The 63,958-nt window shown below is 50.4% G+C and overlaps 4 protein-coding genes across 5 annotated transcripts; 3 read left to right on the forward strand and 1 right to left on the reverse strand.

Annotated features, from left to right (window-relative positions):
- Positions 1-3,485: 3,485 nt before the first annotated feature.
- MYO1A (myosin IA) lies at positions 3,486-27,086 on the forward strand (the record flags this gene model as incomplete). Of its 2 annotated transcripts, XM_079937844.1 has the most annotated exons (27): positions 3,486-3,599; positions 3,706-3,821; positions 4,085-4,179; positions 4,373-4,477; positions 4,671-4,717; positions 4,855-4,918; positions 5,121-5,219; positions 7,237-7,340; positions 7,456-7,603; positions 8,079-8,197; positions 8,278-8,364; positions 9,715-9,780; positions 9,924-10,028; positions 12,034-12,096; positions 12,303-12,503; positions 12,677-12,903; positions 13,268-13,468; positions 13,732-13,825; positions 14,281-14,430; positions 14,540-14,608; positions 15,051-15,125; positions 19,396-19,530; positions 20,139-20,245; positions 20,634-20,766; positions 20,881-21,033; positions 21,212-21,339; positions 21,615-22,180. In XM_079937844.1, 27 exons carry the CDS (start codon positions 3,486-3,488, stop codon positions 21,739-21,741), a joined length of 3,132 nt encoding a protein of 1,043 aa, XP_079793970.1. In that variant the 3' UTR covers positions 21,742-22,180. The 2 variants fall into 2 exon arrangements, 1 of the variants encoding a protein (XP_079793970.1); XR_013830591.1 differs by lacking the exons at positions 3,486-3,599; positions 3,706-3,821; positions 4,085-4,179; ... (2 more) ...; positions 4,855-4,918; positions 5,121-5,219 and adding an exon at positions 27,047-27,086 and having other exon boundaries at positions 5,762-7,340; positions 21,615-21,839.
- Positions 27,087-27,706: 620 nt separating this feature from the next.
- TAC3 (tachykinin precursor 3) lies at positions 27,707-33,922 on the forward strand (the record flags this gene model as incomplete). The annotated part of the gene is made up of 6 exons (XM_079937848.1): positions 27,707-27,820; positions 30,222-30,327; positions 30,520-30,549; positions 31,043-31,096; positions 31,499-31,573; positions 33,661-33,922. The coding sequence occupies 5 exons, from the start codon at positions 27,707-27,709 to the stop codon at positions 31,570-31,572; spliced, it is 378 nt and encodes a 125-aa protein (XP_079793974.1). The 3' UTR covers position 31,573; positions 33,661-33,922.
- A 7,916-nt stretch (positions 33,923-41,838) lies between these two features.
- ZBTB39 (zinc finger and BTB domain containing 39) lies at positions 41,839-49,538 on the forward strand. The gene is made up of 2 exons (XM_079938081.1): positions 41,839-41,948; positions 43,476-49,538. The coding sequence occupies exon 2, from the start codon at positions 43,520-43,522 to the stop codon at positions 45,653-45,655; it is 2,136 nt and encodes a 711-aa protein (XP_079794207.1). The 5' UTR covers positions 41,839-41,948; positions 43,476-43,519; the 3' UTR covers positions 45,656-49,538.
- A 2,448-nt stretch (positions 49,539-51,986) lies between these two features.
- Positions 51,987-53,189, reverse strand: ACKR5 (atypical chemokine receptor 5; the record flags this gene model as incomplete). Its single annotated transcript, XM_079938225.1, has 1 exon — positions 51,987-53,189. The coding sequence occupies one exon, from the start codon at positions 53,187-53,189 to the stop codon at positions 52,014-52,016; it is 1,176 nt and encodes a 391-aa protein (XP_079794351.1). The 3' UTR covers positions 51,987-52,013.
- Between the last annotated feature and the right edge of the window lie 10,769 nt (positions 53,190-63,958).

The raw sequence follows: 63,958 nt of genomic DNA on the forward strand, positions 1-63,958 counted from the left end.
CCTGTGCCTCCTCTCCACCCCAAGAGTGCTTTGACAGATCTTCAAATCCCAGCTGAGTTGGATGTGTATTTTGTACCTTGTTAATTTAGAATGACCCACTCATCCCCGTTTGCCCAGAACTTTACTGGTTTTAGCACTCAAATACCCATGTCCAGAAAACTCATCTCAGGTCCCAGACAAACCATTGATGGTTGGTCACCCTAGCTGTGATGTTCATGCCATTGTTTCTAAGCCTGAGGTTGCCATCTCATTTTAGAGTCACTTCTCTCATGTGAGCACATAGTAGGCACTTGGTAAATGAGTCTGTGGATGGACACAAATGAACCTCAGTTGTAGGCAGCTGCAGATTCCTGGCCTGGAGAACAGGAGACCTGTGTTCTGGTCCTGGCGCTGCCAGGTTTGCAGCGGTGTGATCCTAGGAAAGTGGTTTCTCACTCTAGGTATGTTTCCTCCACTGCAAAATAGGGGAACTTTAGTCATTTCTGCCTCTGCTGTGATACTGCTCTCCCTGTACATGGGATTATGTTCTGATGTCACTTCCACTCAGCTTTCTCTCTCTCTCTCTCTTGCCTCTTGCTTTTTACCCCCTTCAAATATATATATATTTAGTAGATCAATAATTTATGTAAGGGCAGGTTGGTAATGGAATTGCTGATGGGCCAGGTTTATGCAGAGTGCTTCTGTGAGAGCAATAGAGTTTGGACCTTGAACCAAGCAGCTGTGGCTGGGAGTTGGAGCATCAAGTCTCTGTCTTCAGCTAAGTGTGTGTAATGACCTAATTTGCTCTTTGTGCGTGCCTGGGAGGGAGGGGGGTGGGCATAGGGAGCCTGCTGTTTAGGAATTTTCCTGGGTGGATGAGGGGGTACCCTGGGAAATAGGATTTTAAAGCTTCTTGTCCACTGGAGGGAGTTATTTCCAGCTGAGATAGTGCCCAGGAAAGAGCATCCCAGGGTCTTATTCGGTATTCTAGCACAGAAGAAGGAATAAAATGAGAAATACCAGGACTTGGGCTGGAACCTGTGGCCAACTTAGGGTCAGGAAGCTGCATTTTTCTGTTCCTGGTTCTGCCACGTGCCGTCTGTGGAACTAGGGGCACATTGTGTAACCTCTCTGAGCCTCGGTGTTTGTCTCTAATTTTCCTTTTTAATGGAGTGAGTCTGCACTGCCTACCTCACAGGGTGGTGTGATTCAATGAGGTGACATAGGTGGGAGTTCACTGAATGAATGAAATGTCAGTTGTTACCACTAACTTTAATCTTTGGACCTGTATGATGGGGTCTGATTCATGGGGGGAGGGAAGTGGAGAGAAATTTGGGGATTTTGTCTGCTTAGTTCTTCCAATAATGTCATCAGTACCCCCTGGCTCTGAACAAGATAGGAAGGGTAGGTTTGAGGGAGGTACTACTTCTTTGGTTAGAAGACACCCCAGCCTAACTTCCTCTTTGACAATATTCCTGACTTTTGGAAAAAGCTTTTCCTTGGCTATAAAGTCTGCTCCTTCTGCCCTCATTTCCAAATTTTGGGGGCAATGGAGCAAGAACTCTGCTTGAACCCCTCAGCTAAGGCCAGCCAGATACCCCTTCCTACCTAGAGGGGGCTTTCTCATGCGACTGAGTGTCTCCCTCTGGGGCTGCAGGCCTGTGAAGGGTTAAGCGAGCCACACCCTCAGCAGGAACAGCCTCGGACTTTGTGCTGAGCAGCCATCTCAGGGCTCGCCTGGCCTGACTGGCACAGGGAGCCCTGGCTGGAGGAGGCTGCACAGAGGAAGGTCAGCATCGTGGACGCTGGGAAGAAGAGGGTCGAATATCTCCTGTCTTCCTTGACACCATGGACAGCTCCCATTAACGAGGGCACCTCTCCAGCCTTGGGGCCTGGGACTCCTATGCCCCCTTCCTGTCGAATTGGGATTCCATCCACCAGTCTCCAAGAGACACTGAAGTTACACCCTAGTTCCAGTATTGGGTGAGTCCTTCCGTAACCTGCCTGTACTTCTCTTTTCACATCTTTGGGTGCCCCATGTGGGGGCTGCTTCCCCCACCTCCAACCAATCTTATTCCCATTTCTTTCAAATCTAAATCCAAAGAAGATGCCTTCTCCCAGCTCTGCTTCTGCTTCTCTCCCTTCCCTGCCAAGTTATTTAAAATCTTAACTTTTTTTGTTTAATCTAGAAAATGTGGGATGATAATAGTATCTACTTCATGGGGATATTGTAAGCATCAAGTGAATTAGTGTATGTAAAGTGTTTAGAGCCTGCCTAGCCCGTAGTACATACTACCTGATTGCTAAAGGTTGCGATAGTCATTATTATTGCTCCCTCCGTTGTGACTTTACAGGAAGTGACAGGTGCTCCCTTTTCCCGAAGCTTGGGGAAGGCAGAGTGAAGGGAGAAGGCAGCCCGTGCCCCCTTCTTGCCCCACCTTCCCTTCCTGCTTCCCTCCCTTCCCCCAGTCGGTTTCAGCAATGCAGCACAGGAGGATGTGGCTCTTTTATTCCTGTTAGGGAGTGGCGTTGACCATTGTAATAGTCCCGTCCTGCACAGGTCGCCCTGCCTACTCAGTCCCCCAGGAAAGACTGAGGAGGGCTGGGCTTCCACTCTAGGGAGCACCTGCCATATGCCTACTGCGTGGAGGCCGAGCCGCACGGTGTCCCCTGCCCCTCTGACTCTGCCCATTCCCACCAGCTACTAAAAAGCTAGGTGTGTCCCTCTGGGGCAAAGTCCATGCCAGAAGCTTATGGTCATGGGTGTAAAATCTGGACATGGAAATATAGGGACAGACGTGTAGGCACATCCAGAGGTCCTGACAGCTACTTGCTTTTGGGGAAACAAACCTCATTTTCATTTTCTTTGGGGTATTCCAGCCTTTTACGGAGGAACTTCCATCTCTGTCCTTGAGCTCATCACCTCTTCCAGTCCCCATTTAAAAAATGAATCTCACTGTAGCAGAGAGATGGGAGGAAAGACACTGGCACAATTTTTCAAAGGGGTATGGGGTGTGCTGGGTGACTGAAACGGGGGCTGTGAGAGGCGGGGAGTTGAGAAGGAGAATGGGGGACAAAGAGTCAGGGAGTCTGGACCCTGGCCTCAGCCTCCGTGCAGGAGGGAGGGAGCTTTTGGTGCCTGGCTGTGGCATGAAGTTTGCTTACCCTTTCCTCCCCAGCCCTCTCCCCTGCAAGCACAAGGATGCTCCCCCAGCTGCTGCCTACTGGGTGCCTTCTTTACCCTGGTGGTCCTGTCCCACCCCCACCAACCCTAATTCAGGGAGCAGAGCATTCCCTCGCCTCCCACCAGGAGTTTCTGCAGCCTCCACTGTTAGCTTGGGCTGGCCCAGAGGCCTTTCCCAGGTTGGGGGCTCTCTCTAGGGCCAGAACTGGGGGAGGGGAAAGCTCTCTTGGTCCTTCTGCCTTCCTCCCCTCAAACAGCTACTGGCCTCTAAAGCTGAGCAGACATCAACAAACTGATCCCAGGATCAGCTGCTCCTCTGGACATGACTCTCCTGGAAGGGTCCATTGGGGTGGAGGACCTTGTGCTCCTGGAACCCCTGGAGCAGGAGTCTCTGATCAAGAACCTCCAGCTGCGCTATGAGAACGGGGAGATTTATGTGAGTGCTTACGGGTGCCCCTGCCTGTGGCCGTGTGGCCAGAGAGTTCATGTGCCTCCCCCTAACCCCCACCCTCGCTCATTCCCTTCATCTTCCCTGGCTCCAGACCTACATTGGGAACGTGTTGGTCTCAGTGAATCCCTACCAACAGCTGCCCATCTATGGCCCAGAGTTCATTGCCAGATACAGGGACTATACCTTCTACGAGCTGAAGCCCCATGTGTGAGTAGAGGGACCGAGGAAAGGTGACAGGGCCCCAGCTCGCTATGATGACACATCCTAATTTCCTCTTTCCTTCCTCCTGAAGGAGGTTCTCCAGCTGCCCCTTCCTCCCTTGGCCCTCTGGAGGCCCCTTCCTGGGCCTGTCACTTGCCTTGGTCTGGTCCAAGTGGGGAGGGCGAATGAGTCTGGGGGTTGGGGGTCGAGTGAAAGGTGTTGTCCTGGACTGGTCCCACACTAGTCACCACCCACTTCCTCCCCACAAGCTATGCACTGGCAAATGAGGCATACCAGTCACTGAGGGACCAGGACCAAGACCAGTGTATCCTCATCACGGGCGAGAGTGGAGCTGGCAAGACAGGTGAGGCGCCCGGCGGGGAAGCCATGGAGTCACTGCTGGAACTACCCCCTTGTCTCTTTCCAAGCCAGGCCCAGTTCTGCCCCCACCCCCTGAAATTCCTCCCTGGCTTTTTCTGACTCTGAGTGGTGTGAGGTGCTGGGATGAGGGAGGTTAAGGGCATTGGTGGGGATTCACGCGAGGGTTTCTCTTGCAGAGGCTAGTAAGCTAGTGATGACTTACGTGGCGGCTGTCTGTGGGGAAGGGGAACGGGTGAACTCTGTGAAGGAACAACTGCTTCAGTCAAATCCAGTGCTGGAGGGTGAGAAGTCCAGTCTCTGCCCGATCCACCCCCACCCCACCCTACCGTCCCCAGTGTTCCCCACATCGCTGTTCTTGCTCAGCCTGAGAAACCTGAGATCGACCTCATGGCTGGAGGGCCTTCCCCCTTCCCCTGCTCTGGAGTCCCTCTTCTCGCCTCAGCCATCGTATTCCCCCTCCCCTCATCTCCGCAGCTTTTGGCAATGCCAAGACCATTCGCAACAACAACTCCTCTCGATTTGTGAGTGAACATCTCCCCGGACTGGGACAAGAGGGTGTGGGGCCTTGAGGGGGAGGAACAAGGCGCAGATCCCTCCTGGACAGGGTGGCGAGAAGAGGAGGAAGCCAAGTCTCTCTCTCTCTCTCTGGTCTCTGAAGGGAAAATACATGGATGTTGAGTTTGACTTCAAGGGATCCCCCCTTGGTGGCATCATCACAAACTGTACGTGTCTCCCCATCCCGCTTACCACCTGTCCCACCTGCCCCCACGGTGTTCCTTTTGGCTAATCTGCTGCTGTAGGAAGGAGGAATGTTAGACTACCAGGCTTCCCAACCACTAGGAACGCTAGGGATGAGGGCAGAATTAGAGGGAAGCTGCAGTACCTCCCAGGTCCTCAGAACGTGATTTTCAAATTCTCTGCCAGATCTGCTTGAGAAATCCCGCGTGGTGAAGCACCTTGAAGGAGAAAGGAACTTCCACATCTTCTATCAGCTACTGGCTGGAGCAGATCCAGAGCTGCTGAGTATGTGCCTGCCCCCGACACATGGCAGAACATCCCTAGCCTCCATTCAATGCCCAGAACCCCTGGACCTCTCTGGATCCCTGTAGCCCTCTTCCCTTGAATCTCAGGGCAGTCCCTACCCTGAATCTCATCCACCCATTGCTGGGAACAAATCCCTTGACCTCTGTGTTCTCTTCCATTTCTGGGGTTTTATTGCTAGGAATAAGCCTTCTTACCTCTTCCCTGCTCTTATTTCTCTGTCTTGTCTGGATTCCTCTTTGCCCAAGCTGGCTTCAAAAATGGAACACTTATTTCCATCTACCATCTCTCCTATCTTCAATTTAAGGGACTTTGTCCGTAGCTCAGCAGGAAAGCAGGCAGGAGGTTACAAGTGTTCAAGAACTTTCAATGAGCTCTAGCTGAAGTTGTCCTGGGTGTACATCTGCCTCGCCCAGGACCTTGTCCTTGATTTTCTCTTCTTAGATAGTTCTGTGGAGGTTCCATTCAATCATTCATCAAACATCTCTTGAACACCTACTGTGCTAGCTTCTAGGGATACAGAGGTGAGTAAGAGACCTTGTCCTCGAAGAACTTAGAGTCTTCTAGGGATGGCAGATGCATGAACAGCTACATCACAATACAGTGTGATCAGTGCCAATAGGCTCTGCAGCTAGCTAGAGGGGCAGAAGGCATGGAGCACCTTACGTTGTCTTGGGGAAGAGACCATCTCAGCCTGGATGCTGGATGGGCCTGAGGTGGCTCAGGATGGGCATTACTGCAGGGTCTGATGGGACTTAAAGCCCTGCCAGAGTTTCCCCTCTCAATCCCCCCTCTAACTGTGGGCACTGTGGGTGTCTTGGCCTCCAAGAACCTGTCCCTTTGGTTTCTGGTTATTCTATGCTGGACTTGTGCCTGTCTCCTTTCCCCCTCCTGGAGATCTCTATGGTTCAAGAGCCCCCACAGGTCTCATCCTCCCTCCTGGCTTAATTGTCTTGACTGTATTCTGTTTTTCTGAATCATAGGTACTAGAGTTGTGCTCTGGCTGATTCTCACTCACTGATTTAAGTTGAGTCTGGGTGGGGCCTCCCTCCCTGGTGTCATCATCCCAGGGCCTTTCTGACTCATTCTCCTTCCAGACACCCCTCTTTAGCAGGCTCTTATTTCAAAATTTGTGTCTCAGGGGAAACTGCCATTAAACTCTAGTTTGAGGGTCACTCCCTGATTCTCAGATCATTTGAATAACAGATAACTGATACCCTTCAAGCTCCATGATTAACCCATTCCTTCCCATCTCAGGTGAACGGCTTTGACCATTCCCTTGATTCATTTATTAAAAAGAAAAAAGTTCCTGCATGCCAGCCAGGCACACAGAATATGAAGATGAAAAACACAGTCCCAACACGCAAGTTGTTCATTTGTAGGAGGGACAGAAAAAACCCCAAAGCCCAGCCCATGTGATGTGGTCTGGGGTAGAGATGCACAATGGGGGAACCCAAGAGGGCCACTTGGCTCAGCTATGCACAGAGAAAACCTTCCCGAAGGGAGTCAGGGTTGGGGAACATAGTATCTGTCACTTGGTTGGTGCTTTGTGAACAAATAATGGGTGCGCCAACATGGGCCTAGGGTGAGGCCTCGAGGCTGGGGGTGGGTGGCAGATGTGTGCTCCCCCTTCTTTCCTCGCCTTCATCCTCCGAGAACCATTGAGAACTGAGCAGGACAGAGAGGTGTCTTGTTTGTTTTTATTGTTTGGAACCCTGATGGTGGGGAAAAGAGTAGAATGAGGCTTTTCTTTCATAAAAGTTGGGGAAAACCTCAACAATTATGAACACCCAAACCCTAAATACCACTTGAAAATGTAGTCGATCATCACAGGAATTAGTGATCCCAAAACAAAAGAGGCAGGGAAAGAACCTAAAACAAAAACGGCTCCTCTGAATAAATGAATGAACCAACCTAGGACAAGGACCGTGAGGGTCAAGGCTGGAGGACTCCAGAAAGCATGTGTACTGACCCTCTTCCCTCATGCTGGCCCTCCCAGAGGCCCTGAAGCTTGAGCGGGACACAAATGGCTATGCCTACCTGAACCCGGGGGCATCCAGGGTGGATGGCATGGACGACACTGCCAACTTCAAGGCCCTCCAGGTGAGTACCTGGGATGGGCCATTAGGCCATGCCCTGAGCCCAGGCTCTGGCTTTGAGAAGGGAGGCGTAAGACTGGCACCGCAGTTCAACTTTGGACTTCTCCTTTCTCTCCAAGAGTGCGATGACCGTGATTGGGTTCTCCAAGGAGGAGATTCGGCAGGTGCTAGAGGTGGTGGCCCTGGTGTTGAAGCTGGGGAATGTGGAACTGGCAGACGAGTTCCAGGCCAATGGGGTACCAGCAAGTGGCATCCGTGATGGGAGAGGTCTGCACCCAACCAGCTCCCTGAATCTCCTGCTACAATTTCTGTTCTTCCACCATCTCCAGCATAATAGACCTCACTCTGATTCAGTCCCCCTCTGCCCGCTCAGGAGTTCTTCCCCAAACATACTCATTCAGAACTCCCTGTGAGGCATATTGGAATGAGGTTTTGATGTTTGGTAGACCTAGGTTCTGGGACCTCTCTGAGTTTCAGTGGATTTTTTGCAGAAATGGGGACAATTACACTCATTTCAGGAGATTCTCATATTAAAGGAGATAATGCATGCAAAGCGTCAAGATCTCCCTTTCCTCCTCCTCCCCAGAGATTCCTCCAGAGCCATGTTCTGGATTGGCTGTAAGGACTTTCCCAGTAAGACCCAGGAACAGCAGGCTCTCAGCAGTTCCACTTTTCAGCCCTCCCTCCCTCCCCTGGGAGCAAGCCCTCTCTCAGGCCATGTTGTATTTCCTCATCACTCCAGGTATTCAAGAGATTGGGGAAATGGTGGGTTTGAATTCAGTGGAACTAGAGAGAGCTTTGTGCTCAAGGACCATGGAAACGGCCAGAGAAAAAGTGGTCACTGCACTGAATGTCGTCCAGGTGAGGGGCCCTGTGGGAGGAGGCTGAGTTTTGAGTCTGTTCTGTGGCTGCCACACTAACCAGTTGGCACTGCCCTGCAGGCTCAGTACGCTCGGGATGCTCTGGCTAAGAACGTCTACAGCCGCCTTTTCACCTGGCTGGTGAATCGAATCAATGAGAGTATCCAGGTGAGAGACTGCCCTCCTCCCTCAGCACTCTCCTCTGCCCGCCCCATGCCTTGGGTTCTGAGATGAACAGAGTAAGGAGGATAGGGTGTATTTATTTATTTACGATAATGTAGTGTTTTGGAAACATCTCTGTTTTTTTGAGTTCATCTATTTGGGTTCCCTACTTACCAACTGTGTGGTCTTTCAGTTTCACAGAGATTCTGAACCTCAGTTTCCCGATTTGGGAAATGAGACACACTAATGCCTACTTGTTTCGCAGGATTTAGTGAGGATCAGATGAAATTGTGTACGTGGTTACCATATAACCCAGCAATTCTACTCCTAAGTATATATCCAAAAGAACTGAAAACAGATGTCCACATAAAAACCTGTGCATAAATGTTCATAGAGGCATTATTCATAATAGCCAAGAAGTGGAAACAGCCCCAGTGTACATCAGCTAATGAATGGATAAACAAAATGTGGTATATCCGTACAGTGGGATATTATTTGGCCATTAAAAGGCACGAAGTGCTCATACATGCTCAGCGTGGATGAACCTTGGAAAGATGTTGAGTGAAAGAAGCCAGACACAAAAGGTCACATTTTGTATGGTTCCATTTATATGAAATGTCCAGAGTAAGCAATCCATCGGGATGGGAAGCAGGTCAGCAGTTGGCAGGGGAATAGGGAGTGACTGCTAATGGGTTACATGTATAAGATTTCATCTGGGGATGGTGAAAATGCTCTGGAATTTGGTGGTGGTGGTTGTATACCTTTTGAATATACTGAAAAAAAAATCCCACTGAATTGTATACTTTTAAAGGGTAAATTTTATGGTGTGCAAATTCGGTCAAAATAGAGCTATTATTTAAAAATTCGTATGTGAAAGTGCTATCAATTTAGAATCTGTTACCAGAAGGCAGCAGGGTAATATAGGATTTGAATCTAGATTTGGGTAAATGCTTAGCTCTTTTGAAGTTCGATTTTTTTTCATCTATAGAATGGGAATAATCACACCTTATAGGGATAGATGGATTAATGAAATAAGATCATAGGATTTTTTGTAAAATGCTCTACAAATATAAGGGATGGTTATTTTCCCGAGAAGATTTTAACGTCTTTCTACTTTGTACCATGGGAGCATTTTCCTGGAATCTATTACATCTTCCTTTTCCTCCTTTCCTCCCTCTTTGCTTGTCCTTCAGCCTATAGAGGAAGAGGGAGAGTAAAATTACACCAATTCCTTTCCAGCTTGGTCAGGCTCACCCAAGTTCTGTTTGCTCCCTGCTTTGCTCACATCCATCCCAGAGGGGCCTGGCCTGGTGTGTAGAGGGCCGGTCCTCAGATTTATCTTTTCCTCCTCTTCAGGTGGGCACTGGGGAGAAAAGGAAGGTCATGGGGGTCCTGGATATCTATGGCTTTGAAATATTAGAGGTGAGAGAGCTTCGGCAACCTCAGCACCCTGCTTCCTGAGGGTTAGGAGCGCCAGGCTCCAAGGGGGGTGTGAGAGAGGGGAGGTAGGGCTGAGACAGAGGAAGTGTCTTGGTCTCACTCTCTAACCTGTGTACCCACCACAGGATAATAGCTTTGAGCAATTTGTGATCAACTACTGCAATGAGAAGCTACAGCAGGTGTTCATAGAGATAACGCTGAAAGAGGAGCAAGAGGAATATAAGAGAGAGGTAAACGAGGACTTCCTGCTTCCCCTCTCTCAGATGACTTCTACGTATGCCAGATCTTTCTCCTTCATCACAGCTTCCTCTCAATTGTCCCCAGATGAGAACACTAAGGACAGAAGGTTTCCCTTGCACAGCTGAATATTCCAGCATTACCAAGAAGCCCTAATTCTCTGCTTTCCACCCCCAGTTCCCCATCCTGCCCTCCAGGCCAGGAGAGGAAGGGAGCAGATTGATGGAAGGGTGTTGGGGTGGGTAGGGGTGGGGGAGAGGGCTGACAAGAGTGAAGTGACAGCTGTGCTTGGCCCAGGGCAGGCTATGAGCCGAATCTAGAAGGGGCATTTCTCCTGGGCTTGGCACCCTACCACATCCCTTTCGGTGCCCTTCTCTGACGTCTCAGAATCTTTTGTCTCCTCTGGGCTGGACTGATGTTGCCGTCCCCTCTTGTAGCACCCAGACTTTCTCACCAGAAATGCCCCGTGGCTCAAAGTTTCCACACTCCTTCCCCTGGTCAGCGAAAACCGCACCCCCCCGCCCGCCCCCCCAGTTTCCTATGGCCAAGTGTTAGAAAAGCTCTCTGTTTGAGCTAATTCACTCCAAAGGGTGAATGGCTGAGTCTCACTCATCAAAACCCTCTCAGGGATGTTCCCTGTGAGCCCTCAGGAACCTGCTGTGGCAGAATTTCAGGCAATGTGGTCACAACTAAAAGTTTTTTTAGTTTTGTATGTTTTTACTTTAAAATTTTAAATTAGCAAATAGATATACATTCCCATGCTTCAAGATTCAAAAAGCTTAAAAAGGTGTATAAAGAAAGGTCTCCCTCCCACCCCATCCCAGCTTCCTAGTTCTCCCCCCGCATCTAGAGGCAACTGAAGTCGGCCTCCTTCCAGACGTCTTTTATGTGTAATCAAAAAAATCTGTAAATATATTTCCCCTCAAAATTTATTCAAGTGGCAATGAATACACTCTGTTCTGCATCTTGCTTTCACCAGTTAACAAGAGACCTTTCTGTATCAGTACATAAAGATGCTTTTCTATAGCTGCATAGGATTGTTCATTTAGCCAGTTGGGGAGGTATTTTGGGGATGAAGTGGGCGGGCAACTTTACTTAATTCCACTCTGCATTCCCTAAAGACCTGTGAGGGAGCAGGAAGAGAAAGGCTCGTGTTCCCCAACCACACCTGGGAATGGCCTGAGCCTGGGAGGTCTGGCCCTTGGCTGGTCCAGAGCTCTCCTGTCTATAGGCCTGTTACCCAGCAAAGCTCTAAATTAGAGATGCATGGTCTTATGGGTCTTTTGCTTCTATACCATTCTTGCTTTTTAAAAAACAAATTATACAGCCCCAAAGTATCATGTAGATCAGTTGTTCTGAAAGTGTGGTCCTGGACCAGCAGCAGCAGTGTCCCCTGGGAACATGTTGGAAAGACAGATTCCCAGGCCCTGTCCCAGACCTGCTGAATCAGAACCTGGGGGTGGGGCCCAGCCATCTGTATTTTAACAAGCCCTCCAGGTGACTGTGATGCACACTTGAGTTTGGGAATCACTGATGAAGGTCTTTGAAGATGTATCAAATTAGCTTTGTTGTTTTATGATAAACTCACCTATGTGCTTTGGTTCCATAGCTTGTTGCCAGAACAGTATGGCCATTTGCTCTTCTACATACTCAAGGACCCTTCCCCACTCCCACAGTGGGGTAATCCCTATCCCAGTCTTCACCCAACATATTCCACTTCCTTCTCCAACCTACAGCACCTACATGGCTTTCTGCACTGTCTCACCCTCTCTCACAACTGCTCTGGGTCCTCCCACACGTCTGCCCACCCACCCCACAAATTCTCCATCAACCTTGGAGGGATGAGGATGTGATCGAAACCACACCAAGGACCCCTCTGAACTATAGGGCTTTCTGATGGTCCTTTGTGGGGTGGGTGAAAGGGGGCCTGGTTCTGGTGAGACCGTTGGAGACTTGTCTTGGACCTGCTCCGTGTAATTTGTCATCTCCTGTTGCCAGGGCATACCGTGGGTGAAGGTGGACTACTTTGATAATGGCATTATCTGTAACCTCATTGAGGATGTAAGTTATCCTTCTCTCATCTCTGGGACCTCCCCCTCCAGACTGCCTGAACACCCTTCCCCTGTCTCTCTCTCCCCTCCTCCCCCACCCCACTTGATAAGGATGGTAAAGGGGGCAAAGGATGAGGGGGCAGAGGGGCGGCAGTGAGGATGTGGACGTCTTGAAGGACCAGGTCTAGGTTGGGCTGATCGTGTTCCCCTGGCCAGAATCAACGAGGCATCCTGGCCATGCTGGACGAGGAGTGCCTGCGGCCTGGGGTGGTCAGTGACTCCACCTTCCTAGCAAAGCTGAACCAGATCTTCTCCAAGCATGGCCACTATGAGAGCAAAGTCACCCAGAATGCCCAGCACCAGTATGACCACAGCATGGGCCTCAGCTGCTTCCGCATCTGCCACTATGCGGGCAAGGTGATGTCACGGGGCTGGAGGGTGAAGACTAGGGTCTGGGCACAGGCTGAAGGCAATGGGGGAGGCACTGGGGGGAGGTGAGAACCAGGAACACTTCGCAGTGAAACTGGGAGGGCCACGCGCACGACAGACAATGTGGCGGGCTGTCCAGACCAAGTGCTGTTCCTGTACAGGTGACCTACAACGTGAACAGCTTCATCGACAAGAATAACGACCTGCTCTTCCGGGACTTGTCCCAGGCCATGTGGAAGGCCCAGCACCCCCTCCTTCGGTCCTTGTTTCCTGAGGGTGATCCAAAGCAGGCGTCTCTCAAACGCCCCCCAACTGCTGGGGTCCAGTTCAAGGGTTCTGTGGCCATTCTCATGAAGAACCTGTATTCCAAGAAACCCAACTACATCAGGTGACATGCTGGGCACATAGGGGAACATGCTGCATTTGTGATGACACTTGCAGGGTCCACGCATGGTAGAACATGTCCGTGCGGGGGTGGGGGGATGGCTGTCTCTGGAATAGGATACCAGATCCCTTTGCCTCATGAAAAACAGAGCCAGCTGAGGAGCTGAGAGTCCTGTAAGGGGGAGAGCATCATGGTCAAGTAGGGACCATGCTATAGTGAGTGAAACTGGGAAGGCCAGTGTGTCTGCTTCCTCTGAAAATTTTCAGCTAACGGGAATGCGTACAGAATAGAGGTGTAGAGACCAGGGTGGGTGACACTGGCAAGGGTGAAGCTCCTGTAGCCCGGGCCTTGCCTTACCTCCCACCAGGTGTATAAAGCCCAATGAGCATCAGAAGCGAGGTGAGTTCTCCTCGGAGCTGGTGGCCGTCCAGTCTCGGTATCTGGGGCTGCTGGAGAATGTGCGGGTGCGACGAGCAGGCTATGCCTACCGCCAGGCCTACGGGTCCTTCCTGGAAAGGTACCGATTGCTGAGCCGGAGCACTTGGCCTCACTGGGACGGTGGAGACCGGTAAGACTCAGTGGGAGACTGGGGAGAAGGGAAGGGCAGTGCAGGGAACCTCTGTGGGGGAAGAGACCAGGTGGTGCCATGTGTATCGCTGAAGCTCGTGAAGGGGCTTCTCGGGGAAATGAATTGAATGATCACTTCTCAGAGGCTCTGAAGTCTGTCCGAACTCTGAACTCTTCTCCTGAGGTGGAAGGCGGTAGAGGACAGGTGGGAGAGGACCCTCCCCTGGGATGCCCTTTGGCAGCTTTCCCCACCTGCTCCTGTAGGGAGGGGGTCGAGAAGGTCCTGGGGGAGCTGAGTGTGTCCTCAGAGGAGCTGGCCTTTGGGAGGACAAAGATCTTCATCAGAAGCCCCAAGACTGTGAGTTGGAGGGTGCACTTGTGTTTGGTGGGGCTGGAAGGTGGAAGAGTTGGAGAGCCCACGTGAGTGCGAGGCTGGGCGACGGGAGCTTCTAGAACCTGGAATGGATAGTGGATGAGGAAGTCTCCTCTCTGCAGGGACTTTATCCCTGGGAACTGAGTTCTTGGGTTCCTGCCCTGCCTGCCTTGAGCCCTGGAATTAGGTGTGCTTGCATTGCTGGTCTGAGCGCCTCTGCCTGAAGCAGGACTCCTTGAGAGTCAGGGTGTCTGAGTTTCCAAGTCTTAGCACAATGCCTGCTAAAGAGTCAGAGCTCAGTAGCTGCTTATTAAATGAATGAATGCATAAATGAATAAGAGGACTAAGGAACGATTGAATAAGACACTGGCTAGGAAATCTTGGTGCCGTGGGGTTCCCCTAGGTGAGTCCCTCTCTGCCCCCCTTCCACCTCTCCACAGCTTTTCCACCTGGAAGATCAGAGGCGCCTACGAATCCATCAGCTGGCCACACTCATACAGAAGATGTACCGAGGCTGGCGCTGCCGCGTCCACTACCAACTGATGCGCAAGAGTCAGATCCTCATTTCCTCTTGGTTTCGGGGCAACATGGTATCTGTCATCCCCAAAGTCCTATCCCCCTTACTCTAATAGGAGAGTGGGAAGCGGAGAGGTGGTTCAGGAGGTGGAGTTTTTCTAACAGGCCCACTGTTTTCTACAGCAAAAGAAACGCTATGGGAAGATGAAGGCATCAGCATTGTTGATCCAGGCTTTTGTGAGAGGTTGGAAGGTAATGGGGAAGGGAGAGGGGTTTCCTCCCCTCACGTGGCTCCTCCGGGTCATGCCAGCTGCTGCTGGTGGGGAAGAGTAGCAGAGAGAAGGTCCTGCCCTCACCCAGGACACATCTGTGTGTGATGGTATGTCTGTGTCTTGGTGTGTTTCTGGGTCTGCTCTGTGTGTCTGGGAGTGTGGGTGCATCTTGGGGAGATCTGAATATATGCTTGGGTGTGTTTCTGACTTAGCAGCAGAGCTCTGCCTTCTGCTTTGAGTGTCCTCCTGACTGCCAGCTTGTCTGACTTTACTCTCTCCCTCCAGCTATAGTCTCAGCTCTTTTCCTTACTCTGTTCTTTGTGTGGTTGAAAAATAGTAGAACCTCTTCTAGGCCTGTCTTCTATCTTCCAGGTATAACTCTCTATCTTTACTTTGGCCCTTTTCTTGTATGTCCCTGCCAGGCTCGCAAGAATTATCGGAAGTACTTCCGGTCAGGGGCTGCCCTCACCTTGTCAGATTTCATCTACAAGAGCATGGTAAGTGGTGGGGATTGAGGGTGGAAACGGGGCATTGAGGAGGGAGGGACAGGTTGGGAAGAGGAAGTATGTGGGGTTTGAGAGGAGGTGACTCAAAGCTTTTTCCCAAGAGCCTCCTCTATCTGATGTACTTAAACCCTGGGAGCAGAGGGGATGGGGCAGCAGCCTGCACGGGGAGGGCCCCAGCGCCTAGGGGCCTAGGGGCAGAATCAGAGCACATTTTGGCATGAACAGACACTGCAGGCAACCTTGTGGCAGGAAGGGGTCCCAGCACACCCACCAACTAGTCCATGGTGAGTAGGCTGGAGAAGAGACTGGGGCTAGGTGGTTAACAACAGTTGCAGAGGCTGTGCCTCATTGAAGAGCAGAGAGAGGACACACATAGGGTTAAGTAACCCAACCTCCTGAGATTCATTTTAGGGCTGGGGGTGAAGGTGGAGGAGTCATATCTTCCTTCTATCTCTTCTGACACTGTAGCAGGCCAGGCTGAAACCGAATCTCAGGAAGGACCTTAATTCTGGAGGACTTGGGTCAGGGTGGGCAGGAAGAAGCCAAGAGCAGGTCTGGACGTTCAAACTATGGACAGTTTCCAGTGAGAGGAAAACAGGGACAGAGAGGGGTGATTTCCAGAGACATACATCCGATAGCAACAGTGCTTCTGAGAAGTGTTGGAGGGAAACCAGATGGGGGAGAGCAGCACTCCACTGAAACTTTGGGAAAGACCAGAGAGAAGAGCGGGAGATCTTGGACAGAGGGCTGGAGTGAATTAGAACTGACCTCGGCTGATTTGATTTTTGATGGTTGTTAGGACTCTTACTGACTTTGCTCATAAAGACACGAGATGCATTGGAGCTCCTCTCTGTTCCCTTGGCTAAGTTGAGGAAGGGGGGCTCTGGGCCTCTTCCCACCTCCCTGAGTCTTCACTGTGTCCTCCTCCCCCTCCCCCGGGAAGCTCCATTGTCCTAGGCCTCTTCCATTGCCAGGGCTCTCCTCAGGCAGGCTCCAGGGTGTCTGCCTTACCAGAGTACGTGCTCTCTTGCTGCACACCCGAGACCTGTAATCTGATTTTGTTCTTATCTCCTGAATGACCTCTAGTCTACCTTCTCTTTCACCTGTATATCATCAGGCATCTGCTGAATGTCACCACAGGAGCTGTTGCCTTTAAACCAGTATTTCAATAAATCAGACCCACTGTGGAAGTCTGCGTATGGGGGACCACAGGGCATTGATTGCCCCAGTGTTTCTGACTAGTCCATATTTTGCCATTGCCTTGCCTATAACTCACTTACTATGTGCTAAGCCCTTTACATGCATTAACTCTAATGCTTTCAACAACCCTCTGAGGTAGGCCCTTATATTGCCCTCATTTTATTTTATAATTAATTAATTAATTGAACTTTTTTTTTTGGCTGCTTTGGATCTTCGCTGCACATGGGCTTTTCTCTAGTTGTGGCGAGCAGGGGCTACTCTTCATTGCGGTGTGCTGTCTTCTCATTGTGGTGGCTTCTCTTGTTGCAGAGCACGGGGCTCCAGGCTTGTGGGATTCAATAACTGTGGCAAGCGGGCTCAGTAGTTGTGGTGCACGGGCTTAGTTGCTCCACGGCATGTGGGATCTTCCTGGACCAGGGATCGAACCCATGTCGCCTGCATTGGCAGGTGGATTCTTAACCACTGCACCACCAGGGAAGTCCCGACCTTTTCTTTTTAAAAGCACAAAACCCTATATACTAAAATTGTACACATCAAGTATTGGTCCAATTTTATATCAATCTATTTACAATTAAACACCATGGTTTTCTTACCTAGGTTAGTTAAACATGCCCAGAAAATTGTTATTCAAAGTATATGTTTTTTAAAAATAAAATATACTCTTTCCCTCATTTTATTGGTAAAAACTAAGGCCCAGAGAGGTTGAATAACTTGTAGGAGTTCCATAGCTGGTATGTGGTAGAGCTGGGATACAAGCTATTTGACTCTAGTTTTAACCACCACCTGTGACTGTTCCCCTCCCCTTCCTGCCTCACCACTCCCAACACACTCACAGAGGCCTGGACAACCCAGGTATCCATGGCTCTGGGTAGACCTGTGGGCAGGAGGGCTGCATAGGGAAAAGCAGAACTTTCTAGATCTAAAAAAACAAACAAAAAAGAAAAACCTCAGAATCTCCACATCAGTTGGAACATGGGGGATTATGGGACATGCTAAGGAATGTTTACTGAATTAAATCAAACCAGGCCAAGGACTGGGGACTCCAGGGTGATGAGACCAAGCCCACTAGATCTTTGCAGTGGAAGGTACAAAGAGCTTGCATTGTTCCTGGAGAGTTACAGCAATGTACTGTGTGTTTTGCCTTTTTCTATTTTAGTTTTTTAACCTAATATCTCAGTAAAAAGTTTTCACAAAAATTCCAAAAATTTGGAAGTGTTCAAGGTCAAGTCATTTTCTATACCTTCAGTAATTCTATCCCATAAATAAACAGGGTGCTAGGTGCTCCCTGAGATATAAAGACTTAAGAGTCCTTGTTCTAGATTGGGGGAGACTAAACAGTCAGATGCCACGGGTGAAACTTGATTGGATCCTGGATCAGGAAAAATAAAAACAAAGTCAAAGAGTACATTTTTAAAGTTTATAAAGGACATTAGAAGAGATTTGCATACACATTACTGTTGGGTGAGTGTGTCCAATTAATGTTAATTTTCTTAGGTATGGTGATAGAATCATGATTGTGTAGGAAAATATCCTGGTTCTTGGGCAATGCGTGCTTAAGCTTTAGAGGAAAATGTCGTGATAGCTGTAACCTACTTTAGGATGCTATAGTAGCCAAGATTTGTACATATGCGTGTATTTATATACTTACATGCATTTGTATTTATGTGTGCGTGTGTTAGAGCACAAAGATAGGGTAAGATGTTAACATTATCAGCTGGTGAATTTAGGTGGGAAGTATATGTTATTCAGATGTTCATTGCAATGTTGTTTCAGCTTTCACGCAAATTTAAAAAATTTCAAAATAAGAAAATAAGTTGTATTACATTTTAAAAAGTAAAAAGTAAAACCTTAAGTCAGTTTATGTCACTCTTCCTCTAAGACCCTCTAAAGGTGTTCCATTTCACCCCACATAAAGCCAAATGTCCTTACCACAGCCTACAAGGCCCTTCATGATCTCTCCTTGGCTAACCTACTCTCTGATCTTTTCTTCTCTTGCTCAATTTAGCCCAGTCGCACTGGCTTTCCTTCTTGTCTGGAATATGCTACCACTCATTCCTGTCTCTGTTCTGCTTTTTTTTGCATCATAGCGTATATAATTATTGGAAGCTACAGTCTATGTTTATTTGCTTGTGGGCTTGTCTCCTTCTCCACCCACAGTAGAATGTAAACTCAGTGAGAAGAGACTTTGTTTACTCTGTTCACTGCTGTGTCCCCATACCTAGAACAGTGCCAGGCACAGAACAGATGCTTAATGATGTTGAATGGTGAAAAAACTCAGGACCTAGCATCCTGACTCCCAAAGACTCACCCTGTAGAAGAGGGAGATTTCCATGCAAATAACAGTAGTACAAAAACAAATGTATAGACAACGTGCTATGGGGCTTCAAAGAAAGGAGAGACACCACTGGCCCAGGGAATCTGGGAGGGCTTTGAGCTGCATCTCAAAGGATAGGTAGAATCTGGGTTGGCAGAGTTGAGCTGAGAGCAGCATGAGCTAAGGCACAGAGTGATGATGAATGGGCTGGGCAGAGGGCAAGTCAGGGAGTCCAGTCTGGTTGGTGTGCCAGGATTAGATAATGCAGGGGACCCTGTGACATGACGTTGGGCTCTGAGTAGAGGACTTTGAATGCCAGGTTGAGGTGTTGGCCTTGACTGAGCAGAGAGGAGGGAAGATTTGGCACCTGTCCAATAGCTAACACAGACAGTGCGGCAGCCATCTGTAGGTAGTTATAAGCCTCGAGAATAGGGAGCTACAGAAGCAAAATATTAAGGCCAGTTTCCATATTGCTCCTCCCACCTCACCACCCTGTGTAGAAGGTATCTGCTTGGAACTACTCCTTCTCTCCCCTCCATCTCCCGATCACGCTCTTACTGCCCAACCTCAAGTCTGCATTCACACTGAAAGAGATCAGGAGGGGACTCCCTTCCATCTCCTCAACTGCACTTGTTGCTTCTCCCTGTGGGTGGCCTTCTTTCTCAAAGTGGTGGGATCTGGGTGCCAGTTTGCCTGTCAGGAGGTCTTCTCGTCATCCCATTCCCAACCCCCCTGCTCCCAACCCAGGCACAGAAATTCCTCCTGGGGCTGAAGAACGATTTGCCGTCTACCAATGTCTTGGACAAAAGGTGGCCAGCTGCCCCTTACAAGTACTTCAACACAGCTAACCACGAGCTTCAGAAGCTCTTCTACCAATGGAAGGTGAGCGGGGCCTGGGCAGCCTCTCCTGGTGCTCAGGCAACTCCTCTCTCATTTGTCTTTTTTTTTTTTTTTTTCTCCTCCTCCTGATTTTCCTCTTCTGCCTCCCTCTTCCACTTAAATTTTTTTTTTATTGTGGTAATACATAAAATTTACCATTTTAACTATTTTTAAGTAAACAGTTCAGTGGCATTAAGCACATTCGCATTGTTGTGCGACCATCACCGCCATCTGTCCCAAACTGAAACTCTGTGCGCATTAAGCAATAACTCCCCATTCCTCTGTCCCTCAGCCCCCAGAAAGTGTGATCTACTTTCTGTCTCTATGAATTTAACTACTCTAGGTACCTCATATAAGTGAACTCATGCCACATTTGTCCTTTTGTCTGGCTTATTTCACTTAGCACAGAGTTCTTCTACTCAAGAAATACTTTTGAGCACCTGTCTGGGAGTAGGCCTTGTGCTGTGCTGTGGGCACACAGCCCTCCTGGGGCTTGTATTTGACTGTTTCCATCCCCCTCCCCCAGCATCCCTCAGCCCCCCTTCCCCTCCCCAGTGCTCCTCCAGCCCCTGCCCTCTCTGAAGTGTCCTCCTTCCCCGCCCCTGTCACAGTGCAAGAAATTCCGGGATCAGCTGTCCCCGAAGCAGGTAGAGGTCCTAAGGGAGAAGCTCTGTGCCAGCGAACTGTTCAAGGGCAAGAAGGCTTCATACCCCCAGAGGTGAGTGCCTCCCAGACCCTGTGCAGTTTCATCAATAGCAAAGAGAAGATTCCCCAGGTGGAACAGAGCTGTGGTTCTCAAACTTTAGTGCGCCTCAGAATCACCTGGCAGACTGGATAACAGCCAGGTTGCTGCATGCCCTCCTCAGAGTTTCTGTTTTAGGAGGTCTGGGGTGGGGCCAAAGAATTTGCCTTTCTAACAAGGTCCTAGGGGATGCTGATGTCGGTCCTGGACCGTGCTCTGAGAACCGCTGAGACACAGGGTACGGCGGAGGATGGGGGATGGAGCACGGGAGGACCAAGATGGGAACTCGGGGGGGAGGTACAAGGACCTTGGAGGTCGGAGGTAAGGACCTTATCTCCACTGCGTACCTCCCGTGTGTCCTCAGTGTCCCTATTCCATTCCACGGTGACTACATTGGGCTGCAAGGAAACCCCAAGCTACAGAAGCTGAAGGGCAGGGAGGAAGGGCCTGTTCTGGTGGCTGAGACTGTGATGAAGGTCAACCGTGGCAATGGCAAGGTGAAGGCCCATATCCCGAACTCCTCCCCCAGCCTGATCCAGAGCCTCGGCTGGTAGCTGGAAGGGTGGGGATGCATCACAACCCTTCCTCACCCTTTCCTGTTCTGTCCCTAGACTTCCTCTCGAATTCTCCTTCTGACCAAGGGGCATGTGATTATCTCAGACACCAAGAATTCCCAGGCCAAGATTGTCGTCGCGCTAAACAGTGTGGCCGGGGTGTCAGTCACCAGCTTCAAGGATGGGCTTTTTAGCTTGCATCTGAGTGAGGTATCAGAGCTGGGTGGGGGCAGGGCCCCAGACTGGAGAAGGTGGTGGGCATCACAGGGCTGGGGCGAGCTGGAGGCCATGGAGAGCAGACCTCTCACTCTGGGCCTTTGATATCTCCCAGGCTGCTCCTGAGGAGAAAAAAATGAATCCCTTCCCTGCTGTTTCTCTCCTTCCTAAGATATCGTCAGTGGGCTCCAAGGGGGACTTCCTGCTGGTCAGCGAGCATGTGATTGAACTGCTGACCAAGATGTACCGGGCTGTGCTGGATGCCACACAGAGGCAGCTTCCAGTCACTGTGACTGAGGAGTAAGGCCATGAGCTGGGGCTGAGGGATGGCTTGGGGCAGATGACCAAGCTGGCGGTCATTGTGACCGGGAAAATTTGTCCTGTCAGAAAGTGAAGCGTACTATGTCAGGTCAGGGCCACCCAAGTTCTCTGCGGCCTTGAGTCTTCTGACATAGGGGGCTGGTGGGGGGATGTACTTGCCTCAAGAAGGGGAGGGGAAGCCACCATGAAAATATAGGAGTAGGGGTGAGGGGATGAGGGCACTAGCTTTGTCTTTCTGTCTGTTACCCCTCCAGGTTCTCAGTGAGGTTCAAGGAGAGCAGCTTGGCTGTCAAGGTCATCCAGGGCCCTGGGGGTGGTGGGAATGGCAAGCTGAGCTGCAAGAAGAAGGGGAGTCGTTGCCTGGAGGTGACTGTACAGTGAGGAGGTGCAGCAGTTTCTTCTTCCTGGACCAGCACCGGCCCTACTCCCACCCACCCACCTTCGTGGGAGGCTCCCGTGCCTGAGCCCTCTGATGGGAGGTGGGGCTCAGAGAGTGCAGAACCCTTGAAGAGGACCTTGCTTCTCCCAGTCCTTTCCAATCCTCTCTCCAAACTTAGCTTCCTCCCGCCCTCAGCCTCTTTGCCCACTAATAAAACAAGAGGCTTTGCAAACATATGGTCATGTGGGTGGGTCCCTGTCCCCCCACCTTTTCACTGGCTTGTGCTTAGACCCTCTGCCTCCCTCCCTTTCCTCTCCTCAGGCTCCTTGGAGCCAGCTAATGCAGATAATAAGAATGAAGAAGAAGGGAAATTGTCTCCGGGCTCCTTGACCGGCTGAGCTCTGGCGGGGTTTGGAGAGACTGGGGTGGGGGTGGGGCAGTCGGGGATGGGGCTCAGGTCGCAGGTGGCCAATGAGCTGATTCATTAAGTGTGTCCCTGGAGGGAAGAAGTGAGGATCCCTGTCTTGGCAGAAACTGGGATCCTTTGGAGATTCAGCCCGGAAAGAGGCCCAAGGCTGGAGGGCTTATGCGAGCTGAGGTGACCTGGGGAATGCAGGGTCCCCGGCTCCATAGCCCCCTCCACCCCACGCTCAGCACTGGGTTTTGTCACACCTGCCCCCTGGCACCCCTTTCCTTTCCGTACACCAGAGATGCCAGGCTGCTGCCAACAGTTATCTTACTAATCACGGCCCCACAGCTGGGGCCTGCAGCTGGTGGCACTTGACAGGGGGACACGCCCCCCCACCCGGACTCCCCCATTCCTATGACTGACCTCTCTCGTCTTCATTTATTTTCCATGTGTCATCGTCATTATTTCTTTCTTGGTTTCCAACTGTCTGACACCATCTCGTTGTCCCCGTTGCTGTGGGCTCTGACTAATGGTGACACGTAAGAGTTTGTATAATGCTTTAAATATCACCCTCCCCCACTTCCTTCATGGCTATTTCCTCATAGATTCTGTCTTGTCTAAGCCTCTCCCACTCTGCTCTCTACCTTTGGGGAACAAGCATCTCCTGGGTTTGCAGTAAAATGTAGACTGCGCTCTATGCGAGCACACAAATGGCTGCCTTTTGTTTCTGTCTGGACGGCTCTGCCTCCTTTCGGACCTCTGCCTTCCCTGCCTCTTCCCTGTCTCCGCTGAGCTCACGGTGCCTTGAGGCTGGGGTCTCCCTCCACCTCAGCCTCCACTGGCAGGCAGCTCACTCCCCAGGTAGTCACGCTGGCGGGAGACCTGATTAGCTCATCCTCTGACTGCAGATTAATCTAGCCCTCAGAGCACAAGGCAGCCCCGTGTTCTGGCACACCCTGCCCTGAGCTGAGATGGGGCCCAGGGAGGCAGCCCTTCCCAGTGGGTGAGGGGTTAGAGCTGTCGTGGGGAGCCATGTCCAGAGTTGGGGCTCTGGCCACCCTTCCGCCACCCCCAACAGTTCCCCCGTCCTTTACTTCTCAGAACCAGGCCGAGAGGGGGGTGGTGATCAGAGCCTGACCGCCCCCGCCCTCGCCTCATCTGCTGCTCCCAGGGCCCAAATTGTCGTCACTTTCCTAGTGAAGTGTCTGGTCATTTTCAGAAGCAATTTCAGGAGAATATGCAGCTGCTGCTCCCTATCCTGCTTTTCCTTTCCCAGGGCTGAAGGCACTGTCAGCTCTCCGGGCTGGGAATGGTAGGAGCGGGGAGGGCTGGGGCCCCTGCTCTCTTTCCTGTCCTCCCCCCGTCAGTCATGTGGATAGATGGTAGGCTGAGGGAGGTGTGTGGGGGGGGTCCTCTCTTCTTTACTCTCCCATCTCTCCCTCCCTCCTCCTCTTTCCTGTCTCTGCTTCTCTTCTCTTCTGGAGCTCAGGAGTGTGTGTTTTTGTCCCCTGAAGCGTATAGGGGCTCAGTTTCCCCACCTGTTGTTATAGGGCTTGAATTGGCTCCATCATGATGGGAGAAGCTGAAGTTCTGCTGCCCGCCCTGCTCACAGCCAGTCCAGCTCTCTCAAAGTCTAGGCTGTTTGAGCCTCTGAGGGGCACAAGCCATCCTGGAGTCCCCTAACCCCCAAGAGGGGCCATTTGATCATCTCACAGCACAAACCACTCTAGCTCAGCCCTCTTGGCTCAGCACATTTCTTCCCCAGGCTCTGAGGGACTCTTCTCCTCGTGCTGTGGGTTGTCTCCCGACTGTGTCCTGGCCACAGGACTCGGCATCCTTCCAGTCCTCACTGGTATCTCCACCCATTGTCACATATGGCCCAGCCCCCTCCCCCAGCAGCCCGCGGCACCCCTCCAGAATGTCGAAGGGGTCCACGTGTCGCGCCCAAGCTGTGCATGTTGTGGACATACGCAGGCCAGCTCGCGCGCACAGTCACGTGCCCCACCTTGACCCCTGGGAAGGGTCGATTAAAGCATCTCAGCTCAGTGTTTTACTGGCTTCACCCACAACCTGCACCAGCAATAAAGAGGGGGGGCTCCGGAGGGATGGTCTGCCAGGGATCCTGCTCCGCTAGGCCAGTGACAGTTAGTGTCTGAGGTGTGGCTCAAAGAGTAAGTGTTCAAAGGAAACACACCTAGGTTCTCTGTAGCTGCAGCACGTGCTTTACATGTCATTTGCATATGATTTGTGGGCAAAGTGAAGCCCAGCCTGCCCTAGCCCTCCAAAGCCTCCCTCCTTCATCACCTCTCTGACTCAGCATCAGCTCTTTCAAGTCTTTGCTAATCCCAGAGATCAAGAGGTGGTCAATTCTCCCTGCCATTCCCTTGCTCCCCCCATCCTTGGCTCCTGCCATCCTCTGTGAGATGCCTCATCATCAAAGGAGATTATTCATGACGGACCTTTGCTGAATCCTTGCTTCCCTAGTCCCAGGGCTTGGGGGCAGGGATGGATGGGTTGGTGGGGGAGGGAGGCTGATGTAGAGATGGGACCCAGGAGGCTTTTGTTCTTAGCCCTCAGTCTAACACATTCTTCCTACTACACCTCCAATTTCCTCCAGCCTGCCCAGCTTGGACCTCCTTTTCCAGATTGGTGAGGGAGGAGAAGAGGAGGAGGTGGGAGATGACCTGGTCCAATTAGGAATAGCATCAGAGGTTCTCAAAGGCATGAACAAGTCATGCCATTAACATGTAAACAGCCTTCCACTTCTACCTTTTATTCCACTAATGGCTCCCAACCCTGAGTCCTGGGCCATGGTTGCCCCACAGAGCCCTGTAATTAGCTGGGTAATGGGAAGCCTTTATTGAGGCCCCATTGGCCTCTCACATAATTAAGGGGCCTTGAGACCTAGCTGCTGCCCTCACTCGGGGATGAACATGGGGCCCCGTGAAGCCGGAATGACTTCTCAGTATGGCCCAAACCCCAGGGTGGGTAGGATGGGGAGACAAACATTTCAGGACCCTAGCAGTGCTTGAGAGGCCCTGTGGAGGATCCACATTGTGGGCCGCAATGCAAGAAGCTGGACTCAGACTTGCTTTTTTGTTTTATAAATAAATTTTTATTGAGCACCTATTATATGCCAAGCACTATAGAGCTAGGAATCCAACAGTAAAGCGACGGAAGTCCTTGCCCTTATAATGCTGACATTCTGGTGGGATGTGGGGTAGACAGACCATAAGTAAAATTGTAGTATGTTTGATGTAATATATGAAGAAAAGAAATGAAGGGATATGGAGAATGGAGTGGTAGTAATTTTAAATAGGGTGATTGGGGAAGGTGCTGGTGAGCAGAAGTCTTTGTAGTAAATATGCAACAGAGCTATGATTCTCTTCCCAATCCCAAGATGTAGAAGAGTACAAGGTCCCAAATCTCCAGGTCTTTTGGAGAGGTGGACCCCCAACTCCCTCTGGGAGACTTAACTGTTCCCTTACTGGTCAAAGTACAGACCAGTGCAGTAAAATGAAGGGGAAGTTTGGAGTGAGAAAAACCTGAATTTGAGGCTGTTCTCCAATAGCTATATGTCCTAGAGCATGTGACTGAATTTTTTGAGCCTCAGTTCTCTCATCTGAAAATAGGAATATTTCCTACTCACACGGTGGAGGTGATGAAAATCAGTTGGATTGCTCTCTGCCGAAGCGTCTTGCAAATGTTCAAATTCTGCACCCATTATAAATGCTAAGAGTGATGATTGCTCTGGAGCCGGCTTTCTCTTTCCCTCCCCTCGTCTCCTACAGCAGTATGTTTTTCTCTCTGGGTCTTTTCTCTCTGGATCTGGATCAGATCCTGACTCTGCCTCTCCCCTGGGATTCTCTTACCTTGGGTGTGAAGTGAGCAGAATAAGGCCCCTCGACTGTGGGGCGTGAACTAGAGGCTTGAAAGTTCAGGGGAGAAGATGCCTGAGCTGTAGGGAGACAGATTAGAGTGGAAAAAAATGCAACTGTGAGGAGAAAAAGAAGCAGTTAAGAGATCAATGCTGGAGCGGGGGTGAGGGTAGGGGAAGAGCTCAGCCATGGTGCTCTGTCCCTCCTTTCAGAGATGACAGCAGGAAGGATAGAAGTCAGAACCCTGGAAGGATGCAGCTACGTCAGGCTGATTCAGGGGTCAAGAGTGGGGTGGGAGGCCATGGGGAGAGGCTCTGGCACTGGGGAGGTGGAGGGGGGCAGACCCTGGAGTTTTCTGCATTCACTAGTGGGGAGAAGTACCAACCCTACTGGTCTGAGGACCAATGCAATGGGTCAGCTCCAGCCGGGAGGAGGACAGAGGGAGAACTGAGGACTGGAGAGTGTGCCAGACTCACCTCTCAATCGTCAGGGACCTGAGCCTGCTCATCCTGGTGGTAGAAGGGCCAGAGCAGCACCTGGCGGAAATTGTTTTGGCCAGGCAGTCGAGGCTGGAAGTTTAAAGGGCAAAGAGCTGGTGGGTGGACAAGGAGGAGAAAGAGCCCAGGGACCACACCTGTTGAGTAGGCTCCGGCATGGAAATTTTGTGACAAACCGTACACAACATCATCCCTTAGCATGCACAGCTCAGGGGCTATTGGACTGTGGGCTGCTGGATAACCGCCGTTCACTGCTGGGTGTGTGTGTGTGTGTGTGTGTGTGTGTGTGTGTGTCTGTGTGTCTGTGTGTCTGTGTGTGTGTGTGTGTGTGTGTGTGGCTGCAGCCTATATCCCTCTTCCCCCCACCAGCCTCCCCCTCCCCTCCAGCCACCCTGGGATTGGTGATTCTCAGCCCCTCCCCCGGCTCCCCCAGACCCTCCCAGAGCCTTTATCTGGGAGCTGGGCCGGAGCTCCTGCCACATTCCCCAAGCCCCTCCACTCCCTGTTTCTCTCTTCACAGCAGCACCAGCAGAGTGTGTGGGGAGCGGACAGTGCTCCCGGCCAGCTCCCTGATCCTGCCGGACCATCTGCCCCAGGCTCAGAGCTGCTCCACAGGTAGGCACAAGCGGCAGAATGTTGGATGGACAGGAGCTGGCACCAAAGGACAGGGGCAGAGTCAGGAGGGAATAAAGGTGGCAGCCTTTGATCGGGGAGCAGGATACTGGGAAGGTGAACAGGAGTCAATGGGGGTTGATGTAGTGTTTGGAGCCTGTGGGTACAGACTGATTCTTCCTATATTAGAAAGTTTTTGCCTAAGTCTTGGGGTACCTAGGGCTGGAAAATAGCACCCAGGATCCCTCCTCAAGCCGACTAAGGAAATAGACCCATGCACGTCATATAAATCTATTATCTTCCCTGGGAGGCTAGAGTCCCCCACATTATTGCGCCATTGCTCGTTGCCAGGTGCATATCCTGGGGAAATATGTGATGGGGGAGCAGGGAAACTGAGCGCCTCCCAGCTCAGAGACTCTCCCAGACTAAGGCTTGGGCGGGAGAGTTGGGGGCTGGGGAAGCAGGGTCAAGCCAGGCTGCTAGTCGTGAATGTCTCCCATGTTTGCACCTGTGTTGTGTCCTCCTCCTCCTTGCCTTCCCTCCGTCCTGTCCGTCTGCACTCCTAGGCATCATGAGGAGTGCCCTGCTGTTTGCAGTGATCCTGGTCCTCAGCTTGGCTCGGAGTTTTGGGGCGGTGTGTGAGGAGTCACAGGAACAGGTGGTGCCTGGTGGGAGTCACAGCAAGGTAAGGCACCCACTCTGGCTCACCCAGCCTGGCAGAGTACTGGGCAGCATCATAAGGCTGCACTCTGCCTGTCCCACCGTGGTAGGGAGGAAGGTGGGACGGGCGGGCTGGGAGTTACCCATCAGAGGGTTGGACAGCGCAGCCTCTGCAGTGGCCTCATGTTCTCCCAGTATGTCTGTCAGTGTCTCTGTCCCTCTGCATGTCTTTGACACCTTGTACATAAAATGTGCGGCACTAATATGTTGTTTGGTTGGTTGATTGTGTGGTGACCTGGTGATTGGGTGGTACTGTGAGGGGTAGGATAGCGTTGTCTCAGGTTCCCTATGGTCCAGCTCAGGTTCTGTCCCTTTGCAGGGGGGCAGATCCTCCCCACTTCCTGGATGGTATGAAACACAGTCAGAACTTCTCTCCCCAATAGTCATTTGTGTGCTCTTTTACCTATCAGCTATATGTATTTTTTGTTTTCAAAATTCAAATAAATTCCCTTATCCCCTGCTCATCCACCCCCAATAACCTCAGGTGCTCCTAACATTCCAACCCTTTCTTCCCTCCTCTCCCATGTCCCCCTCTAGCCTCTGCTGAGTCAGGATAGGAAAAGACCCCACAAAACAGGTTGGGCCCCAATTTCCAAAGTTCATCTAAGAAAAAGAGTAGGAGTTGTCAGGGTAGGGGTACTGGGGGAGAGCAGGGAGGAAGTCTTCTCAAGGTTTTGACAAGACAGCAGTTACATTGGTACGAATGCTTTTAAGATGATTACAGGTGGAACTTACTACATATTCAGTGTGTGAAGTCTAACTGCCTCTCCAGCTCAGATCTGTTTAGCATCTCATTACAGGAGGTGCGCAGAGTATTTGAACAATTTGGGGAAGTGGCTGCGTGGGAAGGGCAAAGAGAGAGATCACCAGCCTTCATCTAGCTGGTGAGGTGTCCCAAGGTATGATAGGTTGGCATCCTTGCAGTAGTTGCACCAGCTCCAAAAGACCAGAACCAGTTCAAAAAACACAAGCGAGTGCCAAATATGGGCTGGACACTGTGTTTGGAGCCCAAAGTTCCAGCTGGAGACAGTCAGAATATCTGGGTCTGTTCCTCTGAGACAAACTTGCTTTGAGACCTTGCCCCTCTTGGTCAATAAAATAGAGCTTGCCATCCTGCCCCTTCTCCCTGCAGGTCCGAGAGGATGAGGGAAATTGGGACGGAACGGGAGTAGGATGTATGTGTGCCTGGGCAGCGAGGTTGGCACGTGTGTGGGTGCATCCTGGGTAAATGCCCATCTGCGTGTGCTCAGCCGCCCAAGGACCCCTAGGCTCTGGAGAGAGAGGAACCGCTGAGATTCAAGGTGAAAATCTCCAAACATGATCAATTGTCATTATCTCTCTGCAGCCGCAATAAACTGGGTGTGTGATGTGTGCCCACCAACCATCCCAAGTTGCTAAAAAAGAAACCACCAAGATGAGAAAGAACCCCTGTTTGGCAGCAGGTCTAGAATGGGGTTCATCTGTGGAGGGGAAGAAGAGGCTTCATTCTGAGCATGCTGCCTTCGTGAAATTCTAAATCCAGGGGAGAGAGGGGAGAGGGAGACAAAAACAGAGGCAGAAACCTGATGGAGAAGAAAAGAGAGGGCGAGGTGGTGGGAAACGCAGGGAGAGAAACATCCACGGACACAGTGCAGAGCGGGGGCAATTTCAGGATTGCTGGTGGCCCTGACTGCCTACCCCCACCTGTCCCCAGGACCGAGTCCTGTCTGTGACTCAATCATGGAGCACAGACCAGAGGACACTAGCTCTGTCTGATGAGCCTTTCTTGTGAGTGCGGGAATTCCTGGCTCATTCACTTAGTGGGGCAACCACATCGTTGGTCAAACCGGTTCCGGGTGTGCCAGGGAGAAAAGAACCAATGGCCCTTCTCACTGAGAGGTGGCAGGAGCTGGAGGGGGCCCCAAGGGTCAGTCCCCTTTGAGCTTGGGATATAGCATGACCAACTCCCAGCTTTCCTGGGACTGTCCCAGCTTGAACACTGAAAGCCCCACATACCTGGGCAAACCGGGACAGTTGGTCGGCCTACAGGGATGCCCAATGTGTTCCCTTTACATGTGCTTCCCAAACCTTGCTGTGCCTGTGAGTCACCTGGGGGCCTGGTTAAGATGCAGATTCTGTCTCAGTAGGTCTGGCGTAGACCAAGATTATGTATTTTTAACAAGCTCCCAGCAGCGATGCTGCTGGTCCATGGACCACACTTTGAGAGCCTACTTCGCTTCTAGTGTACACCAGAGGAAATCCTGAAAGAAATAGGATGTTAAGTTCAGCTGTGATGAGCTCAAGAAGAGGCCATTTCTTGTGGGGAAAGAGTGAGTGGATTGGGTGTGAGCATCCTCCTCAGCCCTCTTTGTTTCTCTCCCCAGAAGGACTCGAATCTCTACCAGCTGCCCCCGTCGTTGCTCCGGAGACTCTATGACAGCCGCTCAGTCTCCCTAGATGGATTGCTCAAAATGCTGAGCAAGGCTAGCGTGGGTAGGAAGCAGCCCCGGGCAGAGGGGCGTGTGGGGCAGGATTCTGAAGATTAAATAGGCCTGGGAGACCCCTTCGTGTGGGAAGGAGACTGGAGATGGCTTAGTGAATTATTGAGGGCTGTGATCTGAACCCCCTCTAATCATCACTTTGCAGATTCCTTTCCCCAGTTACATGCCTGTTCTTGCTTCACAGGTCCTAAGGAGTCGTCACTTCCCCAGAAACGTGAGTAGCCTCTTCTCCCTCCTGATCTCTGCTGACCACTTGCCTAGAGCTCCATGGGCACAGGGCCCAGTGACTATTTCGGCTGGCCCCGGCTCAGCTGGCGCAAACAGCATGCCAGCTGCAACTGCTCAGCCAGCCTTTCCTGAATGGAAGAGGCCGCTGAGAGCCGGAGGAAGCAGATGTGCGGGGCACGGTGGAGTCTCCCTCCGCTGGTAGGTTAGTGGGAACCAAGAGGATCTCTTGGTGGCTGTGAAGATTCTAAGCCAGGTACCTGTTGGGTGGGAGAATTTCAGAGAGTTCTCGAAATGTGGGGGAGGGAGAGGTAGACAGAGAGGGTGGGCCTAGGGGACAGCCTGCTAACTGCGGGGAGTAAGCTGTGGTGAGACACTGAAACAGAGACCAGAAGCCCAACCTCAGAAGTCTTGACACATGTCTGGGGAAATGTATCAGCCCCTCACTATCACCGCTGAAAATGTTGGCCCTGTTTCTGCAGGTGACATGCATGACTTCTTTGTGGGTCTCATGGGCAAGAGGAACATCCAGCCAGGTAGGAAGATGTGGAGGTCGGTGGAAGGACTAGCGTGCTGGCAAAGATGTAGCAGAAGTCAGCTGCTTCACATTTGTCACCAGAGGGAAAGACAGGACTTTTCTTAGCTACAGTGAGGGTTCCTCTGCCCCTTCTAACCAATCGGCTTGGGTCCACAGTCCAGCCCTCCCCGGGAGCACAGGACGGAGACCTTTATAAGATAGTTCTGCTGCAGCTGCGAGGGGGTCAGGCAAGCTCTGCTTCTCCCCCGCCCCCCGCCCCCATCTCCCAAACAGAGCATCCATCTACTTCCCAACTCTGTCTTCCAAAGCTGTCCTTCATAGCCAGCCCTTTGCTATTGGGTCAGGGTGAAGGTCATATGCAGAAAAATCCCTCCTAACTACACTGTTTATTTCACCACAGACAATCCTATTGATGTGAACCAAGAGAACGTCCCCAGCTTTGGCACCTTCAAGTATCCCTCCAATGTGGAATGAAGTAAGTACCTAGGGAGAGGAGAGGGGACTGTGTGTGTGTATGTGGGGGGAGTAGGTTGCCAGAGGAGCATTGGAGCATTTCCTCTGATGCTGTGTGTATTAATGCTCATAATTAATGGCCTAAATACACTACCAGTGCCTGACATTTAGAAGTGTGTGCTTGCCTGTGATCACACACACACAGACACACACACACAGACACACACACACCCTGTTTCTCATCTCTTTCCAGTCTCATGGACCCCTGCTTATGGCTGAGTGGTAGGAAATGGCAAGGGAGGGGTTTCCCCTGGGGTTTCTTTGATGAGCAGCTTCTCTTGTTTGGACTCCATTCTTGTGATTTGTGCAAAAGGTGGAGAGATCATCATCTGATAATTACAGGTACCACATCTATTCACAGGTGAAGCATTTTGCTTCCCAGGCAGGCTGAAACCATTCAGATCATTCAGAATCTCGGGTTACCGGGTCCACTATATAGTTATTTGCAAGGGTGATTTAGCAAGAAATGCAACAAACTCTGAAATCTAATGGGGAGTAGCTGGAAACTATATCTTAATCGCTCTGTGCAGTGTAATGAATATGAGCATGGCCTGAGTTTGAATCCTGCCACTCACTAGCTGTGTCCCTTGGCCAGGTTACAAAACCCTTCTGTGCCTCAATTTCCTCATCTGAACAACAGGGGTCACAGTATTACCTTGCAGGGCTGTGGTTCTGAGTCTAGGTAAAGTGTTCAGAACAGTGCCTGGCACACAGTGCTGTGTGTTGGCTTTATTGTGATTGTAGTCTGGGAACTGTGGGGAAGGTCCCAGTGTTGACCCTGGCGGGCTCCAGTCTGTCTGCCTGGAGCTGTCTGGGCTGGACCCTGGGCCCGAGTGGGCTGACAGCTCTTCCACTTGGTATGCAAGTGTGAGTCCCCCGGGGAAGTGTCTTGTCAAAACACGGAACCGTCTGCCTCGACACCATCTTCCCACACACAGCAATAGCAGCTCACTGACGGCTTTCTTTGCACTGGCTTCCACTGAAGGTGTCAGGGGAGGAAAGGAGAGGGATCAGGAAGGCTCAGTCTTCCCAGAGACTCCTGCCCCTCTCTCTGTGGCCCTGCTACCCACACTCATTGGTCTCAAGGGAGCCCCAAGGACCAGGAGCAGGCTCTCAATGAAACTGCCTGTGTGTGACTCCCCGGGCCCAGAGACCGGGTCTGGCCCCCCATTCAGTGTTGGGTGAGAGGGTACAAAAAGCCGTAATAACCGTAACTCACTGATTACATGGTACTTACTGTATCATTTTGCTCTCATTAGATTGTTATTTCAGTCCTGCTGACGGTCAGATAATTATACGGGCAGCTATATCTGGATGATATACACTCCCCAACGTTATGCATCAACCATAAAGATAATTACAGTGCAAGTTTGCCATAGTATTTTATACAAATGGCAGAAACAAGTGCATCGTGGAAATCTACTTTTAATGCTTTCTGGCGAACGTAGGCTCTTTCAGAGGGACCAGGCCCATAATTGCAGCCCTCATAACCTCACCACTGATGGTGCATTCTCAACCTGTTAGGTGCTGGGAAGAATAGACACTAGGTCCCTGGGGGCTGGCATTTAAAGGAGGTTAGATGAGATGGATCAACACAGATCATTGTGCCATCTTATCTCATTCATGTGAAACTGCTGAAAAAGGAAGTGATCCCTGGGCCTGTCCTTCCTCTGGGAGGTTTCTGGAAAGAGGAGGAGGGACTGAGTGAGGCCAGGGGAGCATTAGTGCCAGGGTGCATTGGACAGGGCTGTGTGTATGCCTGGCTCATAGGGATGCCAGGATGCTATGAACTTTGCCAGTACTTCTTTCTGCATGGGCCCCTCAGACCATAGCGTGATAAACATGGAAGCTGGGAAGATGCCTGCACCTGTGGCTAGGAGAGTTCGGTCCTCTAGTTCAAAGGCTACAGGGGTAGCTGAGGGTTAAGACTTCCATTCTCTCTACTTCTCCCTTACAGATGCCCCTCCCTTTCTCCCCCGCCTCCCCAGTGGGTGGTTGGTGGGAGTTTTACAGGACAGAGATGTGATTTCTTCTTTTTTTGGTCCTCAGCACTCCACTTCTGGACTCCTGGGCTGCATCGTGAAGACACCTGTCACCCTCTCCCAATCCCCAGGTGCACGCACTCCTATTTCCCTTCCTCTCCCACATCCTTGTAACACTCCTGTGCTTTGACCCCTTCTCCAACCCTCTACCCCACCCGCTGTAGAAACTGCCTAGTGAGCCCCCCCAGTCCCTGCAGGCATTGACTATAGATTGCCCTGGAGTTTCTGTAGCATCCTAAAAATGTGATGTCTCTCCACGCCTCAACAATAAAGGATTTTTACATATTATGACCTAGAGTGATGTATTTGGTTGGTGGGTTGGTGGGTGGGTTTTCCTCTTTCTTGACTCTTGCAGCTACATCACACACACATACACAGATATATATATATGATACACACACACATATCATATATAAATGGAAGTATCTTTATTTTGTACACATATTGGTTTCCCCAACAGTGTCTTACTCCTTGCTTCATACAATTAGTATCAGAAGATTTATTTAGTGATTAAAAGAAGAAATGAATTTGGAAGATGGTTTCTAGCACTCAAAGACTTTCGCAGACCAGATTTAGATAAAGAAGTACAGATATTCTGAATGGCTTGTCTGTATTTCCAGGATGGGCCTGGGAGACATCAGTCCCTGAATCCTACTCCAAGAAGAGAAGTGGGGATCAAGGCTGTGCGAAGATCCAGCCCAGAGGAGGGTGCATCCCAGCACTGTACTATTTTTCTGTCGCCGAATATTGAACTTGGATCCTGCAACAGGTCATGTGGATAAGATGGTGATCCATAAACAGAGTTCACATTGTAGCAGGGCTTTAGACAGGCAAACAGCACTTGATCTTGCTAGGGTGGGGCATAGACAGGGAAGTTACTATAGGGGCTGAGAAAGAGGAGAGCAGATCTTTTTAGTGTTAACTGGCCACCTTAGTGGCCAGTTATAAAGGGAAAACATTTATTTCCTACTCTTCTGTGATGCAACTCTTACCAGCCCCTGTAATGCTGGTCTAGTAGTCTGCAGTGTACATAAGGCACTTAAATGAGGTGTGTGTGGGTGTCTTTTATTAATCTGATGTGCTAACTGTCACAGCCCACTGATCCCAGGGGGAGTTCTGTACCCTAATGGAACAGCCTGGGAAGTCCTCAGGCTCCCTGTCTTAGCCCGGTGTAGGGGACTTGGCCATGGCCCTGAACCACCCTGATACAAAGTCGACACTCAGTTCTCCCAAGGCTGTGTAAAGTCAGGGCCATGGAGCCAGAGACCAGTTCCTGCAGGTCCTTCACCCCAGTGAAAGTGCTCTCTTCCCAGAACCTGACTGGGGCAACTTTGGACCCACAGCTCTATGGTGCGGGCGCTCACCTCAGTATCTCTGGTGTCAGGTTTATTGCTAGAGGTCAAAGAATACCCTCACCCCAAATCCTCAAGCCGTTTTCCAACGCGTTATATTGTTGGCTTTTCAAAATGATCTACCTAGACGGTTTAAAAGTGGGGTAATTTTGCAGAGTCTGGGGAATTTATTTGGGTCATGAAAGCTTCACGAGGTGGTTCTGTTCTTGTCAAGTAGGAGCATAAGTGTAGAAAGGTTGCTCTCTGGTGGGACTAATGAAAATTGCAGTACTGGGCATTCCAGGCAAAATGAAGACAAACTTTAAATTGGATTTCTGTTTTTGTGCTTGGAGAATGTGTGAAGGAATCCTGGCCTTCTTCTTCCTGTTGTAAAGATGTTGATGCCTAAGGGGACCTGGTCAAAAAGACCTTGGGCTGAATTCCTGGCCCTTCTCCATTTAGCTTTGCATATGTGTGCTATTGTTATTACATGATGATTTACTTTAAAGACTTCGGTATTAAAGGTTCTAGACCCAATTCAGTGTGTGGAGGGGGAGATTTCCCACACCAACAAGCAGTGCTCCAACATTATCTACCTGGAGATAGTATCAGATTCCACAGGTTGAGGGCTCAGTCCTACAAGACGTCCCCCACCCCCACCCCTCCTTCAGATGCCAATCTTAAGCCCAGGTTGTTAACTCTCTACAGGTTGGAGGTTCCCACAACCCTCTCCTTGAGTTCCATTAATTTGCTAGTGTGGTTCACAGAACTCAGGAAGCCTGTTTACTCACTAGATCACCAGTTTATTATAAAAGGATATAACTTAGGAACACCAGATGGAAGAGATGCATAAGGCAAGGCATGGGGAACGGGGTGTGGAGTTTCCATGCTCTCTCTGAGCATGCCACCCTCCTCTCCTTGAATCTCTACATTTTCACCAACCTGGAAGCTCTCCAAACCCAGTTCCTCTAGGATTTTATGGAAGCTTTATTACATAGGTATGATTGATTAAACCATTGACCAACGATAATTGATTCAACCTCCAGGCCCTCTTCCCTCCCTGGAGGTCAGGGGCTTAGGAATGAAAGTTCCAACCTTTTAATCATAAAGTTGGTTCTCCTGGAGACCAGTCCCCATCTTTAGGTGCAGTCCCGAAGTCACTCGACAGCATAACAAAAGATATCTTTATGGCTCTCATCACTTAGGAAATTCCAAGTGTTTTAGGAGTTCTGTGCTAGAAATGGGGGTAATGACCATATATATATATATATATATATATATATTTTTTTTATTATAAATCACAATATCACAAGTATAAACAGTATAAACTTTAATCTATACCTTTAGGGGGTTTGTTAACAACTCAACGGGAAACGTAGGCATGGTCCCTGAAAACTCTTTTGAGTTCTGTGTCTCTCTCATTGTTTCCAAGGGCCGTGAGTAAGTTCCTCTCAGCCCCGAGCTCCACTCTGTGTGTCAAGCTCCTGATCTAATTGACTTTCCAATCTGGCACAGGTCAGCTTGAGCTACCAGATGATTCCATCCAGAACCCAATCCCCTAGCCCTTGGTTCAGACCACAATTCCCCCACTTGAGCAGAAAATCCCAGCTGCTGGTTTGTACCCAGATTCCACACAGGGAACTGCTGGTGGTTTGGTCTGCAGTTTCATATTTGTTTGGAATCCTTCCCCAGATTCCATGTTGGGAACTGCTGGTGGCAGCTGCAGCTCCTCATTTGTTTGGAATCAGTCTGCAATCCCCATTGTTTGGGGTCTGCTGGTTCAATCTTTTTTCCAGTCCCCAGTTCCATGGGAATTGGTGGTGGTGCACACAGGGACTTTCCTTGGCCAAGCTGCAGTAACATCTCTTGGTTACTGCTGGTGTATTAAGATGCACATGTTTGTTTGTCTCGCTTAGTGTAGATAAAGGCTATTGTTAATCGGAATCTTGGAAGCCATAAAGTTACAAAAATTGATGAGCACTTAAAAGCTGTTAGAAAAAAATAAAACAACAAAAAAACCTGTTAGAGTGCTCACCTAACCAAAAGACTCCCATGTTAGGATAATTTGGTCATAGAATGGGTTAGATTGATGCCAACCTCAATAAAATTTCCATGCAGTGAGGTACACTTGTAAAACACCACACAATCTCCAACCCAGTGGCACATCCCTCTTAGGTATTAGTTTGGCTCCCAGAGACCCAAAATCTTAGCTAAAAATATAACAGGATCCTTAAGCTCCAAAGAGTCAAGCATGCCACCTTCTGGCATACCTGCCTTTTTTTTTTTTTTTTTGCGGTACGTGGGCCTCTCACTGTTGTGGCCTCTCCCGCTGCGGAGCACAGACTCCGGACGCGCAGGCTCAGCGGCCATGGCTCACGGGCCCAGCCGCTCCGCGGCATGTGGGATCTTCCCAGACCGGGGCACGAACCCGTGTCCCCTGCATCGGCAGGCGGACTCTCAACCACTGCGCCACCAGGGAAGCCCATACCTGCCTATTTTATGTCTAAGAACGATGGTTCCAGAAGCTATAAATATCTACAAAAATGGCAAAATCTTACTAAAAACACAAAAGGTATCTAGAACAACACCTAGGCCTCCCCTATTACATCCTCCTAGGTGTCCATCATCAAAATGCTGCCCAGGGATTGATGTTCAGTTGTAATCAATGGAAACACTGGAAAAGGGATTGTTCTTAAAGGCCTTATGCAAATTCTTCAACATCAGCTGCAAAAGTATGTCATTTTCAAGAAGATTCATGGAAAGGACTTTGGTAAGTACAGGTTTATGATAACTTTAAGAGCATATAACTGAACAAGGTAAGAATTTCCAGAACTAATGGAAAAACTGGATTCAAGCAGAACAAGTATTACTTACATGGGACTGAATAACTGAGGAGAAGAATTAAAAATTTTACGACTTTTTTGTTTGCAACATCGCTGGTCCCTTAATGTTTTGTTTTTCTAAACTTAAGAAAACCTTTTTTTTCTTAAGCTATCTATGATTTACAGCAATTTGGTAACATATACCTTTGTAAACAAAGATGAAACATGTACTTTTTCTCCCTACCTGATCCTGTCAGAATTCAGAAACTCTTGAGTATTCTTCTCATGGCAATAGGATTAGTTATTTGCATAAGTCCAATAAAAATCTGCTCTCCTTGTAACAGGATGCAATTGGAAACGCTGGCTACATTATCAAGGCTTTGACTGAAATGTCATAGTTAAGAGAAATGTGCATAGACTCAGATATGACTAGGTAGCTCTAAGGAACTAAGGTTGACTTTATAAGGCCAGTAAAGCCCCTTGGAAAAATTGGCTTGGTACTCTACTTACAGGGTTCCTGGCAGCCTTACCATGTAAGTAAGGAAGGTCATTTCCCGGCAGGTCCAGGAACCCCAGGACATTTTCAGGACCTTGAGAAGAGGAGAATTCACCCAAACTACAGGTTTTTCAGGTAAAGTCTGATGGCAATCCTTGGCTTGGCTTCCTGGCTTCAGAGGCTTTTAAGAGTTCAATCTGAAACTCCTAGTAAAGCAGTCTTAAAAAAGAGCTTATAGGGTCAATCACTACTCTTGTTGCACTTATGTAACTAATCAGGCCAAGTTAAATTCAGACGAATTGTTGTGTTATCTTTGGGGGGAAATGGGGTGATTGTAGAGAGAAAAATTATGTTTTAACCTTTGTAAATATTAGATTCTAATTCTGTTAATTATCTTTGAGGTTTTGTAATATACTTGAAAACTAAACTAGATCCTGAATTCTTCTAGTTTCCTCAAATATCTGGCTACAACTCTCCAAACTAATGTTTCCAATTTTCTCCCACCCTTCTAATTTGGAATCACTAATAACCTAATAATCACTAATAGAATGCCCTTGAAACTCCTTGGAAGGGACTATACCAGGTCTTACCCGGATGGCAGCCAAACTTCAGGAACTTGAACGTTGGGTCCACAGCTCCTAATTAAAAAGGGCTCCTTCTGATTTTAGGAACTGCACACCAGCTAGAGACCTCAAAATCAAATTGACAAAGAAGAGGGGTAGCTGACATTGATGTAAACTTCTTCCACCCAAGACATCAGATCAAGACTTCCTACTTTAACTAAACTTGAAACCCTTACTTCTTTTCTTTCTTTCCTTTACTCTGTCATTGGTCTGGAAAGATGACACCATCATCCATATGTCCCAGGCCATTGCTAAGGGGGATAACATTTCAGACTGCTGGTTTTGTCATAAAAACTCCGATCTGACCATTAATAGTGCCACCTTAGCAGAATTGGTCTGTGTCCTGACAGAATTAATCTTTGTCTGTGGTGGTTGTCATTCTCCTTGGGCCTAGGAATGCCTGGATGGCTAGTGCATAACTGGGCAATGCCTTTTAGGTTATGTAACTGTGCCCCTGACTGTTCACAGACAAACTGAGACACCTTATTGGGTCAACTTCCCTGAATTTACATCATCAAATTAGAAAGGACCTACCAGGAGGCTTTCGTGATTCAGGATTTGCTTCCTTTGGCAGGTCCCTCTACTCCTGGTTAGGAGTGAGTACAGATGAGGTTGTGATCAGAAATCTCTCCTTAACTCTTAAAGATTTTCCTGAATGTGCTCCTAAACTAATGCCTGCCCAACAAAAATCCTTAGACTCTCCAGCCAAAGTTGTTCTTGATTTTCTTTTAGCTGAACAAGGAGGTATCTGTGCTATGGCCACCACCACCCACTGTACCTAAATGAACACTTCTGGGGAAGTTGAAACTCAGCTGCATAAGATTACTGAACAAGCCACTTGGCTTAAAAAGGTGACTCCGCTAATGGGGTCTTTCTTTGACTTGTTTGATTTTGATTGCTTTGGGTCTTGGGGACCATGGCTCTGAAGTGCACTCTAGACATTGGGAATTGTCCTGCTTATAATCGTTATAGTAGTCTCCTTGTGCCCTGTATTCTCTCTCTCTTTTTTTAAAAAATAAATTTATTTATTTATGGCTGTGTTGGGTGTTCGTTGCTGCACGCAGGCTTTCTCTAGTTGCGGTGAGTGGGGGCTGCTCTTCCTTGCTGTGTGCTGGTTCCTCATTGCAGTGGCTTCTCCTGCTGCAGAGCATGGCTCTAGGCACACAGGCTTCAGTAGTTGTGGCTCACGGGCTCTAGAGCACAGGCTCAGTAGTTGTGGCGCTCAGGCTTAGTTGCTCTGCAGCACGTGGGATCTTCCCAGACCAGGGTTCGAACCCGTGTGTCCTGCATTGGCAGGCGGATTCTTAACCACTACGCCACCAAGGAAGCCTCCTGTATTCTCTTAAAAGCTTTAAATGCATGTTGTCAGTTGCTAACCACCAAGCAAATGATCTCCCTAAGACTGGAACACCAAAAAGGGAATAAAAAATATGACCAACTAAAAAACTGTGAGCCTGAAGTCGTGACCTGTGAATACCACAGAGATTCAGCCAAAAAACCTTCATGACCTGTGAATGTCACAGTAAAAGCTGTGACGAGAACTTCAGACTGATCGCTGGTAATGGTGCCAATGCCTTAAATTTTGATCACATCTCTCAGTTAAACTCAGGTAGTTTCAGTTTGATAACAATTCTTGGGCAGGAGCATCTGGGGAGAAGATTTGGAGGGTAACTGCTGCACTAAAGGAGAAGGGTGGGTGGAAGCAGAGAAACTGAGCTGAAAACGAGTTGAGGAAGTAGGGGAGGAAAAATAATTCTCCCTCACCCTTTGAGGTTCCTGGCTGAGTAAATAATAAAAGACAGATTAAAAGGAAAAAAGAAACAGAAGTTTAATAACAGGTATACTTCCTGTATACATGGGAGATACCCAGGAAAACTAAGTTTCTAGACATTTAGTAACCCTTCTCTTCCTGGTACAGAGAGGTACCTTACAAATGGACATTTCCCTTATAAATGTAAATATCTTTTACAAAAGTGTAACTTCTACTCACTTTTCAGAGCTTCTCCCCCGTCTGCTGCTTCTTAAAAATAATCCTTATGCCAAAGAGGCATATTTTGAGGTGTCAAGTTCTGCACCCCTCCAGGGAGGACAAGCTGCCGGGAACAGGCCTGCGCTGCCAAGGTGCAGTGGGATCCTGTGAATTCCTTCATTTGCCCACCTAGCTGGAAGGAGGGTCCACAGTGAACTTCCAGAGGGTTCTCCACCAGGGACCCAAAAGTACTTGTTCATTCATTCAAACAGGCTTTGTTAAGCACCTATCATATGAACCAGAAGCGTGTGGGAAGCGCAGGGACGCGGTAGTGTGCAGAACCACGGCGCCCTGCCTTCAGGAAGGTCACTGCCTGGTGGAGGAGACGTAAATTAATCAAACAGTCTCACAACTTCGTGTAAAACTACAACAGCAGACGTTCTGAGAGTAAACTTCTGGGAATATGAGATGTGGAACAGGGAAGCCGATTTAAGCTTAGAGCTGGGATAGGGTTTTTCACTTCTCCAGGTACCAGCGCGAGGAGGGAGTGGTCCTGCATCCGGAGGATCAGTGCTTCAGAAAAGCCAGGCCTGGGTTGGGGATGGGGGTGTTGGAAACGTCCTCACCGTTGCCCGCGGGGCCCGGCGGCGGCGGTCCCTGGGCCGCGCGGGGGTTGGAGGTGGGGTCGAGGGTCCCGGGTAGCGCGAGGGCCGGGCGGGGAAGCGGAGAGGGCGCGAGGGGTGACGGCGGCCGGAGGCTCGGCGGCTTTGGCCCGCTGGCCTCGCGCCCGGCCCCGCCTTGAGGGGGCGCTGCCTCCTCCTGGGCGGCTGGGGGCGCTGCGGCCGAGCGGCGGGGGGCGCTGCCTCCTCCGGGACGGCGGGGGGCGCTGCGGGCCGGGCGGTGGGGGCGGCCCGGGCCGGTGCGGCGAGCGGCGCGGCGGATGGAGAGTCTGGCCGCGGCCGGCGGCGCCGCCTCCTTGTCGGGCCGGGCACGGCGGGCCGGGGCCTTTGTGTGAGGCGGCGGCGGCGATGGTGCTCGAGCCCCGCGGAGCCGGGTAAGCGCGGCCCGGCCGAGGGCTGCCCCGGCCGAGGCCCGACCCCCATCCCGGCCTTTCTCTCGCTCTCGCTTGGCTCCCTCCTGCCCGCTCCCCTCGGCCGGACCCATCCTCCCCGGCCGCGCGCCGACCCTGGCCGGCCCCGCCGCCTATCCCCTCGATCCCCATCCGACCCCGCTCCCCGCCGCCACCCCCCGTCCCCGCCCGAGGTCGCCCTGAGGAATTCCCCCGCTGTTTGGGGAGGGACCGAAGTGCTCGATGCCTCCCAGATGGAGTGCCCCAGCCAGATCCAACGCCCTTCCTCTCGGATTCGACCCTCCAGAGGGGAGACGGCGGCGCCGCGGGATTGTTGGGGTGCCTTCTCCGAAGTTCCGAATCCGTCCCCTCCCACTGCCCGCTTGGGCTTCCCGGTGTCCGGACCTACGGACCGCTGATGTGTGGCCACCAGGGCCCGGGAGATGCTTGGCTGGTACCCAGCAATGCTCAGAAGCTTCCTGGGCCCCAGAAAAAGTTGGGAGTTAGTCGAATGTGGGTCTGTGTTGCCCAGGGCAAGTCGTGAGGCCGAGAGAGAAGGCAACTAGTTTGTCTTCTTTCTGGCGGGCAGGCCTCAAAAAGGGGAAAAAGTGGTACTGAGCAAGCCTTTAGGAGTTACCTATGTAATTAGATGCCTTCTTATGGCATCAGGTATATATCTCTTACTTCTGGTCAACATAAGCATAAATCCTGAAAAGGGTGGGAAGAAAAATTGAAGCATATTTAGGTAATATTAAATGCCACAGTGGTGTTCTGCTTTGCTTTACTTCTCTGGTGTCTGAGTGTTTTAACTTCATCCACAGCATACGAGAATGTGATAGAGCAGTATCTGAATGGCTCTGGGCTATGGAGAGACAAGAGGGGAGGCAGGTAGCATAGGTAGGGAGAGATGGGAACTCAAGAATAAGCAAGAGATTTTTTTACGGCCTGAACGATCACAGCAATGATAGGAAACTAAAGGGTAGAGCATCCTTATCTTGTCCCCAACAGCTAATGGAGCTTGATAATTGTGTTCAAGTATGTATATGGCATTTGGCATCATAAGCGAAGGGAATATACTCAGTGAGATAGGAAAGCCTGGATTCAGGAAGAAATTAGGCATTTAATATGAGAAAAATTAGAACCAGTTGCTCTGGTAATGAAGTATAAGATTGTGTCGAGAGGATGCTTCTGGCTTGGCTTTAAGGCACTAGCTTCTGTCCACCCAGGCCTACAGCTTCTCTTACTCTTAAAGACCAACCCATCAGATTTTTTTCAATAGTTTTGGATTTTGTTGTGACAACTCTTGTCTTTGGGAGTATGCAGGGAGAGAGGTCACTGCCCTGTCACTTTTGCTGTCCTTGCCCCGAGCAGAATGGAGCAGGTGTCTGTCCATTCACTCTTGCTCTCCGCCCAGGGCTTGGGAACATGCAGACTGGTGGTATTTCGTCCTGCAGAACTCCTCACCGGCAGGGGCGTGTTTGGCCATCCACCTTTTCCTTTTGCTGTCCACAGATTAACCGTGCTGATAGGGAGGCAACGTCATAGGAGCTGCTAAGATGGGCATGAGGATCAAACTGCAAAGCACCAACCACCCCAACAACCTGCTGAAGGAACTCAACAAGTGCCGGCTCTCCGAGACCATGTGTGATGTCACCATCGTAGTGGGGAGCCGCTCCTTCCCAGCCCACAAAGCCGTGCTGGCCTGCGCAGCTGGCTACTTCCAGAACCTCTTCCTGAACACTGGGCTTGATGCTGCCAGGACCTATGTGGTAGACTTCATCACCCCCGCCAACTTTGAGAAGATTCTGAGCTTTGTCTACACGTCAGAGCTCTTCACGGACCTGATCAACGTTGGGGTCATTTACGAGGTAGCTGAGCGACTGGGTATGGAGGATCTCCTCCGGGCCTGTCACTCCACCTTTCCTGACCTGGAGAGCACTGCTGTGGCCAAGCCCCTGACCAGCACCAGTGAGAGCCACTCCAGTACCCTGAGTTGTAGCTCAGCAGAACCAGCCCATCCCCTTGGAGAACTCAGGGGTGGGGGGGAGCACTTTGGTCCTGATCGAAACTATGCGTTGCCTAGTGATGCTGGAGGAAACTATAAAGAGGAAGAGAGAAACGTTACCAGTGACACTAACCATAGCCTGCCTCTGCCGCAGCAGCCACTGCCGCCAAAGACAGAAGACCACGATGCCCCTGCTCCGTTCACGTCCGTTCCCAATGTGGTGACCCAGCCAGTCCTAGGCGCTGTCGGCATGGGCGTCCAAACCAGCACAAGGTCCTGCCAGCCATACAAAGTCCAGAGCAATGGAGACTTCAGTAAAAACAGTTTCTTCACCCCTGACAATGCCATAGACATCACCACTGGGACCAACTCCTGTCTGAGCAATAGCGACCACTCCAAAGACCCGAGCTTTGGGCAGATGGATGAGCTCCAGCTGGAGGACCTGGGGGATGAAGACTTGCAGTTTGAAGACCCCACCGAGGAGATAGGCACAGCCGAGGAGGTGATTGAGTTGAGTGATGACAGTGAGGACGAGCTGACTTTTGGAGAGAGTGACAGCCGAGAGAATAAGGCCATGCCCTGCCAGGTATGCAAGAAAGTTCTAGAGCCCAACATTCAACTGATCCGACAGCATGCTCGGGACCATGTGGACCTGCTGACCGGCAACTGCAAGGTCTGTGAGACCCACTTCCAGGACCGAAACTCCCGGGTGACCCATGTTCTGTCCCACATTGGTATTTTCCTCTTCTCCTGCGACATGTGTGAAACTAAGTTCTTTACCCAGTGGCAGCTGACCCTCCACCGACGGGATGGAATATTTGAGAACAACATCATCGTCCACCCCAACGACCCCCTGCCTGGGAAGCTGGGTCTCTTTTCAGGGGCAGCCTCCGCAGAGCTGCAGTGTGCTGCCTGCGGGAAGGCATTGGCCAAAGATTTCCACGTGGTCCGGGGCCACATCCTTGACCATCTGAACCTGAAAGGCCAGGCCTGCAGCGTCTGTGACCAGCGCCACCTTAACCTCTGCAGCCTCATGTGGCACACACTCTCCCATCTCGGTATCTCAGTCTTCTCCTGCTCTGTCTGTGCGAACAGCTTTGTGGACTGGCCTCTCCTGGAGAAGCACATGGCTGTGCACCAAAGCCTGGAAGACGCCCTCTTCCACTGTCACTTGTGCAGCCAGAGCTTCAAGTCGGAGGCTGCCTATCGCTACCACGTCAGCCAGCACAAATGCAACAGTGGCCTTGACGCACGGCCTGGTTTGGGGCTACAGCACCCAGCTCTCCAGAAGCGGAAGCTGCCGGCTGAGGAGTTCCTGAATGAGGAGCTGGTGCTGCAGGGCCAACCCGGGAATAGCAAGTATAGCTGCAAGGTGTGTGGCAAAAGGTTTGCCCACACGAGTGAGTTCAACTACCACCGGCGGATCCACACGGGCGAGAAGCCGTACCAGTGTAAGGTGTGCCACAAGTTCTTCCGAGGCCGCTCGACCATCAAATGCCACCTGAAGACGCACTCGGGGGCCCTCATGTATCGCTGCACGGTCTGTGGCCACTACAGCTCCACCCTTAACCTCATGAGCAAGCACGTCGGCGTGCACAAAGGCAGCCTCCCGCCTGACTTCACCATTGAGCAGACCTTCATGTACATTATCCATTCCAAAGAGGCCGAAAAGAACCTGGACAGCTGACTGGGTCCCAGCAGAGCCAGGGGGAGCTCCCAGGCAGCAGCCAGGACGTTGGTTTTCTAATGGCTGTTGGTCCCTCCCCAGCTGAAGTTGCAGTTTTGCCTTGCTAGGAGTTCTGTTCTGTCCTGTGTTGAAAGAAGAAGAAAGAAGAAATAGCACATGAACACTGTTACTGTTTTTGAGAACAACGGCCCTATATCATGTTTACCTCCTTACCTGTTCTTGCCCATGGAGGGCTGTGTTTTTGATTCTTTTGAGGCTGGTTTTGGGATCTCGTCAGGCAGTTGGTGTCAACTAGATCCCCTTCCCCAGCCGCTCGAGTTTTAGTTTACTGATAGGTTTTATGCTGCTAAGAATCCAACCAACAGCCTCACTGAACAGAGGAGGTGGAGAGAGGTTTTCACCGTGGGTATTACTGCCAGACCTCCAACCGGGACAACCAGCTATGAGAGAGATTTTGGGAATGTGGTCATTCAGAAAAGACTGGTCAGCAGGGCAGCTCACCTCAGGTGCCAGTCCCAGCCCTCAGCAGGGGAAAGGGGTCAGGGATGGAGGGTCCTGCTTGTTCCATGGCTCGAATCTGCTGATTGGACAGTAAAATCTCTTGGCAGCTAGATCCAAACTGGGGACAAAGCGTTCTGTTTAGGTCAGAAGGCTTTGGGATGAATCCTTGCCAGCCAGAAGAGGTGTCCTGCAGTGCCGCCGGAAGTGGCAGCCTGGATGGACAGGAAGGGAGGTTTTCTCTTTTCTCCTCAATTCCAAAGAAACACAATTTTATGGAGTGATGGCCCGGGACGTCAGGCCTTCCCTGTGGGCAGAAAGGACAGGGAGCCGCTTTGATGTAATCCTCTGTCATCTGGCCACGTCCATCGACCTTGAGTTTCCTGGTGGAGAGGTGGGGATGTCTCTGAAGCAGCAGCCTTGCCTTAATTTACATCCAGTCTCCCACCTAGAAGTGTGTTTGGCCTGTAGCGTAGATGAGAAGACCCCATGAGGTGGGGTGGTGGACTGTGAGCCCTTCAGGATTAAAGGGACCCGAGTAACTGGTGGTTTGTAGCGGGATGTGTGTCTGTCTGTCCCAGTCAGGTAACCTGTTGTTAATACTTTGTGCTAACTGGGCCAGAGCTTTGGCAGCTCCCATTTGACCTGCTGGAATTTATCCTGATCTGTCATTGTGTCGCCACCAGGGGGCGCTATTGACCAGCAGCTGGTTCAGGCCCTCCCTAGGTGACTCGGGAATGGGTCTGCCCAGTCCTGGGGTGCTGGTTGGCTCCGTTCTTAGTTGCCTTTTTGAGGGGTCTTACCCAAAGAAGGCTTGAGGGAGAGGGTCCTCGGATCTCGCATCTCACAAGGTGGCACCTCAGTAACCCATACTACCTCACCTGCTCAGGCGAGCTCTGGGGGTCCCTGGCCTCGGCCCTGATACAGCCCCTCGTGGGACTCAGCAGCACCCCAGGCTGTTTTACAAGCAAGTGGTTTTAATTAACTCACAAGGCCTTTTTGGACATTAATATTTATTTATTTTTGTTTTTGTATACATATTACCCAGCATCTCTTGGATAAGAGACTTCAGGAAAATGAGCTTCTCCCCAGCAAGTAGCCATATTCCAGGGGACAATCCTGGCCAGATATTTGGGAAACAGGGGCTAAAACTAGGGGAGAACAGGTCAAGCCTTTAAACAAGCAAATTCTTTTCTTTCTCTCCAGATAGTCTCTTGCAGAATAGACCCAGGGAACCATTTAGGTAATGGATGTACATTCTAGAAAGTTGAGGCTTGTTAAATCCCTAGGCCTTCCATCCCCTTTCCGTCCTCTGATTGAGTAGGTTGGGCACTGGGTTGAGGGGATCAAGTCACATGAAGGACCTTCTTGCATATTTTCTCATCCTTCCTAAAGTTGGGAAGCTATAATAAGACATACAAATAAACCAAAGCTCTGTCCCTGTTGGACCTGCTGCCTCTCTCCCCAGCCCTAAACTGATAAAGCCCCCGAGTTTGTGTGCATGGCTCTCTGGTGGGGTGACCATTACATGAAGGGACTTGTCAAGTGGCCACCTTTCACCATCTGAATCCAACTACTTAAATGTTCCCCTGGGACATTCTTGTCAGAAAGCAGTGCTGACACTTCTTCCCTGACTGACTGCTCCCTTTCTTCCCACGCTGACCATTAGGCGATTAAGAAGGAAGGTGTGTAAAAGATTACAGTCACCTATCTGCTAAGCTTTTCACGCCTGAGCGGTTTCTCGCAGATTGTTGGTGAGGACTGAGTTTTGAAGGGCCGGATCTGAGAGTGGGGATGCTCACTGGGACCCAGCCAGGTAGCTGAGAATGGATCAGTATGCTGGAGAAACCCTCTTCCGCAACAGAGGATATCATGGGTGCTGGGTAGTCTGTATACTTAACCTGAAACTGTGAAGTTTTCCCTTTTCGCCAGTAAACCAAAAAGCAAGTCCCTGAAACTTTGCCCCTGAAACACTAAACAAGAAACTGCACCCCCTGATCCTCCTGAGGCAAAGTGGTCAGCCAGGGTGGCCCGGCTGGTTGCAGTCAGACATGTAGCAGGTCAGTAGCTCATGAGGCTCATTGACCAAACCCTGTTCCCCTGCGTGTCCCCCGTGTTCGCACCTCAACCCTTCCTCTGTTTGGAGTCATGTTTGCTGCCTCTGCCACCAGCTCACCCTTTTCTGCACTGTTTTACTTGAAACACTATATTGTGGCAAAGGGTGCTCTAGGATACCTGGTGGAAGGTATTAATTGTATTTTGAATTTAAAATTTTTTCAACTGTTCTTTGGATTTTGTTGCCCTCTCTGCCCTGGAGCCCAGTTTAGCACTGTCTCCTGCTGTATTGTTCCAAAGTTCTGTTTGATCCTTGAATGTCTCTTCTTCTCCCTTTTCTCCCTTTTTCTTGTTCTGTACTCAGGACCAGCTACATAATTTACAGAGCCCTTTGTTTAAAAATTATTAAGAATTTCAAGATGGCGACTAGAGCATTAAAGCAAACACGAGGCCATTCCCAACTCTTTTCCTGAGGGAAAACGGTGATACTCTAATGGCACACTGTAAACAGCTGCTGTGGCCAGAGGAAGGGATCAGTATCCTGGTGCTCCTCTGGCCCATCCACGGCTCACTGATGCCACAGCACCTGCGGGGAAGCTCTGCTGTACCCTGGTATTTGGTCCTAAATTTTAAGACTCCGTGGAGTCACTCTAGTTCATGGCTAGTTGGGAAGAAAGGAGGTGGGGGTGGGGGGTCAGGAAATGGATAAAAATTCTTTCTGACTTTCTTCTGCTCTGTCAGTACCCTTTTGTCTCTAGGATAACCTTTGAGCTTAAATACCTTCTCCCCAGTCAGGTTTTGCTGCTGGTGGATTTTCTTCCTCTTCTGGCCACCTGCTGTGCCCTAGTCCCCAGACTACTCAACTTAGGAAGTGAATTTAAATTCCTTCATAGATGGGCATGATTTTGGTGGCATGGAAGTGGGCTGTGTGGAGAAATCTGCCCATGTGGGAGTCCCCACGTGTCCTTTTCCCTAAATCCTGCGCTGAATGAATCAGGAAGCAGGGCACACAGCGTTGATTTCAACGTGATAACTCATGGTAAACTTAACATCAGAATGAAAAGGAAACTTTTACCTTGGATGTTTCTTTAACACCCTTCCCCTGTCCAGTCCACCCTCCCCTCCCACCTCTACTAGCTAAATCTCTTTTGAAACCAAGAAAAATTGTTGACGTCTTAACTCCTTCCATTAAATTAATAAGTACTGACCTCCTAATATTTAAGTGTTTACTATCTATTGCTGTAAAGTTTTGTATATTTTGTAAACTTTTTCCCCCAAATAGTAGATGTCTAAAATCGTTGTACATCTGATTCTTTTATATTCCATTGTTCGGCACAAAGTGTGGTTTTTATTTAGAATAAAAAAAGGAAATTTGAAATGGGAATTCTTTTCTTATTTACTGTGATCGTGCTCATCCCTCAGGGTTCAGAGGATCTGGGCCTCCACCCTCTCAGTATCAGGATTCTGCTCAGCAGGTGCCAGCACTCTTTCAGGTGCACAGTTTCCTTTCCTGTAGCTGGAATTCCCCAGACTTGATCTGTTTTTAGTGGAAAATCAACTCAATGGCCCAGCCTTTTCAGAGGGACCATCTCTGGGGGAATCTTCTGTTGGCCCAGAGAGAGCAGTGGGACTCTGCTAATGTCTGGGTGGACCAGAGATTTGGCCGCAGATTGTCTTGCCAGCGCCATTTGATTCACCACGACGTGATATGTCAGAGTGGAGAGAGGCAGATTCAGAGAAGGGGGCGGAGGTTCGGCATGATTTCATGAGGTTGGTAACAAATGTCCCCCCACAGAGAAGAGACAGGCCTCTCTAGAAGTCAGGGTGCGATGTGGTCCATTTGGTCTCAGAGCACACTGCTTGGGCCCAGGCCCCCATCAGTGCACTGCAAATGTAGAGCAGAGGGCCTTGCTGCTGTCGGCACACGAGTTCTCCTCTCAGGCCCTAAGGAAGTATTTGTGCCGCCAGGGTGGTCACTGGTCGCCAAAATGGAGTCCACGAGAAGAGAAGATGTTGGGAAAGTGGCCTCAGGTAATCTGGGGTGTGACAGATGTAAAACTGGGTTTCCTTGAGACAACTTCCGGACCCTGAGGCAGAGGGGCCAGTGATAAGGGCATTGGGTCTGGGCTGGGTTTTTATGTGGGCACAAGTGAGGAAAGTCTTTCTAATACATTCTGTGCCTTGTTAGGTCAGCCCTTACTGCAGCGCCAAGTCACAGCCCAAACTCCCCTGGCTGAGAAAGGTTTCAGGTCTGCGCCACCAAGCAGCTGTTTGAAGCGTTAAGACTCTTAAAAAAAAAAGAAAAGAAAAGGCCCTTTTTCAGGTTTGGGCCCAATGAGCAGGGGGAGTTAGACACAGATTTCCCTCTGTGCTCCTGACAAACGGGTTCATACACCGCTGGAGCACATGTTTAATGCATCTGGTGAATACAGTCTCAGATTTCTAAGTGCAGAGGAGATGGTGCTCTAGGTCAGCGAGTGGTTATTCCAAGTTAAACATTCCTGACATACTGAGCACTTGAGCAGGACAGAAGGTCTCAGTGAGTGTGTCCACAAACCTCTCGTTCTCCACAGGCAGGATGGAGGGGCGGAGGGCTCGGCACTGGTGGGCTGGGACCTGCTCTTAGGCTCTACTTCAGTCAGAGTGCTTCATGGACGTGGTCCTAGTTTCCCAAACTGATAAATGAGCCCCTTCCAGAAGACCTCCTTGTTAACAAGAGGACTTCTTTTCCTGTCTATAGGACAAGTGTTAATAGAAGTTGCTGGACAGGAAAATTATGAGAGACTTGGCCAGGAAGAAAGAAGTCTGAGGGTGAGACCTGACTTAGGAGAACACCAGAACTCTGCCCTGTGACAGAATTGGAAGATTTCCACTTCCCCACCCCGTGCAGGGGCAAAGGCTGAGGGACAGAGCACTTGTCAGTGCCTCCTGCTGCCTGTCCCGAAGTCTGCTCCCAGAGTGGATATCTTGATATTTTCCTATGATCTGGAGAGAAAGGGAGGGACTGCGGGTAGAAGTCTGGAAACCTGCTAGACCCAGAGCTGGGGGAAGATGGGCTACGAGGAGCGTGGACTCTGGGACAGCGCCTCTGCTTTGGGGGGAGGGGATCAGGATGGACGAAGGGGAGAGTATCAGCAAGGAAATGGAGCCCTTTCCTGCATGGTGGGGGTGGAGAATCCTCGAGCCGGCCCAGCTGCAGGGTGCCTGTCTGAGACCTCAGCTTCACCCCGCCCCTGCTGTCCCCACCGCCCACCCCCTCCATTTATCATCACACTGAGGATGCACTGCTAGAAAACAGCCTCCTGAGGCCTCCTGGCTCCTTGGCCTCTGGCCTCTTGTCCCTGTAGCCTACATGTGTGCTAGGAGATCAACAAGCACAAACACAAAAGGAAAGTTGTGTGGGGTTCCTGTGGAGCTCACTCTTTCCGGCCAGCGTGGTTTCTGAAACGGGTGCGTCTGGTTTCCGCTGAGCATCTCTTTAGCTTCAGCTCCCTTCCCAGTCCCAGCTTGCAGTGCAGACTTTTTCAGAGATCCAGAGTCATGTCTGTCTCTATTCTTTATTTCTCCTTTTCCCCTGCGTGTCTCCCTTCGGCACAGGGACCGTGTCGAATGGTACAACGCCAAGGACCCGTTCCCTCTCCCTCCCTGCCTCCCACCCCATCCCCCGACTTCAATATTTTAAGACATACTCAAAATTCGGCCATGAGGGCTCTGACCCTCTCCCCCCGCCCCCCACCCCCACCCCCGATCTCTCACCTACACTTCCAGCTTTCTACTTGGCTGGTAGAGGAGACTGGAATCTTCCTCAGCTGGCTATAAGAGCCCGAGGAGCAGAGGTGGGTGGGGTGTCTGCTGCCTGGAAGTTCAGGCTTGGGTGGTGGCGGGGGCTGGCTGCAGGGGGCTGGCTGCCCTCCTTGGTGATGACGATGGAATGCTGGGTGGAGGAGGAGGAGGAGGAAGCATGTCTGCCCTCCCTGGCCTGGACCTTGGGAAGGTAATGGACCACAGCGTTGAGCAGCCGGCCCCGGAAGCTCGGGCTGAGAAAGTTGTACAGGATGGGGTTGACGACGCAGTGGAGCATGGAGAAGCAGTCGATGATGTCGTAGAAGAAGTAGAGCAGGTGGGCCAGATAGCAGTGGAGGGAGATGTGGGTCCCGTGCAGTGTGATCAGCAGCAGGGTCACATGGTAGGGCAGCCAGCAGGTGACAAAGACGGCAATGTAGGCACACACCAGCAGGCAGTGGCGCCGGCCCTCAGGCTGTCCTGCCCGCCGAAGCCGGCAGGCTGTCAGCACGTTGAAGACCGCAATGAGAGGGAAGGGCAGCAGGAAGCCCAGGACGGTGGTGGACAGGGCCACCGCCAGGGCCCATGTGCTGTACGTTTCAAAGGGTGCCATGAAGAGGCACATGGGCTCAAAGCTCTCCACCAGCCGGATGTGGACCACCTCGGGCAGCGGGATGAGGGCCGAGAGGACCCAGACCCCGGCGCACACGGCCCGCCGCCCTCGATGCTGGTGGCGCTGCCAGGAGGGAGAGGCGTTGGTGAGGGTGACGTAGCGGTCGATGCTGAGGCACACCAGGAAGAAGATGCTGCTGTACATGTTGGCAAAGTAGAAGTAGTGAGTGAAGCGGCAGGAGAAGCTGCCCCAGAGCCAGGTGTAGTCCAGCGTGACCTCCAGCATCCACACGGGCAGGGACAGGACGATGCCCAGGTCGGCGATGGCCATGTTGAGGACGTAGAGGCGCAGCAGCCCTGCGCGGGCCGCCCCGCGCCAGTTGACGCAGATCACCAGCAGGTTCTCCACCAGCCCGACCACGAAGACAGCCAGGTAGAGCACGAAGAGGGCCACTCGCTTGGTGCTCTCGCTGAGCTCCATGTGGCACTCGGGCAGGGTGTGGTTGAAGAAGTGGAGCAGTTCCGTCCAGTTGTGGATCTCTCCCGCCTCGCTGGCGGGCGCCACGCTGGGCCCCGGGGCCGACATGAGGACCAGCAAGTGCCTAGTGGGGAGAAGGGAGGGTTGGAAGAGAGGGGAGGCCTCGAAAGCAGCCTGGTGTTCCCAAGGTCGCAGGCCACAGGGGCCGGAGGCTTCGGGGAAAGATCCTGCGTCTGAAGAGGCAAGAAAGGGAAGTGCAACATTCAAACCGGGAATAAATAGCACACGGCTCACTGCTGGCTTTAACCCACGAACACAAATATTTTGTTAAGGGGTCTCAGTGGTGGGAGAGACCAGAGGCCAAACGCCTTCTCCCCGGCCCGGCCAGTCCCGCCCTCCTCCAGCCCGGGTGGGCTCAACCTCCACTTCTCTCCTGGCGCTTCACCCTTTGGCCCTTTCACACAGGCCTTCCTTAGGGGCTCTTGCTCTGTCTTGCTATTTGGGCCTTGTGTATGGGACACACATACACAAACACAGGCACAGACACACACACTTCCAGTTCATCCCTGGGAACATCTGTGGATCGTACAGGGAAGCCAATCGTCTCCAAACTCCACTGCCTTCTTCCCTGAGAGAGGGCAACACTCACCTGAGTTTCCCTGTTGGGAGCACCTCCGGTCCTGGAGGGCCGGCAGGTCTGGACTGCTGTGGAGCTGCGGGGAGGCTGGAGGGACCGTGGCCGTGGGGCTGGCTTTGCTGCGGGCTTCAGGGCCGCCCTTCTCATCCGGGAAGCAGTATCACTGGCTGAGGCTCTGTGGGAGAGGGTCGGGGTTTTTCCTGCCTTCCCCCAATCCAGTTAGAGGGGAAGTCACAGCAAAACATCCAGTGTAGCGGTGACAGGGAGGAGTCAGGCTGCAAGCGTTAAATTCCAGACTCCTGTGGCTGTGTGAATTTACCTCTTTAAGCCTCAGTTCTCTCCTCTGCAAAATGGGACAGCAATAGTATCTACTAATACGGGTGTCTGTGAGAATTAAATGAGCCATCAAAGTGACGTGCTAACGCTTTACATATGTATGTGTTTTCCACCCGATAAATGGGATTGGCATCCCACTCTGCCCTGTCTGTCTTGATACCTACTGAAGCAGAACTGGATGGGAGTGGGAGGGCTAAAATAAATCTGAAAATTATTCAGACGTAATCACTCTGGCTCTTTTGCTGAATGGCCACCCCTGCCATTCCCCCAGCCTTCACTTTGTGATCTGAGGTGAGAATCTGGAGAGAGAGGTAGACTGAATGTGGGTGGGGAAGGGGCCGTGTTGAGCTTCGGGGAGACTCCTGGATGGGGAGGGGAAGGAGAACAGCATTCTCCCCCCTACAGCTCATACTGCTCTGGCCAAGTGTGGAGGAGAGAGAGAGGGAGAGAGAGAGAAGACAGACACCAGGCTTCTCTCTCCCTCCAAGCCAAGGGGAAGGCTTGGAGCCCCTGGATTTGTGTTGTTGGTGAGCATCGTGTCAGCAGAGCATCCTGCTTCTCAGAGCTCTTTCACCTCAGTTAGTCATTTGATCCCTGAGGTACCTCTGCGGGGAGGGAGGATGGGCTTCCTTATCCAGAGACGTTGCCTGTCTCACACAAGCCACACAGCAGCAGCAAAAAGAGAGCAGAACCGCCTGGAGCTGGGCCCATGTTTTGTAGGCTGTAGGGCCAGGGGTGTGCTGGCTGGAGGGGATTAAATTTAATCGAGGTGAGATCCCTATGACAATATTAACTATTTTAGAGTTTACAATTCAATGGCATTTAGTATTCACGTTGTTGTGCAACCACCACTTCTATCTAATTCCAAAATATTTTCATCACCCCAAAAGAAAACACCACACCCATTAAGCATGCAGTCTCAGATCCCCTCTCCCCTCAGCCCCTGGCAGCCACCTGGTAACCACCCTTCTGCTTCCTGTCTCTGTGGATTTACCTATTAAGGGTATTTAATATCAGTCAGATCATGCGTGTGACCTTTGTGTCTGTTTTTCTTCACTTAGCATGATGTTAAAAATTTTTTTTATTGAAATATAGTTGATTTACAATGTTGTGTTAGTTTCTGGTGTATAGCAAGGTGATTCAGTTTTTTATATATATATATATATATATTCTTTTTCATATTCTTTTCCATCATGGTTTATTATAAGATATTGAATATAGTTCCCTATGCTATACAGTAGGACCTTGTTGTTTATCTATTTTATATACAGTGGTTTGTATCTGCTAATCCTAAACTCCTAATTTATCCCTCCCCCACTGCCTTTCCCCTTTGGTAACCATACATTTGTTTTCTATGTCTGTGAGTCTGTTTCTGTTTTGTAAGTAAGTTCATTTGTATCATGTTTTAGATTCACATGTGATATCATATGGTATTTACCTTTCTCTGTCTGACTTACTTCACTTAGTATGATAATCTCTAGGTCCATCCATGTTGCTGCAAATGGCATTATTTCTTTCTTTTTTATGGCTGACATATATATATACACACACACACCACATCTTCTCTATCCATTCATCTGTCAATGGGCATTTAGGTTGCTTCCATGTCTTGGCTGTTGTAAATAGTGCCGCTATGAACATTGGGGTGCATTCATCTTTTTGAATTATAGTTTTATCCGGATATATGCCCAGGAGTGGGATTGGTGGATCATATGGCAACTCTATTTTTAGTTTTGTGAGGAAACTCCATACTGTTTTCCATAGTGGCTGCACCAATTTACATTCCCACCAACAGTGTATGTAGGAGGGTTCCCTTTTCTCCACATCCTCTCCAGCATTTATTATTTGTAGACATTTTTTTAAACATCTTTATTGGAGTATAATTGCTTTACAATGGTGTGTTAGTTTCTGCTTTATAACAAAGTGAATCAGTTATTCATATACGTATGTTCCCATACCTCTTCCCTCTTGCGTCTCCCTCCCTCCCACCCTCCCTATCCCACCCCTCACGAAGCACTGAGCTGATCTCCCTGTGCTATGCGGCTGCTTCCCACTAGCTATCTATTTTACATTTGGTAGTGTATATATGTCCATGCCACTCTCTCACTTTATTTGTAGACTTTTTAATGATGGCCATTCTGACTGGTGTGAGGTGATACTTCATTGTAGTTTTGATTTGCATTTCTCTGATAATTAGCAATGTTGAGCATTTTTCATGTGCCTATTGGCCATCTGTATGTCTTTTTTTTTTAAGGATTTTTATTTATTTTTTAAAATGTATTTATTTATTTTTGGCTGCATTGGGTCTTCGTTGCTCTGCGCAGGCTTTCTCTAGTTGCGGCGAGTGGGGGCTACTCTTCGTTGCAGTGTGAGGGCTTCTCATTGCGGTGGCTTCTCTTGTTGCAGAGCATGGGCTCTAGGCGCATGGGCTTGGTAGTTGTGGCTCGCAGGCTCTAGAGTACAGGCTCAGTAGTTGTGGCACACAGGCTTAGTTGCTCCGTGGCATGTGGTATCTTCCCGGACCAGGGCTCGAACCCGTGTCGCCTGCCTTGGCAGGCGGATTCTTAACCACTACACTACCAGGGAAGTCCCTGTCTGTCTTCTTTGGAGAAATGTCTCTCTCGGTCTTCTGCCCATTTATTATTTATTAGCCGTGCCATGCAGCATGTGGGATCTTAGTTCCCCCACCAGGGATCGAACCCATGACCCCTGCATTGGCAACACAGAGTCTTAACCACTGGACCCCCAGGGAAGTCCCCTTCTGCCCATTTTTTGATTGGGTTTTTGTTGTTATTGAGTTGTATGAGCTGTTTGTATATTTTGGAAATTAAGCCTTTGTTGGTTGCCTCATTTGCAAATATTTTCTCCCATTCTGTAGGTTGTCTTTTCATTTTGTTTATGGTTTCCTTTGCTGTGCAAAAGCTTGTAAGTTTGATTAGGTCCCATTTGTTTATTTTTGCTTTTATTTCTATTGCCTTAAGAGACTGACCTAAGAAAACATTGCTACAATTTATATCAGAGAATGTTTTGCCTGTGTTCTCTTCTAGGAGTTTTATGGTGTCCTATCTTAACATTTGTCTTTAAGCCATTTTGAGTTTGTGTGTGTGTGTGTGTGTGTGTGTGTGTGTGTGTGTGTGTGGTGTGAGGGAGTGTTCTAACTTCATTGATTTACATCACTTAGCATAACATTTTTGAGGTTCATCTGTGTTGTAGCCTGTATCTGTGCTTCACTCCTTTTTGTGGCTGAGTAATATTCCATTGCATGGATATACCACATTTTGTTTATCCATTCAAGGAGGGGATTTTTTAAAAGTCTGCTAATTGACTTTTTAAATTGTAGTAAAATAAACGTAACATCAAATTTCCCATTGTGGCTATTTTAAAGTATACAGTTCAGTAGCATTAAGTGCGTTCACATTGTCGAGCAACCATCACCACCAACCATCTCCATGGAAGGGAATATTTTTAATTTTCAGTTTTCTTAAGGCCTCCTCTAGAAAAACTGTTTCTCTACTCATGACACTTCTGACACCAAATGTGTAGAGTTTTTTCCCCAAAACCAACCAGTTTTCCAACTCTCCAGACATCAATTGGGTGTTTTGTAATTTAATTCAATTCTGACACCAACCACCTGGAGTTAGTGTCCAACTCCACAGGTTTAAGGGCTCAGTCTCACAAGATTTTCCTTACTTTAGATGCAATCAATGGGTTCCCCTAGGTACCCACACTTCTGTCCAACATGACTGCAAAGACAGGTGTTCCCACAACCCCCCTCCTGGCAATTTTGATAGTTTGCTTCTGCTTATGTTTTCTGTTTTATTATAAAGGATACAAATGAACAACCAGATAAAGAGGTACATAGGGTAAGGTCTGTCCTTGTGGAGTTGGAATGCACCACCCTCCTGGCACTTGGATGCGTTCACCAACCCAGAAGTTCTCTGAACCTCATAGTTTAGGAAATTTTTTTTTTTTTTTTTTTTTTTTTTTTTGCGGTACGCAGGCCTCTCACTGCCGCGGCCTCTCCCGTTGCGGAGCACAGGCTCCAGATGCACAGGCCCAGTGGCCACGGCCCATGGGCCCAGCCGCTCCGCGGCATGTGGGATCCTCCCGGACCGGGGCACGAACCCGCGTCCCCCGCATCGGCAGGCAGACCCTCAACCACTGTGCCACCAGGGAAGCCCAGTTTAGGAATTTTAATGGCGGCTTCATCACATAGGCATGATCAATTATTAAGTTAATCTCCAACCCCATTCTTCTTTCCAGAGGATGGTGGGAGTGCAGCTAAAAGTTCTAAGCTTCTAATCAAGACTTGGTCTTTCTGGTGATCAGCCCCATCCTGAAGGCTTCCTGGAGCCCACCAAGAGTCATCTCATTAGAATAAAAGACATTCCTATCATCCAGGAATTTCCAAGGGGTTTAGGAATTCTGTGTAAGATACTCCTATCACTTGCATCACTCAGGAAATTACAAGGGTTTTAGGAGCTCTGTGTGAGGAACTGGGAGCAGAGACCAAATATTTATTATGTCACACTTCCACTCACACATCAGATCACTCCTAGGTCAAGAAATCTGTCATGATGAGCTGTGACGAAGTAAAATGTGTGTGTGTGTGTGTGTGTGTGTCCTGCCATGCCTTGCGGCCTGTGGGATCTTAGTTGCCCGACCAGGGATCGAACCCAGGCCCCCAGCAGTGAAAGCGCTGAGTCCTAATCACTGGACCACCAAGGAATCCCTAAAATGTGGGTTACTTTGATTTTTCAGACAGTTTTACTCTCTCTGTTTAGGATCTCAGTTTCTATCCTATGGCTATCTCTTTTCAGTAAGGAGCCTTCTGAGAATTTTCACTTCCTTCTCCATGCCTCTGACCCATGCAGATGGAGGCTCTACTGGACCAAGCACCCGCAAGAAAAAACCCTAGTTCTGCCTTCTATTCTCTCCACAGGGACCACACATTCTGACCCATGGTCATTTCCCTTCCTCTCAAGACTGCATTTTACTGGTTCAGTCCTGGGTCTCTGAATCTTCTACCCAGGACCTTCTCCCTCCCACGTGGAGATGTCACCCCCTGCCGCCTTACCTCCACCTGCTCCCAGCCCTCCCCCCGCCCGCCCCCACCTCCCAATGTGTATTTGCAGCAAGAGGAAGTGATGGTGGCTCCTTCTGGCAGAGGCACAGAGGGAAAGCTGCCCCCTCAGGAAGGAATGAGTGATAACTCTGCAGTTTTCATGTGGGTGTTTTTCTTTGGAGGGAGGAGGGAGGCAGCTGGAAAGAGAGACTGGAAGGAAGGGAAAGAGGGAGGGGCAGGATCCCAGGCTCCTTGCCAGCCTGGGCAGGAGGAGGGGGGCAAACAGCTTTGCTCCAAGCAACAGGAGCAGCAGCAGCAAAACAATTCCTGGAAATTTACTCTTTTTCCTTCCTCTCCCTCCCCCCCATTTTTCCCCCCCAAAATATAGACAAGATATTGTAATCACAATCAGAAAGGAAGGAAGGTACCAGGAAGGAGTTATTGGAAGACACAGATAAAGGCAGGCAGCTTCCCAGGGTTGGGAGGGCCAAGAGCTTGTGCCTGGACCCTGGAGGAAGGGGTGGGGTGGGCTGTTTCAGGAATTGCCCCACTTGTCCGGCTCGTGTGGCAAAGGACCCTACTTTGTGTGCGAGGGCAAGTGGACCGTGGACAGGTCAAGGCTGAGGAGTTTGACAACCATTGTCCTTCCTTCCCCAGCCTGAGCTTCCAGAAGCTCACTGAGTGCAGAAGACAAGTCCAGCCTCGGAAGTTGCTCTGCCCTCCTGCCATGGCTTTGCCCCACACCAGGGACGCAGCCTTGTCTACCCAGAAACACCAGATCGGGAGCTCCCCAGGCTCCCCAAAGATGGATGTGGCCCAGTGACCCTATCCTTCCTTTGCTCAGTTCTCCCCTGCTCCCTCACTCATCCCGGAGACAGTAGAGAGAACACTAGCTTGGGGACCAGACCTGCCTTTGACACCTTGTCCCACCACTTGGTAGCTGTGTGACTTTGGGCAAGTCACTTTATCTTCCTGAGCCTCACTTTCTTTATATGTAAAATGAGGATAATGGTGCCTCCTTGCAGGATTACTGTGTGAGATACATGACATTGTATATGTAAAGTGCTTGGCATAAACATGCCCCGTGTTCTGCTTCTTGGAGATGCAGAGGGAGAAATCCCTTTTTTGTGGAATTGACCTTGAGATCTTCTCCCTAGTCCCACCGACACTAACCATTTTTTTTTCTCTCTGAACTGGATCAACACCAGCTTCCTCTTTTATTTAGTATCTGACATTGTGTTTCTTACACAGAAGGTCAAGAACCACAAATGCCACTATGAATCACCACAGAAGAGATGGAGTAACAGTGAGAGCTCACAGCTATTACAGTTACATTTGCCAGGCATGACTGCAATGTGCTTTCCAAGTATCACCTCATTTAATCCTGGCAACAACTCAATGAGGTGTGGGTTCTATTGTAGACAAGGAGACTGAGGCACAGAGAGATTCAACAACTCACCTGAGTCTCTCTGCTAGTAGTTCAGTAAACTCTTACTGCAGGGATTCTTGACCTGGATGCTGGCACCTAATGGCTTTAGGTGGTCTGTGAACTCACCGAAAATTAGGTACAAAATCCTGCCTGTTGTGTTGTCATTTTTATGGGGCTTCGAGCCTTCCTTGGGTGCTCAAAGGGGTCCATGATGGGGCTTCCCTGGTGGCGCAGTGGTTAAGAATCCACCTGCCAATGCAGGGGACACGGGTTCGATCCCTGGCCCGGGAAGATCCCACATGCCACGGAGCAACTAAGCCCGTGCACCACAACTACTGAGCCTGCGCTCTAGAGCCCATGCTCGGCAACAAGAAAAGCCATGACAATGAGAAGCCTGAGCACAGCAACGAAGAGTAGCCCCCGCTCGCCTCAACTAGAGAAAGCCCATGCGCAACAACGAAGACCCAACACAGCCAAAAATAAAAACAAATAAACAAATTTATTAAAAAGAAAAGGGGTCCATGATATCCAAAAGGTTAAAAATGACCACCCTAGTAGAAGAGCTTCTCATGGATAGGGGCTAGGATGAGAAAATGGGGTAGGACCAACACTTCCATGAAGCGGACTGAGCCCTGGGAGTTCTGGGATATTTCTTGGTTGGGGGAGAAGCCCCCTTTATGGAGGCTGAGAGATGTGTGGGATGATCTAGGGAAGTGCTTGAGAAAGGGAAGATGAGTTGCCTTTTCTCCCAGCCCTTATCCTTCCACAAGATGGGGGACAACTGTTTCCTCTCATGGTTTCCCTCTTGGGAAAGTGTGTGTGGGGATGTGCACATTAGTCTGAGGAAGAGGAAGCTTGGAGAGACTGAGAGAGACTGGAAGGGCCCTGGGTATCATTACCCCAGGGAAAATCGGCCCCACCCAGCAGCCTCCTGGAAGGCCTCAGTATTCCGCCCCACCCCTTCACTTTTCCATACCTTCCCTTTCTTCTGTTCCTCACTCAGATTCCCCCACCTGCTGACCCGAAGCACCTTCCCTGGGTCTCGGTAGATGTGCTAACATTCCCTTTCTGATTGCAGATTTATTGTTTCTACTGACTCATCTTGAGCACCTAATATGTGCTGCACAGAAATTCCCCTTGAATTTTCCGGTGCTTCCTGAGGGCCCAACTTCCTAAAGTTTCACTATTTTGATGACAACATATGGATTCTTAGACTCCTGGAGAGCTGGAGCTGAGAGGACTCACTGAAGTCATCTGGATTCCCCTCCCCCATTATAAAGATGCGGGAGACGGAAGCTTCAGGGAATTTCATCTTGTCAGACAAGGTAAGAAATGCAGGGGAGGGACTTCCCTGGTGGCGCAGTGGTTAAGAATCTGCTTGCCAATGCGGGGGACACGGGTTCGAGCCCTGGCCCGGGAATATCCCACATGCTGTTGGAGCAGCTAAGCCCGTGCGCCACAACTGCTGGGCAACCCCCTCGCCACAACTAGAGAAAGCCCGCACACAGCAACGAAGACCCAATGCAGCCAAAAATAAATAAATAAAAATAAATTTATTTAAAAAAAAAAAGAGGGCTTCCCTGGTGGCGCAGCGGTTCAGAGTCCGCCTGCCGATGCAGGGGACACGGGTTCGTGCCCCGGTCCGGGAAGATCCCACATGCCGCGGCTGGGCCCGTGAGCCATGGCCGCTGAGCCTGCGCGTCTGGAGCCCGTGCTCTGCAACGGGAGAGGCCACAGCAGTGAGAGGCCCGCGTACCGCAAAAAAAAAAAAAAAAAAAAAAGAAAGAAATGCAGGGGTAAAGGATGTTGCGGTGATCATTCATTCATCTCTGTCAGATGCTAGGCACTGCCAGGTCCTGGAAATACAAGAAGATGAGACTCAGCCCTTGCCCTCGGGGGAATCTGAGGCAGCAATTCTCTAGAATTCAGCACACACAGCACAGTCCGTGTGGCTTCATTAACATGAAACCATTGCTTCAGGCTTAACCTGGAACTTCTGGATTTCACTAAATTCAGAAGTCACTAAAGAGGGTGAACAGGAAAATCTTGAGGACTCTGTGCCAGAGAGCCTGGAGGCAGGTTGGCCAGCCAACATCTGACTATTGAGCCATTTTGTATCCCCGTGGGGAAAGGTATTCAAGAGGGTTGGGCCCACCTCCGGGAGTCCCCTCCAGAGAGTCAGGGAAGAGTGGACTGATTAGGACTCTGGTTTCTGCTAGCACCTCCTGAAGGACACAAACCACTGCTGCTTCCTGTAGCTCCCTTCAGGAGCCGGTCGCACTGGAGGGAGAACCGCAGTGACAAAGGTGTCCTCCTCCTCAAAGTCCCTCGGAGCCTCAGCATGCCTCAACCCCATCCCAGTTTTTTTCTCCTGGGGGGCGAGGCAGGTCCAGTTGGTGACCTGAGCAGGGACTGGAGCCCAGTCCATCAGAGGCCACAAGGGTGCCAGTGGGTAGGCACCCCACTCATCATAATTCTACCCCCTTTAACAAATGGTATTCACCACCACACCATGAAAGCCCCTGCATGCACAGCTGTTCTGGGGTCCAGCCTCTGGTCCTTTCCTTAGTCTCCTGAGGGGGCAGCTCTCTCCTCCTCTCCATCATCACCCTGTTACAAACCGAACTAACACCTTTCCAATTATTGGGCTTTACAGCCCACGCTGCCTGGGGGGAGGTTCGCACAGCCCATCCCATGATCCCCGTTCAAGTCAGTCTTTTCTCAGTGTCTGAATGGTCTGGATTCGGGGTGTGGTGCCGGGCAGGGCAGGGCCTCACTCAGCACAGGAGGGGCGGAGGGCAATGTAGCCGGGCACCTAGGGCTGTGGGCAGGGCATCTTCACAGAGTGAAAGGGGAACAACTGTTAGACCAGCTTTGTGTGAGTCCTTCCAACAACTGGCCCGGCATCTGGGAGACGTCTCACCATTGCGTGTGTCGCCCCCATTCCCTTCTTGTCCCCTCTCCTTGCCTCTGAGATCAGACACCCCCGCTGTTCTCCTGGACACCTTTCTGGCCCAGGGAACCTCTTCATCAGGAGACACCTTATTCTCGTTTGCCTTCCTCTTCTAATCCTAGAGAGGCTGAGAGGGACTTAGTCTTTCAGGAGTGAATTCTGGGAGCTGAGCCAGAGGAGGAGACCAGGCTCAGAGGCTAAGCCAGCTGCCCAAGGTCACACAGCTGGTTGGCAGCAGAGCTGGGTTTTGAAGCCACTTGTGTCTTGATTCCATGTTTATTCCCTATGTAAGAATCTCCAGTAGGTCAGGAAGATCCGGGTCCCACACTTGAGCAGAAAAAGTAAAGAAATCAGCCCTTAACCATGAGACCTGAGATATAAGTGTTCCAATGTGTGTGCGGGGGGGTGGTGGGGGAGAGGAGAGGTGGGCAGGAGGAAACAGGGAGGAGTGGGGAAC

The sequence above is a fragment of the Stenella coeruleoalba genome (assembly GCF_951394435.1).
Source record: "Stenella coeruleoalba genome assembly, chromosome: 11".
NCBI lineage: Eukaryota > Metazoa > Chordata > Mammalia > Artiodactyla > Delphinidae > Stenella > Stenella coeruleoalba.

Bases quoted from the DNA above. Each gene is read 5' to 3' on its own strand.
- ZBTB39 (XM_079938081.1), top strand. From the start codon at position 43,520: ATGGGCATGAGGATCAAACTGCAAAGCACCAACCACCCCAACAACCTG.